We start from the raw sequence: 72,089 nt of genomic DNA, 5'->3' as shown, positions 1-72,089 counted from the left end.
TTTAGGCTTTTGGCCTATTTTCTAGTATTTCTTCAATAAAAATCTAGCCATTTAAAAAAATTAATTAAAGCATAATAATTAACTTATATTATTTGCAAATTTATTGATTGTTTTATTTAATAATTAAAGCATAATAATTAATAAATTAAATTTTCAAAAAAATTAAAAATGGGTATTAGAATGAATTTTATATTATTTAAATCAATTTATTAGTACTTGCAAAATAAAACATTATATAAATAATATAAGAGCATTGCTTCTGAAAGAGACTACTAAAAGCATTAACTATTTAAATATTTTATTTTATTTTATTATATTTTATTATTTTTCAATGTATTTGCTGGAATGAGCTTAGTAACTAATCATCCGTATTCTATAAACTCATTTACCAAATTTATTTTTTAAAGCTAATAAAAAATAAAAAGAGTAGGTGGAGATAAAGCTTTGGATGAAGATTGTTAGTTTGTGGGTATTTGATTGGTGATGGCAAGAATGATGGTTGACGACCACAAACTAAAAAAAAAAACTCGTAACTTTAGGGTTTGAGAGAGAGAAGTTTTTAGAGAGGAAGAGACGCGAGGGAGAGGAGAGTAATTAAACCAATATTTTATTTAATAAATTTAAAAAATAAATTTAATTTGTAAATAAATTAATTTTTGTGATAAGGATAAAATCGTCTTTTTCAAATCTATTCCATATCATGATTCTAACCAACCAAACAATGGAATACTATTACAAGTGTATTCCATTCAATCAACCAAGCAATGTAACACCTTTTACGTCTCTATTTCATTCTAGTGAACCAAACGTGTCGTTAATGTCAAAGGTAATATATGTTTGAATCATGAATGGTATTGAATGTTTAAATGCATAAAGTTTGGCACTTAATAATTAGCTTAAATTGGTCAATTCTATTACAAATGTTGAATGGTTTGATTTTTCCATTTGCCATATGTATGCTCACACATACACATATGATAATGGAATGAATTGAATAAGTAGGTAGTGAATTTAATGGAAAATGGCTAGGTAAGTATTAGAAAGTATAGTATGTAACAATCATATGTATTGGTTGATGAAATCATGTTTCAACTTGATAGGCTATAAAAAAGAAGTATTGGTAACCTAATGTGGAATGGTATGGCCAGTGGCGGAGCCAAGGGGGCAGGCAGGGGCCACGACCCCCCTTAAAATGGAAAATTTTCCATTTAGGTCCTTTATAATTTATAAAATTTTAAATTAATAATGGTAAAATTACACTTTGGCCCCTCGGAATAATAAATATTTGATTGAATCCTTTAAAAATTATAAAGATATAGACTATTAAAATGGTGAAATTATATTTTTACTACCGTACAAATATACAATTTAATTCTGGCCGCCCAAAAATTTTGTTCTAGCTCCGCCACTGGGTATGACATGGTAAGTTTAAATGCTAATATGCAATGAATTAATTTCAAAAGGGGTATTTGCATGCTTCATTTGACAATGGAATTTTTTGGAATTAATGAGTATGAGTATGCAAAATAACTAGAGTTTGAATTTGAGTTGATTGTATGCATTTGATTAATGCTTGAATTATATTAACTTGAATCATGGAAGTACCACTGAGCTTTATTGTTCAGTGTATAGTTTGTTTATTCCGTGCGCAAGTTCAGATGAATCTCGAGGTTACGAAAAGTGATTCCAGCATCCAGTTAGAGACCCTCGGCTCAACAATGTATGTATAATCCCGTTTTGGTTAAATATATGACATGTACCTATGTTGATTCGATTTTTGCATAATATGTAGTCAATTTCATATCGAAGCTAGATTTGATGAATTAGAAATAGTTAAATGGTTGGATGGTATAAATGAGTTTGTCACATAATTGGTAATGCACGAATTGTTGATATGCTTATAACTTATTTGGAAATGTATATATATATATATCTATTTGCCAAGTAGTTTAAATGGTTAGTATCATGGAGTTGATTGTGTGCTTGGATGAAAATGATGAAATGAATGTAATGCATTATATATAAGGTATTATTGTTTAGTTTTGAACTTATTAGAGGTGTGTATTTGGTTGAAAATATGAATGGAAATAGGTTTTGGTGTGTTTAGGTAATTGCAAGTTGGTACTATTTTAGACCATTTGCAAACAGACGGTCACGCTGCGATGCCGACCCCTTAACGTTACAACAAGACCTAGCCAGTGAGTTGTGTCGTGATGAGGAACCCTCGAAGTTGCGATGTCAACCCGATATTTTTCAATTTTTACAAATTGGTCCTAATACAACCTCGTGTTAGCAAATGAGTTTTTGTAAACTCGTATAAGACCTGGAAATGATTATATACCATATCATACGCATGTATTACTCATATTTAAATGTTTAATGGTAGAAATTGAATATAATTTATCATAGTTGCTCCGACAATGAATGTAGCATCCTATAGCTCAAATCCGACAATCGGGTTAGGTATGGAGTGTTACATGAAATAAATGCTCTCGATGGCTAAACAATCTCTTTAATGACTCCAAACATCCATAAATCAATAAGAAGGTATAAATATGGTTCAAAGAAACTCACATGAAAACAATAAACAAGCTTACAAAAATCAAGAGCAAAAATCCAATCATTTCTCTTTGTCATTCTTATTTCCACTCGTACACACTTATGGGTTAAGTTGTAATGAAAATTTTCAAGTGTTGTCTTGGATTGTGAGAAAACTTACTTGTTGTATATCTACCTTTTAGAAGTGATAATTCGTTTTTAATTTTATTTTTCATTTTTGTGACGATTTACTTAAAATTTTGAATAGAAAAGCTTAAGTGGAATGACTCTATCTTGCCTACTTAAAAGATAGTGATTGTAAAGGATAAACCTTGTCCTTGAAAGGTTCAAATTAGTGAATTTGAGAAATCCTTAGTTGTGGTAAGTTAAGGTAATGGATGTAAACTTAAGGCTGAACTAGTGTAAATTCTCATTAATTGCCATATTTGCTTTAAAATTTTAAAACACCAATTCACCCTTTTGGTGTATATTAAGCTTAATCGTGATAAGTTGGAATATTAATTATGGAAACTACCAATATTTTTTTTATTTTGTTAAATAACTAGTCATGATAATTCAAAGATTATATTAGTTGTCCATGTGTCAATAAATTAAATTGTTCACTTTAGTTTTTAGTTTTAGATATTATATAATATATATGATTATATAAGTAGAAAATGTTTATATATAAATATAAAATATAAATTATTAATTAAGTTAAATAATTTAATTTAATGATTATATAATTTTTAATGCAAGAGTAAAAAAATAAAACAATTTATAGAAAAAAATAATAAAAAGTTTTGATTTAAAATATCAAAATCTTATATTAAATAATAAATAACAATATAATCCAATATTGATTGAAATATATTTAAATACACCAGAATGATAAAAACATATAAAATTGTTAATAGGACAAAACTAAAATTATTTTATATTAATTTAAATTTGAAAGGGATAAATCTCAAAATTGTATATGAACTTTTGTTCAATGTGTAGTTGTCACGAGACTAGAACTTTAGTCTCGCAATCCGTGCAGCCTCATGCGATCCTTTTGTTTCAAACACGCCTAATTCAGCCTAATCATCCAACACTTGAAGATTTACAAAGAATTCTTCCAAGGCACCAATTTATATAGTGGAAGCAACACAAATCAAAAGAAGACTTAATGAACAGAATAGCCACAGAAAACAATGCACGAGAGGTGTTTGAGTAAATGCTCCCAAAGAATTCTATTACTCTTGAGAATTCAAGATACAATGGATGAATGGATCCAAATGGATCAATTACAAGTGAAGGGGAGGTTCTCTATTTATAGTTGAACTCCCCCAAAATCGACGGTTTAGATCAAGTTACATTGACAGACGAGATTAAGCCTATCCCTACAATTAAGGGATTTACAATATTTACAAAATCAAATCAAATCTAATCTTATCAAATATGATTCTCCTCGATCTTCTAAGATTAGTTTCCCTATTTACCAAGATAGTATAACTTTTCATATCTACACCATTGGGCCACCTAGTCTTTAAATAGATAAGCTTCTTCAATAGTTTTTTGAATTGTGCCAGCTCTCATGGGTCAGATGATCTCCATCTAAATGATAGACCTCTATGTGATGCATTTTGTGCAATGGTCACAAGATTTGAACTACAGCCCGTGACATTTTCCCCCACCTATTCTCGCAACACCCTCGTTGTGCCTTCGGAACGACAATGACTTGATTTGCCTCAGAACTCTCTCATCGTCTTGGCTCCTTCTCAACTAGTCCCACTATCAGGTTGTCCTTTCCTTCAAAACTTTTGCCTTAGCTTTTGTCGCCTCTTAACTCGAACTTTCCTACTTGTTAGTACATCTCATTGGTAAGAAGCCATGGCTCTCACCTACCCATATTTTGACTCGCTTCAATCAGAATCCTCTTGATTCTCGCAACTAGGATTTAACATGCCCACAGTCCTTCGGCCTCATTGCTTAAGAAATTTGGAAGGGCCCCTACGTTCTTATCAAGCCAACAAGTTAGAACATAAAACACTACCAAAGTGTTTGGAATATACCTTGCTCACATCATTTACTCTGGTCAACTGTCCAGTTTGCATCACCACTTTCACAAAGTCTGATGCACCATCCACCTTTCCCTTAAGTGGTAGCTTCTTCGGTGAATCAACAGAAATGAACCTTATCGATCCCAACTTCAAAGTTTGTATCACTACTTCTTCCTCTAAGCTCGATGCACAACTCACCCCTTCCTTAGGTGGAAGCCTCGCCGATGGCTCAGCAAACTCCGTCGCTTTCCTTGAATTGGGCCTCATTGGTCCTAGCTTCAATGTTTACATCACTAATTCTTCCTCTAAGTCTGATGCCAAACTCACATCTTTCTTGGGTAAAATCCCTCCAATGACTCAACAAGCTTCGATGTTGCCTTTTCCTTGACCACAGCTAACTTGAATTACTTTGGACAATTTCACAACTTATGCAGACCACGGCATAAGAAGCATTTCACTCGCTTCTTCTTGCTCCTTATTACCTTCTTGGCTTCGACTTTTCCCTCGCTCGAACAAAGTTTCTTAGGCACTTTGTTTGACATATCGTCCCCTTCAACAGTAGGCTTCTTCAGACATTTTCGCAATCTATGTAGACCATGACACAAGAAGCACTTTGCTGATTTCCTCTCACTTTCGGCCTCCTTGGCTTCGGCACCCCTTGCGCTCGACCCAAGTCTCACGACCTTACTTTCTGGCTTGTCCTTTTCAGAAAACACAAATTTCTTAGGACATTTCTTCAACATATGTGAACCATCGCAAAGAAAGATCATGCCCTTCTTTTTGTTAGCTTTCTCCTTCCCAACTCGTGGTTTCCCATTACCACCATTGCCGTTGCCATTGCCATTATCTTTCTCATAATTCCCTTCACATACGCCACTTTCCTCAAACTTGGAAAACTCAAGCTTATTTTTCCCTAGACCCAGCTTGACCACATACTCCATTACTGACATGGCTTTCAATAGCTCTTGGACACCTCATCGTTCCAATTTTTGTCTGACCCACGACTTTAACCTATTCTTAAAAGTAAGAAACGCCTCAATCTCGGTCACATCTAAAATTTGGAGCATGAGTTTTTTGAACTCTCAAACATACTCCCTTACTGTGCCTCATTGCGTAAGCCATCGTAATTTTGCCTAAGCTTCCTCCTCGACAAATTTTAGATAAAATTTCCCCTTCAAATTATGTTGGGACTTTCACTTCACAATTGAGTGCTACACTTGACACTCCATTTCTTACAACTTCTCGACACAAGGAAAGCACTCCTTCGAGCTCCTCTATTCTTGTGCTTAAAGCCTTCATCATGGCCATTGTTTCCTCTTTCAAAGCCATCACCATGGTCTCGAGAGCATCATTCATTTTTGTTAGCTTATTCCTAGTAGAATTTAACAACTCTTGTACCTTTTCCACATTGAAATTGAGAGACATTATCACAAAGTCTTTAGATTGTTCCCGTCAATCCTTGAGTGATTCCTTCACATCCCCCATGGACTCTTTGAGATTGGCCACTCGTTCCTTTACAGCCAACAACTTGTCCTTCAATAGGATTAGTTTTCTGGCTCAACTGTGGGTTTTCTTTTGCTCATTTTGATCGACAACTTCTTTTGACATCTCGACGGTGCCTTCGCAACCCAAGCTCGGATACTAACTGTTACAGGGATAGAACTTTAGTCTCGCAATCTATGCGGCCTTAAGTGATCATTTCATTTCAAACATGCCTAAGTCAGCTTAATCACCCAACAACTAGGGATTCACAAAGAATTCCTCCAAAGCACCAATTTATATAGCGAAAAGCAACACAAATCAAAAGAATGCTTAATGAACAGAATAGCCAAAAAATAATACACGAGAGGTGTTTGAGTAAATGCTCCCAAAGAATTCTATTACTTTTGAGAATTCAAGATACAATGGATAAATGAATCCTAATGGATGAATTACAAGTGAGGGGGAGACTCTATTTATAGTTGATCTCCCCAAAACTGACGGTCTAGATCAAGTTACATCGACGAACGAGATTAAGCATATCCCTACAATTAAGGGATTTACAAGATTTACATAATCAAATCAAATCTAATATTATAAGATATGATTCCCCTTAATCTTCTAAGATTAGTTTCCCTATTTACCAAAGTAACCTAACTTTCCATATTTGCATCATTGGGCCACCTAGGCTTTAAATGAACAGGCTTCTTCAATAGTTTTTTGAATCGGGCCAACTCTCGTGGGTCAAATGATCCCGATCTAATCGATAGACCTCTCTGGGATGCATATTGTGTGATGGTCACAGGCTTTGAACTGCGGCCCATAACATCATAATATACATAAACTTTAATTTTATGTAGTTTTATATATGATATTTTGATTTGATTTAATTTTCACGAATTACTAACATCATTATCGATATAACATAATTTTACATTTACATACTGCATCAATAGGCGGTGGCGAAGCTAGGGGGCTGGTAGGGGACCCGGCCCCCCTAAAATGGAATTTTTTTCATTTAGGCCCCTTTATAATTTATAAAATTTTAAATTAGTATTTGTAAAATTGCACTTTGGCCCTCCAAAAATGATAAAATTTTGATTTAATCCTTTAAAAATTATAAAGATATAGACTATTAAAATGATGAAATTACATTTTTACCATCGTAAAAATATATAATTTAATTTTGGCAACTCAAAAAATTTACTGACTTCGCCCATGCAAATAAGTATACTTATTAAATAAAAACAATTTCAATGTGTTTATTTTTAAAATGCATGCAATTGTATCAAAATCAAAGTTTTATGTAGACATTTAAACTACAATAAAAATTTTATGTATATAACTACAGAACATAATTTTTTTTGGTTGCCTAAGGCATCCACTGAAGCGAGCCTGATGACTAACTCTTCGCGTTCAGTAGGCCCATCAAGAGGGTAGACGCTCACCACAAGTTTTGAAGCTACTCTATACCTAAGACAATGAATAAACCCTTATCTATTGATTAAAATAGGAGAGACCATTACTATTTCACCTAACTCCGTAGTTACACAACATAAAAACTTACATATCAAATTATACCTTAATTAAAAATTAAAGTGTAGTTTTGATATTGATTGGTATAACTCATTGTGGTACCGGCCACTATGGTTCAGTGGATTGAACACATTATTTTGGTGAGATTTAAATCAATACTTTTCAAACGGACTTTTGAGTATATATGTACAAAAGAAATGGAGCACGTGGACCACGAGCAATAGTTTATAGTGGGCAGCAAATGTAACATGCAATTGGCTTGGCTTGGCTTTGCCCTGCTTTTCCGTCCAAATTACTACTATATAATAGTAGGGTAGTTCCAGTTCTACTTGACCATTTGGCGGCATTTAGAGTTGCACGCTTGACAGCCTGTCCCACGAAGCCACAACGCATGGATCTCTCTTTAACTTTCAGATCTCCATCACCTTTTCTTCTACCCAAATCCAAACCATCAACCCTCTCCATCCCCCTCATTTCTCTCAAACCATCGCCTCATCGCCTCACGGTGGCAGCGGCTGCAGGGAAGATGAAGATGATTGAGGGCGTCAGTGATGAATTGAACTCCATTGCTTCACAGAATCTTGACTACGCTGCTGCTCGTAGAAGAGTTCGATCTGCTTTCATCCCTGTCCACCAGCAGCTTGATCATTTATTGTTCAAGGTTTGTTTCATTTGCCAACTGATTGCGGCTAATTTAGCACTTTCATCTTTTAAATATTTTAATTTTAGCTTTTCATATACTAATTTTTGTTTTCTTATCTTTTTCTTGCGGAAAATTATGGGATTTTGCTTGTAGATGGCTCCTACTGGTGTAAGAACAGAGGAGGTAAGCGTTTATTTGATTTTTGTCTTTTGTTTGCTCTGAAACTGAAGAGAAGAAAAGTAGCTCAACGTACTAGGATAAGTTACTTTGTAACTGAAACGAAGGTATAAAGTTTACAAACTTTAACTTCTGGACAACTTAGAAAAAAAAAACCCCGTTTTGCCGATTATATATATGTTTAGGGAGTGGTAAGCGAGTAAATTATCACAAATTTTCCAAACAGAAGTGTAAATTTCAATCATTTGAACTTAACAACATTGTTTTGACGTTTTTGTAGTGGATCGAAAGAAACTCAAAGGGATTGGAGATTTTCTTTAGGCGATGGATGCCTGAACCCGGGGTTAAAATTAAGGGTGTCGTATGCTTTTGCCATGGATATGGTGATACTTGCACTTTCTTCTTTGAAGGTCAGCTAATCGTATCTTACAGTAATTTGAATTGCTTCATGTTTCATGGTTTCATATTGTACTTTATTTCTGTAGTTGAACCATGTCCAAGGACTTTATTTGATTCATGGAGAATTTGGGATTACAGGCATTGCTAGGTTCATTGCAGCATCTGGATATGGTGTTTATGCTATTGATCATCCAGGATTCGGTCTTTCTGAAGGATTGCATGGTTACATCTATAGCTTTGATGAATTGGCTGACAATGTCATTGAACAATATGCAAAAATTAAAGGTATGGAATTTGTAGTGTTGGTATTGCCTTGTTTCTTAATAAGTTGTACATTTTTTGCACTTTTGCATTGGAATAGTTAGTTCCAGAATCTGTTCTCATTTTGCTTAATATTATTGATCTTCAGAAAGACCTGAAGTGAGAGGATTGCCCTGCTTCATATTGGGACAGTCCATGGGTGGAGCTGTTACTCTCAAAGTTCACTTCAAGGATCCACATGGATGGGATGGAATCATCCTTGTAGCACCTATGTGTAAAGTAAGTTCGTTGTTTGTATCCACAAGATCATGAGTTGGCCGATTTAAAGATTATCAATAATCATGCATCATTTAATTGGTTTACAAGTTTGCTTCCCTAAACACTAGGTAAACATAGATGAATGAGAACCTTGATTATAGGCCAACTTCAATACCTAATGAATCATACTTTATAACTTGCAAAAAGGGAGAGAAGAATAAAAATAACAACAGCTGTAGCAGCAAGAAGTAACCTCTTATATGGTCTAGAGTATATTATCTTCAAGTTATTTATAGCATATAAATTGGTCTATATATACTATAATGGCATCCCCAAGCTCCAAGTAAAAAGTGAAACCTTAAAATGATTTGAGGGGGAGCTATATGGCTACTTGTGGCCGGAAAAACATTTTAAGGAGCATTTAGTCCTCAATCCATCTACAGTAAACAAAAGACTCAATGCAGTGAAAGAATGGTGAATTGGAGATTGTAGCTCTTCAGTCTCTACTTTCCTAGTTCCAATGTTTATGGATGTGAAGGGCAGTCTATTCTGTTTTGGCTATGGAAATAAGTTACGTCTATCATATTGGGGCATAGCATTCTTTAGGCCCCATTTCTGGGGATTTGATAGCATTTATGACTTGTTGGCCAAAGCTTCCGGAAAGTTGAGATAGTTTTACTATCAAAAGTTACTTTGTCTACCTCTTGTCTGAAGTATGCTGCTCCTTGCATGAAAACTGAATAGCCTGAGAAATGCTCTGATGTTCAAAATTATTGGAGCAAACACATCATATCTTTTGAAAAATCCTTTAAATTCAACATGATTTGTCATCGAAAGTAGACTCATTGTGCAAATCATTTGTTTTCTTGCTTTTGCTTGTCACCGGGCATCATTGCTTGCCTGCATTGCATTACCATTACATCATCTTCAAAGATGTATTATGGTAATAGTCAGATTTGTGTTTGGACTGAGATAATATCATGTTAAAATCCTGTGCTATATCTGAATTATTTTTCACATTCTGTATTATGGACTCTCTTTTGACATTCAGTTGATACTTTGTTGCCGATAAGATTGCAGATGATGTAACGCCTTCAAAACCAGTTTTGAACTTTTTGACCTTTCTGTCTAAAGTTATGCCAACAGCAAAGCTTGTTCCGCAGAAAGATCTAGCTGAACTGATGTTCAGAGACCCAAGGAAAAAGAAGATGGTATGTTTCCTTCAGTCACCCTATAATGGATTAGCTTATATAGTTTTGATGATCAAACACCAATCTGGCGCTATAATTTGATATTGAAGCAGCTTATGAGATATTAAGAGGTCTTTCTTCGTATATAAAATGAAAACACTTAAGAGTTTTCACCAGATGTGTGCCTTCATTAATGATATAGCCTAGTACAAATGGTTCAATAATCATGTATCCTTTCTTGTCCTGCAGGCTGTGTACAATGTGATTTGTTATGATGACCGAGTGCGATTGAGAACAGCTGTTGAACTCTTAAATGCCACAAAGGAAATTGAGGAGCAAGTGGATAAGGTTTGTTTCCGGACTATGTAGTTTCGTTTCTCATTGTCTACAGCATGGGGGATGCTATCACATTGCTACAATCTAAATTCAAAATTTATAACAAAGAAAAGTTGAGGCAATTGGCAAGAGTATTTTGCAGGTTTCATCCCCACTGCTGATACTTCATGGAGCTGCGGATAAGGTTACAGATCCAGTGGTGAGCCAGTTTCTTTATGAAAACGCCTCAAGCAAGGACAAGACTTTGAAGCTATATGAAGAAGGCTATCACTGCATTCTGGAAGGGGAACCGGATGACAGAATTTTAACTGTCCTTAATGATATTATATCATGGCTGGATGCTCGGTGCTAGGTTTTAATACAATTATTATTAAATTAAACTAATGGATGGGTCCTCGAATTAAAGACCGGAGTAAATTAATCCATTTATTGTAAAAGTGAGTTTCCTTACCATTTAATTTTGAAGCAAAGAGTTCAATTTTATTTTTTGGTAAAACAAAAAGGACTCAATTGGTCCTACCATATCAAAAGCACCATTTATTTTGTCTCTATCAATCAGATCTAATAAATCTGCAGGGACTGTTGTCAATACGTTAACTCCCACCTTATCAGCAGAGACCAATTTAGCAATCTTGTTGGCAACACAATTAGCCTCCCTTGGGGTGTGTTTAACCACCCAATGTTCTTTATGTACGGTAACTTTTGGATTCGCCTCACCAGAGCAGAGGTTGAAATAGCCGGAGTGTTTGTTCTTAGTGCTCACCTCGAGATCATCTGTATGAATCAAAATTCTCCATTCTCTATTCTTTTAGAAGGGGAGGACCATCCAAAATATCCCAAAGTTCAGCATCAAAGATAGAGCAAGTTCCCAAGAAATGATTAAACCCCATAATCCATTCCCCAAGATGGTTTCTCACCACTCCACCAGTGGATGCATAACCTGTCAAGATTAACAGCACCGTCAATATGCAAATAAAACCAATTACCTAAAGAAGGATACCTATTAATGGGAGCGTTTTGTCGATTAAGATCTTTATGCGTAGACTACAACTGTCTCACCCAAGTAACAGAGACTCCGACAATCTCAGAAGCTTTCCATGTAAGACCTTAAAAGAAGAAAAGGTTTCTATTCTTCCAAATGCACCATAGAATGATACCAAATAAGCTTGCCCAATTGACTCCTACAGAGTCCAATACAACACAAGAATGAAGGTTGGAGAGTAACCATTCAAAAAGATTAGAAGAAAAGAAACTGTTGTATTAGCTCAAAGGCACCACCTGATCCCAAACTTCTTTAGCCGTAGGATAGTTTCTGAGCACATGAATGATGTCCTTTATGGAATGTCAGCAAAAAGTGCAAGATGTTTCCTGTCCAATACCTCACTTTACACGTTCCAATTTAGTGAACAAGCGTTGTTTGAAAATGAGCCAAAAAAAAAGACTCTATGAGGACCCTCAAACTTCCAAGAAGTTTCCCAAATCACTTCCTTAGAATTCCAAGAATTTTCCCTGATCGACTAATAAGCACTCCTAACTGAGAAGGCCCTTGTCAAACTCAGTAGCTAAGAAATCTTGTCAAGGCCTCCATCAGGATGTGGAGGAGGAGGAATACTCACAATATGCCTGATGATATTTTTCGAGACCCAGATACAAAAGAAATCCAATTTCCAATTTTCTTCATTAGTTACCATGTCTTCGAGAAAATAATCCGCATCCACAATCCTACACAAAGGAATACAATTAATAAGAGGGCCCAAGTGTGGAACCCAAGGGTCATACCAACACTGGATAGTCTTCCCATCCCTCACTAACCAGGCAAGGTTATCCTTAAATAAGGGCCAAATCTTCAACAATCTTCTCCAAAGAAAAGAACTGTTATTTTTCAGAATACTTTTAGCCAGTAGGTCTTTTACTCCACACTTAGATCTGAGCACTCTCACCCACAGAGCATTAACGTTAGAAACAAGATTAAAACCCAATTTCATAAAAAAAAGGTATTTTGGTCCTCCAATCTTTGCAACCCAAGGCTTCTATAAGAATGAGGCTGACAGATCGAATCCCAACTAACTAGGGCTATTTTCCTCTTTCCTTTTGAAGAACCTAAAAAAATCGTTTAACCATGCATTCAATCTCCTCACAAATTTATTTTGGAGTCATCATTGACTACATAAAATAATTAATAATAGATAAAAGCACAGACTGAGCTTAAGTAGCTCTCACTGGAAGAGATAATTGTCTTGCGTCCCAACTAGAAAGTTTACTATGTACCTTGTCCACCACAAATCGAAGGGTACTTTTAGTGAATCTTTCATGGAATAAAAGAACTCCCAAATAACGGCCAAAGTCGTGAACCTTTTGGAAAACCAATACGCTACTGACCTGATGCTCGAGTCCCTCACCAACGCAGTGTGAAAAACAGACATTGGTCTTTTGAGAATAATCTTGTGGCCATAATAGGCACAAAATCGCTCCATAACTTTCTTAATAAGGGTGGTGTGGCCCAAATCTGCTTGATTGAAAATAACTAAATCATCAGCAAAAAATAAATGAGACAAATTTAGACATAACCAGGATAATCTAATTGAATTCTATTGCCTATTCGAAATTGCAGTCTTGGTCCATGCACAACACGAATAAGTAAGGAGGCAAAGGGCATCCTTGACGAATCCCTGTTACGAGTTTAAAATTTTGAGTTAAAAAATCATTTTAAAGTAACTGCATGGTGGATCTAGAGATGGCAGACATGATGACTTTTCCCAAAAAATATGGAATGCCAACCACCTTTAAGGAAGCTTCAATAAGCTCTCATCTCACCCTATCATAGGTTTTCCCAAGATCGATCTTAATCATTAAGAATGTCATCAGTGACGTCCTTCCTGCCTATGAAGCCTACCTTCTTTTGCGATATTTTTGGGAAAAACCAGCTTAAACCGATTTGCTATAATTTTCATCACCAACTTATAGAGCACAATACATAAACTGATGGGGCAAAAATGTTGAAAGCTTTCAGGATTGGCGATTTTAGGAATAAGAGTTATGAGTGTGTTGTTCAAATCGGGATTAATGAGATTTCCAGAAAAAAAATCTTTTTGACCCAATCGCACACATCATTTCCCACCACATTCCACTAGTTCTGAAAGAAAATGGCATGGAAGCCATCGTTACTAGGGGCCTTTAGAGGGGCCATATCAAAGAGCCCTTTCTTGATTTCATCATTTGTAACCATCTTGCCCAAAAAATCAATGTCTCTTGGATCAAAGGTAGGGAAAGAGTTGGGAGGTAAATCTGACAAAGGGGTTGGAGCTTCACCACAGATATTTCGATAGAAGTTAACCGCTTCGTTTTGAAGAATATTCGAATCATAACACCACTCACCATTTTGAATTCGCAAGGTAGAGATACAGTTAAGATTCCTTCTCCTAAGAGTATGGCTATGAAAAAAAATTATATTACTATAATGGCCCAATTTTGCCTGGGCCCAGATTACAAACAATAAAATATAAAAATAGACAGAACCAAAAATAAATAAAAAAAGCTCAAAATATAACAGTCCATTTACAAAAAAAAACATCTGCCCAAATATCCCAAATAAAAAAAAACCCTAAGCCCATAACATTAAGTTTTTTTAAAAAACTAAACAGAAACCCTAATTCCTAAGCCTCCAACCGCCACCACTCATATGCCTTCGCCATATTAACACCAATGTTGCCCAAGGTCTGACACCTCAAGAGCGCCTCTTCCCACTGTCGGCCAGAGACACCTGCAAAAAAGAAAAAAAGGACAAAAGTACAAACACAACAACATGCAAGAAACAACAATAGAAATAGTAGAAAAATTAGAAAAAAAAATGTATAATGAACAGTATGTAATGGTTATAAAAGCCATGGAAGCAGATTGTATTCGGACTGGATTTTTTATGGAGAAAAATATATACAAAGAAGTAATCAAAAACAGAATATAGAAAAAAACTTTTAAGGTGATTCTTTCTTTCTTTTATTTTTTTGAATCTACTATTTTTGATAAAAATAAAAAATAAAAATATTAAAAAAGAGAAAGGTTTGAGGACTCACTAGACGCCTTGTGCTCCGTCACCATGAGTAGACGAGGCTGTCACCTCTAATGAAACGTGACTCTGAGGAAGTTTTCAAAACTAAGGAAACTGAAAGGTTTTTGTTCATTTCTTATTTTTTAATGGGCTTTCGAGGGTTTGGGCTTTCGATCTAGGTTGAGGGAAACAAGGAGACCAAAATAGGTCTTTTTCATAAAATTCATCCACCAGGGACGGCGGTCGCCGTCTCCGACGATCGGTGGCCGAGGCGGATCGACGGTGGTTCCCATGGCCAGATTCTGGAATGTTGAGAGAAAAGAAGGGGAAGGGTTTTCAATTTTTTTAAAATGGGTCTGAAGTGATTTTTTTGAAATTTTTTTATATTTATAGGGCCCCTACACGACGTTGTTTGGGGCTGGCCTCAGAAGCCCCAAAATGGCAATGTTTTGAAGCACAACTCGAGATCTGACCCGGATACCAGCAGGATCCACGTGTTTTCACGACAATAGGGTAATTGCGGCCTTAGTCCTTCCACTTTTTAATTATTTTTCAATCTAGTCTTTTTTTTCTTTATTTAAAATTTATGCCATGTAATTTTAATTTTGTTTCATTTTAGTCCCTCATGGAATGATGTGTTTGAGGGTCTCGACACCAAGATACCAATTAATCAACTAGGTACCAATTTTGGGCGTTATGAGGGTGCTAATCCTTCCTCGTAGATAACCGACTCCCGAACCCATTTCCTAGGTTTTGAAAACTAAAAATCATTATCTCAGTGAATCTAAAACTTTTACAAAAAATGAACAAATTACGAGGTGATCCAATTACACCTAACAAAAAGGATTGGTGGCGACTCTATTTTCATTTTCAAAACAAGTCGATTTCAAAAAAAGGTTTCAACAACTAGGCGACTCCACTGGGGACAAAATAAGAGAGTTAAGTTGTGAGTTGATTACTTTTGGTCTTTTTGTCGAAAATTGATAATTTGGTTTAAATTTACGATCTCTTCATTGCGTTTAACCCTTCATTTTTGTAATTTTCATGTTTGTTTTATTGGTTCGAGTCTCTTGGTATATTTCCGCATATTGCATTGCATAATCGTTTGATTTTCCCCTTCTTAAGTGGGAGTGAGAAGCTATTCTTTCGTAAGGTCTTCACCTTCTTATAGGATAGTTGATCGCTTTAGAACCAAACCGCATATAATGGGCCCTAAGAACCTACCCTAGGTAGAACCATACAAAACCTCTAGTGGTCATTCGAATAGGTGTTCTATTTATTATTTCTTGCTTTGAATTCTAGCTTTGCATGAAATGTACTGACTTGTTTTGTTTTGTTTTGGCTATGATTACATTACATTTTCATCATAGAAAAGGGTGTTGATTCATGTTCAGTTGCTAAATAGAGAGCTTGTCATGGAAAAGGGATTTCTTGATAAAGTGGAAGACAATGCGGCCATTCGGATATAGCCCGATAAAACACAACAAGAGAAAGGCGACAGCCTGACAGAAGGATATGTGTCAGAATTGTGGGATTTCGCTCGTATCAGTTTGACTTAAAATAACCTTCAAGGGTTAAAAGAAATATGGGACCAATGGGATGACGAAACCAAGCAGTTATTCTACTAAGACTATAGTGATTTACCTTATCTACTAAATGTCAAAGTGAATAAGCATTTATTCCGAGCTCTTGCCCAGTAATAGAATCCTGCCTATAGCTGCTTCACTTTTGGAAAGGTAGACTTGGTGCCCACCGTAGAAGAGTACACAACTCTGCTCCATTGCTCGAGTATTCAAGCCGACAAAGCTTGTTCTAGAGTCGCCAATGTCCCGATTTTCTTAAAGAAGCTAATGAGCATAACTGGGATGAGTGAGCAATGGGTCATGACCTAGATTAAACAAAAGGGAGATAGCAAATGCTTCCATTGGAAAAGTTTGCAGGATTTGATCTTGGCACATCCAGATACGAAAAAAAGAGTCAACGTCTTTGCCTTGAGTATCTACGGGTTGGTCATCTTCCCCAAGGCACTAGGGCACACAGATGATGCAATTTTAGATATATTTGACCGACTTGACAAAAGGGTCACTCTCGTCCCAACAATTTTGGTCGAAACCTTCAGATCTTTGAGTGCATATCGACGAGCGGGTGAAGGAAGGTTTATCAGGTGTGCACAGCTCTTGTTAGCATGGTTCTATAGCTACTTTTGGGAGGTAAAAAAGGTCTCTTATCGAGTATTCTTCGAGAAATATTCTCAATTGAAAGAGTTTGTGGCTACCCCAAGACGAGACAACATTTTGGAAAAAAGTGGATGGCAATTCCCCAATGTCTCCAAGATGAAAACATTGAATGGAGGGCCTTTTGGATGGTCCCAGATGAAATTTTGTACCGATGTAGAGATTTCGACTGAGTCCCTTTACCTAGGATATGGGGAGCTATTGGATATGCCCATTTACTTGTATTGAGACAGTATAGGTCGAGGCAGTCTATACCAGCAAAGTAAGGGTTGGCTCAGTGTGAGTTTGCATACAAAGGTGATAATTAGAAGAAGAAGGTTCGTGAAATATCGAACCCTTGGAATCAAACACACAAAATGAAAATATTTTCCGTAAATCCCATGAAAACCTCGGAATATGATTGGTGGTGGGGTAAAAGAGTAAATGACAATGTCTTTGTGTCAAGTCAAGAAAACACTCGGCCAATAGAAGAACACCTATAAGTGATCCCGTTTAAGATAGAGATTGTAAAGCAAGATTTTGAAAGAAGGAGTTCAAAGCTGGCGAAACAGATAGAAAAGTTGGAAGAGGAAAAGATGCGGCTAGGATTAGACGTCGATTTCCAGAAGTTAAAAGTCGAGAAAATGAGAAAGGAAAGAACAAGACTGAGAAAGACTTGGATAGTTTAAAAATAGATTATAAGAAGTTACGTTTGTCGATGAAGACTATCGGGTTGGGTAAAACATCGGAACAATGGTGGTAAGAAATGAAAGAAGAGAATATTAGAGCTGATTAGTGGGAAAAGAAATTCCAAAAGGCTTAAGTTCGAGAAGATGTTAGAAAGCAGAAATGAAAAGGTTAAATTGAGAGCCCGGGTGACAAAATTGGAAAGATCACTGTATCAATATCGTAGTCACAACTCATCAATTGAGTTGAAAGCAAGCCTAAATAACATTGAAGAGTTGAATGGAAAGATAAAAGAGCTCGAGGCCACATTGCAAAATTGTGAACTTCGAGTTGAGCTTCTTGAAACGAACAATGAACACTATAAAGAGTAACTCCAACGCTCTCAAGGTCAGATTAGGGATAGAGATCACATCATGGACAAAACTGTGACTTAAGTACAGGAAGTAGCCGACCATTTGTAAACCTTGGCGGTTCAAGCCGACATGCTGAGCTTAAAATACCAATTAGAATCAGATCAGGGACAAGAATTAGCTTGGTTTCTTAAGAAAGTCAAAGCTTTGAGTATTAGGGCAAGGCTGTAAATGTAAAATATATACGTTTTATGTGAAGAGATTTGTTTTCTAGTAAAGTTGTTCTAATATAATTGAATTAGAATCAATTTCTTTTTTGCATTCATTTCATGCATCAGCATTACATTTCATCATATGCATTAAATTTCATAAAAAGACCCTAATTAATCGAAATTATGACAGTTACCCTGGAAACCAACAAGAATCTACCAACTGAATATCGTTATGGTACCCGCGGTAAAACCAAAGCAATGGATCAAAGGTTAAAGAGATTAGAACAAATTCAGAAAGACATGCAAGATTAGTTGCAAGTACAGCTGCAGGAACAATTAGTTAAATTACAACAATACATGAAAGATCAATTAAAAAAATCCCAACGAAGTATGATAAGCTAGATGACACAATTGCTGGCCGGAGGGACCGAAAAAGGGAAAAGTACTGTGGTTAACTCGGGGGATGATAATGAAGACCCTACATACCCCCAAGTTTTACCTTGGTAAATGTCCAAACCTAACCAGATACATATCCACGAAGGGTACCCATCACCGTAAGACCTCAACAATATCAAACTGGTACGTCAACACCAGTGAACTACCCAACAAGTTCAGGTTCTAATCCCGAGGATAATCTGATCAACCCAATTGTTCTCAATTTAGATGACATGACTGAAATGGATAGAGCAAGAGTAGAATTGCCCAAACAGATGGAAAATAGGTGCAAGTGGTTGGAGGAGAAATTCAGAGCTATGAAGAATGCTGACTACCTTGGCGGGGTTGATGCTAAGGAGTTGAGCTATGGAAAATTCAAAAAATATAATGGAACTAGTTGTCCTGAAGCCCATATCACAATGTTCTGTCGAAGAATGATGGGATACGTCAATAACGACCAATTATTAATCCATTGTTTTTAGGATAGTCTGATCAGGTCAGCTGCTAAATGATACAACCAACTAAGCCGTGCCAAAATCAACTCTTGGAAAGACTTGGCATAGGCTTTCATGAAACAATACAGCCATATGATCGACATGACACTCGATAGAATTACGCTACAAAACATGGAAAAGAAGCAAAGTGAAACTTTTAGGCAATACGCTCAGAGATGGAGGGAAGTGGCCATGCAAGTTCAGCCACCTCTTCTAGAGAATAAGACAACAATGCTTTTCAAATACTCTAAAAGCCTTGTTTATTAACCATATGTTGGGAAGCGCTACCAAGAGCTTCTCAGATATAGTAATGTTTAGAGAGATGATTGAAAATGCAATAAGAAGTGGGAAAATAGACGCAGGGGAAACGCCAAAAGATCAGCCCTGAGAAAGAAGGAAAATAAAGTGAACATTGTAAGTGTGTATATTAAGAGCTATTCAAAATCAGACATTGTGGGCCAACTAAGGACCGTGACAACCAACCATCAAGGTCCTTCAATGCAAGAATCTAACTCAATGTCAAACGCGGAAAAACTCCAATTCACACTCATCCCGATGACATATAAGGAGTTATATCAGAATTTGTTTGATGCGCATATGGTATCCCCGTTTTACTTAAAACCCATGCAACCTCCATTCCTAAAATGGTATGATGTGAATGCTCAATGCGAGTAACATGCAGGAATAACAGGACACTCAATTGAGAACTGCACTGTATTTAAAAAGTTGATTGAAAGGTTCATTAAGATAGAGATTGTAAGGTTCGATGATCCATCGAGACTTAATGAGGCAGGAAATTCGTTACCCAGTCATTCTAACCAAGGGGTAAATGTGATAATTGAGAGTAGAGGAAAGAGGACCAAAACCGATGTGGCGAAAGTAAAAACCCCACTAAAATGGGTTTGGCAAAAGATGATAGACGTAGGATTAATCGTTCAAGATTTGGAGGAGGTACCTAAAGGGATGAGAAGCTACTGTGAGTTCCACGTTGAAGAAGGTCATGAGATCTAGGAGTGCACTGAATTTAGAGCTTTAGTGCAAATTTTGGTGGATAACAATGAGTTGGAATTCTTTGAAGATGTCAAAGGCTTGGAAGGAGGAGATATTTATGCCTCAGAAGAAGGATTGACGGAAAAGGTCTACAAGGTCAACCACCTGGTGGTGATTATTTCACGGCCAAGAAATAATGAAGTAGGAACACAAGCTGCATCGAGAGTCATTATTCAGAAACCCGTGGCTTTTCCTTATAAGGACAGTAAAATGGTTCCATAGAATTATGACTACAACGTAATGATCCAAGGAGAAGAGAACTCGGTTAGCACTTCAGAAGAGAGGTAGGATGTTGTTTCTACACGCACAGTGGAAGGCACTATGACCCTGCAAATACAAGAACCAAGCCCGTTAAAAGAAAAACCCTAGCAGTTGAACACAAGAAAAAAAAGACGGCTAGACTTGAATCACCTGTTAATGAGTCGATAACTGAGAATGAGGCTAAGGAATTCCTGAAATTCATGAAGCATAGCGAGCATGGTATTGTAGAACAACTACAAAAACAACCAGCTCGCATATTAGTACTAACCTTGCACTTGAGCTCAGAGACACGTCATAGCGCGTTGATGAAGGTGTTAAATGAAACTTATGTCACTGATGATATCTCTGAGAACAAGCTAGACCGTCTGGTTAACAATATGAGTGCCGACAATTTTATTTTTTTCAATGATGATGAAATACCGTCAGAGGCCATGGGATCCACAAAAGCTCTACACATCACTACATGCTGCAAAGGATATACGTTGCTAATGGTGTTAATCGATAATGGATCTGCACTGAATGTCTTGTCGCTATCCATACTGAATAGATTGCTAGTGGATAGCTCTCACATGAAGACGTGCCAAAATAAAGTGAGAGCATTCGATGGTACGGAAAGAAGGGTAATGAGAAGTATTGAAATACCCCTATTAATTGGCCTAAACACATATAAGCTAGACTTTTTGGTGATGAATATCAAGCCCTCTTATAAATGTTTGTTGGGTAGACATTGGATTCACTCGGCTAGGGTAGTACCGTCGTCATTACACCAAAAACTGATGTTGGTAATAGAGGGTCGATTGGTGACAATAAATGAGGCAATAGAATGTTTGTTTTGATCACTGGAATTTGTTAATGCAAATTTCATTATCAAAGGAAACAAAATCCCAATACCAAGAATATCCAAAACCACGAAGATAGGCCTGCAGTTGATGGTTGGAAAAGGAGTTTTACCTAGAACAAAACTCGAAAAATACCTTCAAGGGAAAGTCAAGTCACCAATGTTAATGGACAAACAATACTACTTTGGCTTAGGATACAAGCCAGATGCGAGGCAAAAGAAGAAGGAGCTGGAAAAGAAAAAAGAAAGAAGAAGAGCGCGACTGAATGGGGGAGAGGTCAAATGGGAACTGATGGCATTTCCCCATATATCTAAAACGTTCATGTTAGGAGAAACCATTTACCCTGAACGAATGAGGTCAGAAAAAGAAAGCTCGAAAGGAATATTGGGAGACTTGGGCATCAATGCCATATCTAAAGAAGAAAATGGGGAAAATCTATCAGGTATTCGTCATTATATCCCCGGAAGTGTTCTAAACAATTGAAATGCAGAAGAGATCCTTGTAATTTTTAGAACTAATTCAGAGTAATGTTCAAAACACACTTATAGCTTTAAGCTTGGGAGCAATAAGAATCCTTTTGTGAAGAAGGCATATGTCTACTATTTTTATTTCAATAAAATGCATCTTTGTATCTTATTTTGGCAAATATTCTTTAATTTTTTTCATTTCATTCATACTCATACCACACAGATAATTACTTTTAGATTCATTTGTTATTTAGGTCTTCTAACATGTCTCAAGATATCAATGATACGAGTGACGTTGCTGCTGACTCAGAGTCTCTTTTTGAGCAGGATATGTGTCTAGAGGAACATCAGAACTTTGAAAATAATCAAGATTGTAACCTATCTCCTAATTTGTTAAGGATGGTAGAACAAGATGATAAACAAATTCTACCTTACAAAGAGTCAGCAGGAATTGTGAGCTTAGGAGACAAACAAGAAAGAAAGAGGTAAAGATCGAGGCTTGCATCATTGCAGAGACAAAGCGAGACCTCATTGAATTGCTCCAAGAATTCAAAAATGTTTTCGCATGGTCGTATCAAGACATGCCTAGTCTAAGTACTGATATCGTGGTACACCGACTTCCCATAAGGGGAAAATGCAAACCGGTCCAACAGAAACTCCAAAGGATGAGGCCTGACATCCTGCTGAAAATAAAAGAAGAGGTCAATACACAATTCAATGCTGGTTTCCTGCAAGTGGTTAAATACTCAGAATGGGTAGCCAATAGAGTTCCCATCTTTAAGAAAGATGGGAAAGTACGAATGTGTGTAGACTACAATGATTTAAACAAAGCCAGCCCGAATGACAATTTCCCGTTGCCTCACAACGACACCTTAATGGATAATACGGCAAGTTATTCACTGTTCTCTTTCATGGATGGCTTCTCTAGTTACAACTAGATAAAGATACATCCTAAAGATATGGAAAAGACCACATTCGTAACCATGTGGGGGACATTTTTCTATAAAGTGATGCCATTCAGACTGAAAAATACGGAAGCGACGTATCAAAGAGCCATGATAACTTTGTTTCATGATATGATGCATAAAAAAATCGAGGTTTATGTTGATGATATGAATGTAAAATCCCAAACAGAAGAGGAGCATATACAAGTATTGAGGAAACTATTTTTTAAGGTTGAGAAAATTTCAGCTAAAACTCAATCCAGTAAAATGTACCTTCGGGGCTAGGTCGGGAAAATTGTTAGGTTTTGTAGTCACAAAAAAGAGATCGAGATCGACTCAGATAAAATCAAAGCTATACAGGAGTTGCCTTCACCGCGCACTCAAAAGGAGGTCTGAGGTTTCTTAAGGAGATTAAATTACATCTCCCAGTTCATTTCACAATTAACTGGGAAATGCGACCCCACATTCTGTCTCCTTAAGAAACATAATCCAAGCGTATGAGATGAGGAATGCCAGAAGACTTTCGACAAGGTCAAACATTACTTGTCTAATGCCCTAGTGCTGATGCCACCTAGTCTAAATAAGCCATTGATATTGTACTTGGCAGTATTTGTGTAACACTCTTTACCTGTGTCAGACGCTGAGACAGGGTACGAGGCATTACCAGACTTAAACATAACCAATCATACAAAACCGATTCATGAAATTTCATCCAAATTAAAACTTTTCATATTTCATCATAAAGTCCCTAATATGGGCTTACGAGACCCAATACATACTTTGAAAGTGGTTTGGGACCAAACCGAGAACTTTTGAAATCTTTGAAAATTTTCTTAAAAAACAGAGGCACACGCCCTGAGCACATGGCTATACGCCCAGCCGTGTGGATGAAAGTTAGGCTATTTACCAAGCCTTTTTCCATCCAAACATTTACACACTTATACCAAATTTATCAACACATAACATGGCATTATAATAAATGTACAACTTAACCAGTAATAGCCAACATCAATGACCTTATACAAAATGAACTATCAAATAACATAGGCCAACATTTTAGGCCAAATCAATTATGACACATAATAAAATAATAAAGTCCTCTATAAATGCCATAATTCATAATATTACTTTCAAAATACCAAAAGAGTGTTGATAATGTGGATGGATCTTCGATGATTTCCATACCCCGAGCTAGTTTGGTAACACTATAAGACAAATGAAAGAAAAGGGAGTAAGCATATAGCTTAGTAAGTTGGTATGTAAATAATAAAAAATTTATTAACATGCTTTTATCAATCCTCATAATGTGTTCTCAAGATAATACAATCATATTTGCAAATAGTTTCACTATTCACTCATGTTCATATCAAGCTATCTACGCGAGTCATGGTCAATAAATTATTTATATCTTGAGCTACTGAACTCCAAATTAAGATCCGCTAAATTTCTCTAAAACTAGACTCACATATATTTTTACCATAAAATTTTTAGAATTTATGGTTTAGCCAATAAGTACAGTTTATTCTTTAAAGTCATCCCTATTCTGCTGTCTGACAGTTTCGACCCTTCTTCACAAAAAAATTAATTATCTCCTCATACGGGATTCGGATGATGTTCTCGTTTGTTTCTATTGAAAATATACTCATTAAAAATTTTAAACATATAAATTATAACCCATAATTATTTTAATACAATTTTTAACGAGTTTTTAAAGTCAGAACAGGGGATTCCAAAACCACTCTGACCCTGTCTCATAAAAATTCAAATATCTCATAATATGAAATTCTTTTTCTTACACTGTTTCTTCTATGTAAAACTAGACTTAATAAGATTTAATTTCATCTCTTATTCAACCTCTAATTCGATTTTCACAATTTTTGATGATTTTTCAAAGTTATACAATGGCTATTGTCCAAAACTGTTTTATTACTAATTTTACTCTTTCATGTTTTCTTTGTATTAACTTTCATTTACATACACATAACACCAAACATGTCCATAGATAGCCATTCCAATAGCTGGTCATTATAAAATATTTACAAGTCGTCATAGTCATACTTACTCCACATCAACCTTACCAAAATTCGATCACATATCGAGCACATTGCTCATGAATATATATACACATGTACTTGCACTCATTCGTCACATATTCACAATCATTTACACTTATTCATTTCCCGTTGAACATATCAAAATATTAACAGATACATCAGAATATTGCACATAGTACTGCACTTGTAGCCAAAGCTACTTCACATCACTTATCACACATAGGCTCGTTCTCGAGCTATTCACATTCGCGAGTCTGCTAACACAAGCTGTCGGTCATTCATAACTACTCAGTGCTGCTCACACAAGCTGTCAGGTATCCGTAACACATGTCGGATTACCCAGTCACTGGTATCCTATTCTATTCTTAAGGTTCCCAGTGACATGTCACTTGTATCCTATTCTATTCTTAAGGTTCAACCGGGAAATTTCTCACTTGTCGATATTTTGTCAAATACATCAAATATTCAGCCACATTTCACAAAATATATCAAAATATGAAAGCGTAAGTAAAAACGATGCATTATTTACATACAAACTTCCCTCGGTCCAAAATATCAAATGTTTGCGTCTTAGTCCACAACCTTGCCTTTTCCCCATTAAGGTTAATTTCTCGTCTTTCTTGATCTATAATAACACATTTAACTCATTTAATATATAAATTTTCAGTTCAGACCCAAAAACACCTTATGGCAAAAATTACATTTTTGCCCCTAACTTTTCACATATTTACAATTTTGCCCTTAGGCTCGTAAAATGAAAAGTGCTCATTTTTCTCATTACTAAAGCTTAGCCGATTCATATTCCCTCTTATAGCAACCCACAATTTTCACTAAATCACATTTTTTTCTTTTTTTTTACACATATTTTATAACTTTTACAAATAAGTCCTTTTAAGCAATTTCATTAAAACTTACTTAGTAAAAGTTGTTTATTACACTTTAAACTTCCATATTCTACCATAAAACATCAAAACACATGCAAGTAATCCATGGGTAAATTTTTAAACACAAACCCTAGCTAAAAATAATGGTAAAAATAGCTAAACCGAGCTACGAGGATCTCAAAAATGTAAAGAACATTAAAAACGAGGCTAAAACGGACTTACAATCAAGCTTGGAAGCTTGAAAAAACCTAGCTATGTCTTCCTCATGTGAAATTCGGCCAAGGGGTTGAAGATGAGCAAAAATTAGCTTTTAATTTGACTTATTAATTCATTTAATCACCAAATTACTAAAATCCCTTAAATTAAAAATATTCTATTTCACCTATTTCATGTCCATTTTTGTCCAAAAAATTAACCAATGGTCTAATTTCCTTTTAAGGACCTCCAATTTAAAGTTTCATAGCAATTAGACATCTCTAGCTTGTAGAACTCAAGTTTTTCACTTTTTGCAATTTAGTCCTTTCGACTAAATTGAGTGCCCAAACGTCAAAATTTTCGAACAAAATTTTCATAAAATCATTTTGTACATCTATAGATCATTAAAATATAAGAATATTAAATTTTTCCTCATCGGATTAGTGGCCCCGAAACCACTGTTTTGACTAGGCCCAAAATCGGGCTGTTACAATTTGAGAATTCTATGAGACACGTGTTGGGCCAACATGATGAGTCAGGAAGGAAAGAAAGGGCGTTATACTACCTCAATAAGAATTTCACTAAATGTGAGACAAGATACTCACCGATTGAAAAGTTGTGTTGCGCTTTAATCTTAACAACCCGAAGACTAAGACAATGCATGTTGTACCACACAACTTGGCTCATCTAAAAAATGGACCCTCTAAAGTGCATAATGGAGTCGACTGCTCTGAATGGAAGGATGACCCAATGGAAAATTCTGCTTTTCAAATTTGATATAGTCTATGTGAACCAGAAGGCAATAAAAGGGAGTACAATAGTAGATTTTCTAGCCAATAGAGCTCTAGAATATTATGAATCTTTAAATTTTGATTTCCCAAATGAAGATCTGATGTATGTTACAACCATTGAAGAAGATACTCAAGACGAGTATCCTTGGAAACTAAATTTTGACGGAGCTTCAAACGCTATGGGTAATGGAATCGAGGCAGTCATGATATCCCCAAACGGAGATCATTATCCCTTTACTAGTAAATTGAATTTTGATTGCACGAACAATATGGCAGAATATGAAACATGCATCATGGGTATTTGTGCAACCATAGAACGCAAGATCAAAGTACTGGAGGTATACGGGGATTCAGCATTACTGATCTATCAACTCAAAGGTGAATCGGAGACAATAGATCCCAAGTTGATCGAGTATAGAAGGCTGGTCTTGGAGTTACTTAAAGAGTTTGATGACATCACCTTCTGCTACCTTCCGCGAGATGAAAATCAGATGGCTGATACCTTAGCTATTTTAGCTTCTATGGTCAAAGTGAATAAATAAAAGGATGTAAAACCTATCTAGATGAGTATTTATGATGATTCAGCCCATTGTTACAACATCGAGGAAGAAGAAAATGATGACCACCCTTGGCACCACGATATACTGCGATATGTAAAGAACCATGAATACCTGGGGTAGGCAACCGAGAATGATAAAAGGACGCTAAGAAGACTAGCCAATGACTATGTCTTAGATTGGGAGATCATATACAAAAGAAGAAAAGATCATGTGCTACTTAGATGTGTGGACGCTATTGAGGCTAAAAAATTTTTGGAAAAGTCCATGAGGGTTTCTGCGGAACACATGCTAATGGTTTTACAATGGCCAGGCAAATCATGAGATTTGGATATTATTGGTCCACCATGGAAGGAGATTGTATCAGTTATGTCAAGAGATGTCATAAGTGCCAAATTTATAGAGATAAAATTCATGTGCCCCATTCACCTCTTCATGTTATGACTTCTCCATGGCATTTTTCTATGTGGGGCATGGATGTTATTGGGCCGATCTTGCCAAAAGCTTCAAATGGGCATTGATTCATCTTCGTGGTCATCGATTACTTCACCAAGTGAGTAGAGGCTGCTCATATGCCAATGTCACAAACTCGACAGTCAGCAAATTCTTGAAGAAAGAAATTGTCGAAACCACTTTTTTGATATTTGAAAAATGGAGGTCAACTTTGAAAAATGAAAATGAGAGTCGCCACCGATCTTTTATTAAAGTGTGATCGGATCACCTTGAAAACGATTTTAGGTTTGCGAATTTTGAGAAAATAGGTTCGGGAGTCGGTTACGCACGAGGAAGGGTTAGCACCCTCGTGATGCCCAAAATTGGTACCGAATTGATTGTTTAATGTTTTAATGTCGAAATTTTGAAAAGATTTTAGAATACGATCCTTTTATCTTGAATAAAATGAATTGGATGATAATGCTTACTTATTTCAAAGAAATAAATTGTCACACTCAGTAAGTTAGAGTGTAACGTTTCAAATCCTCAAAATTAAGTTTATCTCTTGATTTTTAAAACCTATGCATTTTGAGAATGGTATCTGATCATTTGGGTTAAATGAGAAAATCAAACCCAGTAAGTTAGGGTTCGATTTCACAAAATCCCTAAATATGGAATATTGCCTTTATTTTTACTCGTTAGAAAAATCATCATTTCGAGAAAACAATACGTCATATCCAATGCGTTAGGACACCACATATTGAATTCTCGAAAATGAGCTTTTATTTATGTGTTTTAATTAAAGCATATTCTCGGTTATTTAGATTCGACGAGGAAATTGGAACCCAATACGTTAAGACCCAATTCTCTCGAAGATTTCAAATTTCGAGTATTGCGTCAATTTGAAAGCTTTTGAATAAAACGATTTTGATATTTAAATAAAATGTAATCCGATTGAATGGTAGTAAATTACTCAAAATGATAATTTGTAAATTACGATTCATGCTAGTGAACGATACACCATCAAATGTAAACAACCAATGGATGAATTCAAACAAGAATAGCAACAATAATCTCGATCATACAATATTCAAAAATTAAATGAGTTACTAATCAAATCTTTAGATACACTAAAAAGCGATAACAAGAGAAAAAATCATAATTGAATAAATTATACATACAAAAGTTTTAAAATAATATATATATGTACACTTAAAATAGACTCAAAATAGAGTTTAATATAAACACTAGATAGAATAATAGTATTTAAATGAATTTTGCAATAAATATTATGCAAGAAGAAAATTTAAAATATGTGCAATAATATACATGTGTTAATTTAAAATAAGTAATACATAATTGGATTAAATAATAATGCACAATAAATTTTAAAACAAATGTGTAATAAATCCAAAGTGGTAATATAATTTTATTTATAACATAAAATAATACTACATAAAAATGTAATGAACTAATTATTAATATATGATGATAATTCAAAATGTAAATAACAAAAAATGGCATATGTACATAGGTAAACAAGCGCATAAACTAATATAAATAATAATACTAAAAGTTATAGCAACATTAATAATAATAACATTAAAATAATTAATTGAACCATAAAATTGCTAAAACGGACTAAATCGAAATAAAAACAAAAAAATACTAGGCGAATTCAAAATAAAAAACAAAAAAGACTAAAATGCAACACGCGCCGAAAGAGGGGGGACCAAAACTGCAAATAAACCATAGCCCCAAAATGCAACACTTCAATGGACTAAATCAAAACAAAATAAAACATTGTGGCTAAATTAAAAATATAAAATAACGAAAAAAGGGCCAAATTGCAACGCGCTACGAAGTCAGAGGGGCTTATAGCGCAAATAGACCATTGAGCCAAAAAGGTGCGGATCCTTCCCCGTGTCGGGTCACACGCGCGGGTTACAGGGTCAATACGTCACCGTTTTGGAGCCACTGATTAGACTCCAAACGGCGTCGTTTCACACATCACATAAGGGCTAAAAAAACCCTAACCAGATAGCCTCCATTTCATTTTTTAAACAGAAAGAAAAAAAGAAACATAAAAGAAGACAGAGAGTCTGAATGCTCTCCTCTCTGTGCCGCTCTGTGGGGCAGTCATTCGAATAGGAAATCCAAGTCCTTGCTCCAACTCCGATTACGACGGAGAGAAGCAAGGTTCGGCTAACCTGTTTCTCTTCCTCCTTTCTTTTATTTCTTTTTAAAACAAACAATAGCACAAAATGAACGTTTTTGGAATAGAACCGAAAAAAATCGAAAAGAAAAAAAATTTTAGATCACCTTTCTCTTGAAACTTTTTGCTTCTTTTTTTATTTCAATATGTTTTTTTTTATACAGAATGCCCCCTCCTCCCTTGATACAATCTGCGTGTTTAGCTTTTATAGCCAGAAAAATAAAATAAAAACTGAAAATCCCCTATTTCTCTACTGTTATTTTCTTTTGTTTTGTTTCTTCGCTGCTTCTTGTGTGTATTTGCAGGTACTGGTACAGAGGTGAGCGGGCGCGCATGTACGGAGGCTCGCGTGGCACAGTGTAGGCGTGGTCCCTGGCAGTGACATGCCTCGGCACGGCGCATGGACGGAGGCTCGTGCGTGAGGAGCGGCTTGGCTGCGGTGCAAGAGCAGAAAGCTATTGAAGGCTAGGGTTTGTCTCAGCCAGGCTGGGTATTGGGCCATTAGGTTTAGTGGGTTTTGGGTCATACTGGGCCATTGTAATGGACTATTTAATTTATTTTGATTTTGGGTGTTTTGCTGGTATGGGCCCGGGCAAAAATGGGCTCTTACAGAAATCATATGTCGATATGGAATGCCAGAAAGGATTATATCTGACAATGCACTAAATTTGAACAACAACACGATAGCGGAGGTCTATAGTCAATTCAAGATCAAACACCACAACTCATCACCATATCACCCAAAAATGAATGGTGCAGTGGAGGCAGCCAATAAGAACATTAAGAAGATTGTGGGGAAAATGACTGAAACTTATAAAGATTGGTATGAGAAGCTACCATTTGCCCTCTATGCTTATCAAACGTCTGTTAGAACCTCCACTAGGGCAACGCTTTTCTCATTGGTTTATGGAATGGAGGAAATTTTGCCCAATGAAATCGAAATCCCTTCTCTCCAAGTTTTGTCAGAGTTAAAGTTAGATGAAGCAGAATGGATTCAATCTCGATATGATCAGTTGAACTTGATTGAAGAGAAAAGGTTGAAAGCTATCCGTCATGGTCAGATGTATCAAAAAAGAATGATGCAAGCTTATGACAAAAAAGTTCTCCCCAGAGAATTCCATGAGGGGGACCTGATATTGAAAAAGATCTTTCCTATACAAAAGGACTTCAAAGGAAAGTGGATGCAAAATTGAGAATGACCTTATGTGGTAAAGAAGGACTTTTCTAGAGGAGCGCTGATTTTGGCCTAGATGGATGACAAAAACCTGCCTAACCTTGTGAATTTGGATTCGGTCAAGAAATACTTCACCTAAAAAAATGAGAGGCAAATGCGAAAACCCGCAAAGGGCGTTTTGAAACCAAAGGGGTTTTGAGTTGAAAACCCAGGAAAGGGTAGTTCAAATTTAGATCGAAGATTGATCATGTGGTAGTCTCGTCCTCTCAGAAGAAGAAACGTTACATCTTAGGGCATCAACAAAGTACTTTAGATCTCCTAAACACCTATCAAGGTCAAAAAGGTCCTCGAGAAGTTCGTGCAGAGAAGCTTATGCTACGATATTTAGGGCACTTATTTTCATCTTACTCCTTTTTGCATTTTAGCAACGTTTGCTATTTTGATTAATCTATTTCATTTCAAGCTTTGCTCTCAATAAATTTCAATCTTGTCAATTGTTATGATCTTTTTCAAGCATTTTTCATTCAAATAACGATTAATGGACTAAAAATATTCAAGTAAAAGGATTTTTGCATATTTCCCTGAAAAGTTTCTAAATAGTTAAAGGACCTGAAACAGGACCACTAGTTAGAACTAACCAAATCTAAGGGTTGGAAGCATCGGGGAACAAATAGTTTAAATTGTGATTACTTCTTCGGATTTTCTGTCAAAGATACCAGATTTGAACAAGAAAGTAGGGTAACACGTCAGTGATGGAACCTTGACGAACAATGAGCCATGTCAATCTAATTACTAAAAAAGGAATCATTCTTAAAAGATGACATTCTGCATTCATGCAAATATCATTTATATACATCTAGTTATGAGTATTTGATTCATTTTGATCATAACATCTTAATCGCTTGGCATATCAATGAAACCACAAATCCTATGCCTCTAAATTTTAGTGGGTCAGATTGAAGTCTCCATAGCAAATCTTATCTCCTTGAAGTTGCAGTGGAGTAGATTGAAGTTACCATGGCGAATCTTATCTCCCTGAAGTTGCAGTGGAGTAGATTAAAGCTACAAATCTTATCTCCCTGAAATTGTAGTGGAGCAGATTAAAGCTACAGATCTTATCTCCCTAAAATTGTAGTGGAGTAGATTGAAGATAATGAATCTTATCTCCCTGAAGTTGCAGTGGAGCAGATTGAAGATAGCAAATCTTATCTTCTTGGAGTTGCAATGGAGCAGATTGAAGCTACAAATCTTATCTCCCTGAAGTTACAGTGGAGCAGATTAAAGCTACGAGTCTTATTTCCTTAAAATTGCAGTGGGACAAACTAAGGCCACAAATTTTATCTCTCTGAAGTTGCAGTAGACCAGATTAAAACTAAAACCTACAAATCTTATCTCCATGAAGTTGCAGTGGAGTAGATTACAGCTACAAATCTTATCTCCCTGAAGTTATAGCGGAGTAGATTGAAACTACACTTCCCATACTCCTAAAGTTGCAATGGGTTAGAACAAGGCTACTTGAAGAGGAGAAGCACCAAAGAAGTCGAGATTTGGCAAAACAAGAAAAATTTGGTCCTTTTTAGAGTATTTGCTCCATTCTCATTACACGACAATGAGTAAAGAGGGGCAGCTGTAATAACCCAATTTTGCTCGGGCCCAAATTACAAATTATAAAACAAAAAAATAAATAGAACAATAAATAAATAAGTCCAAAATATAACAGTCCATTTACACAAAAAAAAACATCATGCCCAAATGACCCAAATGTCCCAAATAAAAAAAACCTTAAGCCCATAACATTAAGTTTACAAAAAAAACTAAACAGAAACCCTAATTCCTAAGCCTCCAGCCGCCGCCACTCTATGCCTTCGCCATGTCAGCACGAACGTCGCTAGAGGTCTGATGCCTCGGGAACGCCTCTCCCCACTGTTGGCCAGGGACACCTGCAAAAAAGAAAAAAAGACAAAAGCAAAAACACAACAACACGTAATAAACAACAATAGAAATTGTAAAAAAATAGAAAAAAATGTATAATGAACAGTATGTAATGGCTATAAAAGCCATGGAAGCAGATTGTATTCGGACTGGATTTTTTATGGAGAAAAATATATACAAAGAAGTAATCAAAAACAGAATATAAAAAAAAATTTAAAGGTGATTCTTTCTTCCTTTTATTTTTTCGAATCTACTATTTTTTATAAAAATAAAAAATACAAATAAAAAAAAAGAGAAAGGTTTGATGACTCACCAGACACCTTGTGCTCCGTCACCGTGAGTAGACGAGGCTGTCACCTCCGATGAAAGGTGACTCTGAGGAAGTTTTCAAAACTCAGAAAACCGAAAGGTTTTTGGTCCTTTCTTGTTTTTTAATGGGCTTTCGATCTGGGTTGAGGGAAACAAGACGGCCAAAATAGGCCTTTTTCGTAAAATCCAACCACCGAGGACGGCGGTCGCCATCGCCGACGACCGATAGTCGAGGCGGATCGACAGTGGTTCCCATGGCCGGATTCTGGGCTGTTGAGAAAAAAGAAGGGGATTGGTTTTCAAAATTTTTTTTAAATGGAGTCTGAAGTGATTTTTTTAGAATTTTTTTATATTTATAGGGCCCTTACATGACGCCGTTTGGGGCTAGCCTTAGAAGCCCCAAAACGGCGTCGTTTTGAAGCACAACCCGAGACCCGACCCAGATACTAGCAGGATTCGTGTATTTTCGCGACAAGGGGGTAATTGCAGCCCTAGTCCTTCTTCTTTTTTAATTATTTTTCAATCTAATCCTTTTCCTTTTTTTTTCTTTATTTAAAATTTATGCCATGTAACTTTGGTTTTGTTTCGTTTTAGTCCTTCATGACCGGTGCGTTTGAGGGTCTAGGAATAATTTCCCAGTTAGTCCCTCTTCCTTTTCGCGCTTTTTATTTTGGTCATTTATTTTGTTTTATTATTCAATTTATTTAATTTATTATGATTTATACTTACAATTTTATTTAAATTTCGATTCAGTCCCTTATTTATTTAATTTCAGCCTTTCATGAATTTTTTTATTATTTACTTATTTATTATTGCAACTTTAGCCTTTCATGAATTTTTTATTATTTACTTATTTATTTATTATTGTAATTTTAGCCTTTCATGAATTTTTTTATTTTTAATTACTTATTTATTATTACAATTTCAACCTTTCATGAATTTTTTTACTTTACTATTATTTACTTATTTATTTATTGTTGCCTTACCGTTTATTTTAAAATTTATACTGTACAATTTTTGCCATATTGTCACTATTATTTCTTCTTCTTTTTTGTTAATATTATTTCTTTTATTATTCTGGCACTTTCATGTCATGTCTTTTAATCATGCATTTTTCATTTTTATTTTTTATTTTAAGTTACCATATTTATTTTATTATTATGAATTGATCATTAATATTTTATTGTTGTTATTATAATTACATTAGTATTATTATAGTATTCCTTTAGTTATTTATTATATATCATTCTAATATTCTACCCATATAGCCATTTTATATTATTTCATTATCACCATATCATACATTATATTTAAATATAATTATCTGTTTTATGCTATGTCCGAGTAAGTTAGATGCACATTGCTTTAAGTACTACATTTGTTCCTAATTGATGCATAAAAAAGGAAAATTTTAAAATTGAGGCAATGTTCCGTATTTGAAGATTCAAGAAGTCATGCCCTAACTTACGGGGTTAGACTTTTTCCTTGAACCTAGATAACCGAACATCCCTTTTAAAACTAAAACACATGAGATTTAATTAATAATCAAATAATGAGCAAGCTTATTTTTGAGGATTCGAGACGTCGTGTCCTAACTTACAGGACGCGACATTTTTGTTTACCTCGAGATAAAAAGGCCTTTCACATATGTTTTAATTTTCTTCAAATTTTTAATTCTAGACACTAAGATATTAATTAATCAATTAGGTATCAATTTTGGGCGTTACGAGAGTGCTAATCCTTCCTCGTATGTAATTTACTCCCGAACCCATTTCCTAGGTTTTGTAAACTAAAAATCAATGTCTTAGTGAATATGAAACTTTTACAAAAAATGATCAAATTACGAGGTGATTCGATCACACCTAACAAAAAGGATTGGTGGAGACTTCATTTTTGTTTTCAAAATAAGTCTATTTCAAAAAAGGTTTCGACAATTACGATCGCCAAGTTGCAACCAATCGCATCTAAACTTTTGCTTCTAAAGCAACTCTTCATGGTGCAAAACAGATTCCAAGTCTTCCCTAACCTGCATCTCAATAAGAAGAAAGCGACCCGAATTAGATCTTCCCGAAACCTTTGAATGTTAGCCAACCTGTGTAAAAGTTGTTTTTTCCGCGACCCAATATGACCATAAATGATTTTATTCCAAACCGAAATATTAGCAAAAAACCTAATGAGGGCCTCGGACATGCTACCATTAAAATTCCATTTGTTTTTAATAAAATCAGAAAAGTATTTGTGTCCGGTCCAACCTGCCAGAAATCAGAACGGACGTCCTGCAAAGTTTGAAGGCTACGATTTAAGCAAGAGAAAAATGGGATGATGATTTGACTTGATTCAAGGAATATGGGAGACCATACAATAAGGAGATGCTTTGATCCACTCGTCATTACCAATGGCTCGATCAAGCCTTTCAAAGACCCTACCTCTCCGCCAAGTAAATGTAGGGCCCTTGAAGCCTAAATCCTGCAAAGCCAAAGAGTCCATAGAATCTCCAAAAAGAGAACAATGTTTACCATTCAATCGACCTCCAACCTTATCACTTTCAGAAAGAATGGCATTGAAATCCCCTATAGCCATCCAATGGACCGGCCCAGGAGGGAACAACCTCTTAAGATCTTTCCCAAAGAAATTTTTATTTCTTCCTATTCGGGTTTCCATAAACAAAAGTAATAAAGATGCCTTCAAATAAACTGTTACTGAGAACATTGAGTCAAAATAAATTGAGATTATTCTTAACAACCTCAACTTTTATAGAATCTTTCCAACCAATCCATATAACCCGAGAAAATCCCACTGCTTCCACACGATGAGAATTTTGAAGGCCTAATTTAGCAATAACTGCGTCAGCTTTAAAACCACTAATTCTGGGTTCTGGGTTCTGGGTTCTAATAAACTCATAATGTCAGGCTTGTATTCCAAGTTATACTCTTTGAAAACACGAGAAAAATTAATCCCTACACACCTTTGGCAATTCCAGGACATAATAGTAATATTTAAATCCATTAGCAAAAATATTGGAAAATAAATAAAAAAGAAAACTTACTGCTTGTCCTGTTCCATCGTAACCGAGGCTTCCAAAAGAACCCTCGGCTGCCCCTTACCAGTCTCAGATACTAGCTGTGCCGATATTAAGTCAGCCATAGAGTTGACGGATTTAGTTAAGGGAACCCGCGAAGAGCTGGACACTTTAAAATTCCTCCCTGGATAGCGAAAGATTTTATTTAATTTCTTCCCACGTCGACTATCATCCACTTTTCTTCCACTGTTACCACCAACTGGAAACGAAGAAGGTCTCCCCACAGAAACGGCCCCGTTCCCATAATTTGATTTGGTTGTATTATGAGATGAGTTTGCATTAGGAATAACAGAATTAAAAAAAAAAACCATCATTAAAATTATCAGTGGTTGTCGTTGGGGGTTTTTCTCCATTGGACAAAGTCTGAATTGGTGGATTTTGGGAAAGCAACAAACGATCCTCCATTGGAAATTTCGGTTCTCCAAGCCCACATTTTTTATGCCGTCCATATGGTCCCCAAGGATCTCAATCGAGCCTGGAGTAGAAGTAACCTTCGACCCAATCGACTGCATGGGTATTTTTCCCTGGGCCTTGGATAGCAAACCATGCCCATCACCATTAAGAGAATGACCATTAAAATGGCCTTTAGACGACCCAAGCCCCAAGTTGGCTAAAGTCTTGATAGAAAAGGGAGTGGGCCATTTCCCATCTCTAGATTTAGAGGCCTGCAAAGCAGCCCCTCTTATTATTATCCAGCGTTTCCATTTCTTGTCCATTTGTTTCCTTTAAAATCCCTTCAAAACCACAACCCTTCTAATTTGCATAATTCAGAATAATGTAACGAGGTTCGGAGAAATTATTTCCCTTGATTTCAGCCCCAAATCCCCTTTCCCTAGGATTCCGCCTTGATTTTTTCTCAACAAGCATCCAAGGGCCAAAGTTCGCCGATTCAGTCTCACCGCCGACCGTCTCTAACACTATAGCATTATTCCCATTTCCAGTTGCAACAATCTGTTCACCCTCTTTCACCGTATCAGTTTTAGTAGGAGGACACAAGTCTTTTCCATGGTCGTATCTACCGTAGGCAAAGCAAACAATCGACAGAGATTCGTATTCAATCCTTTGAGGAACACCATTTATTAGAATTTGGGAAACCAGGGGTTTGTCGAGATTAATGAAAACCGCCATGCGAGCAAAATTGCCTCTGGCCCTACTGTCTGTGTTGAAGTCCAACCTAACAACCTTTCCTGTCAGTTCTCCAATCTCCTAGAGGATTTTTCAATTGTACAAATGACCCGACAGACTAGGAAGCCGAATCCAAGATTTGACCAAACTCGGTTAAGGTCTTGCAGGATCAAAATCCTTGGACCAGGATTGAACTGTTAAGTACTGTCCAAAAACAATCCATGGCCCTTGAGATAAAACTTTATCATAATCTTCTTTGCTATGAAATTTAAACAGAAAATAACCGTTTTCTATACCCAGTAGGTGAAAAGGCATCGAGGGTCTCCATAAGTTTGAAATCTTGTCTTGCAGTGAAAGAAAGCCGATATTCCGGCCAAGCAGTTTTATCACAACCGTCATAGCCATATCATTAATAAGTATTTGTTTGATCCTTTCAGAAAAAAAACAATAGAAGGAATTCCATTAACGGACGATTTTTTGATGTCTCCTTCAGCAAATTCCAGAGAAGATTCCATCCCCATCTTTATTTCTGATGTTGCAGTCAACTCCCCCAAGGTAGAGGGTCCTCCTAACAGCTTGTCTTTTCAGGGTACTACCGGTGCAGAGACCGGTTCCTCTACAATGGACGACTACCGATCTAAACCCTGGTCCTTAAGACAGACCTTTTTGGTAGACCAATCCTCGGCCTGGCCATCCTTGTCACCTTCACCAATTGCAAGCATCATACAACCTCGGATCTGATATGTAAATACCAACCTTTTTTTATTTATTTCTGTTTCTATTTTCCAGAAAGGGTTCAATTTTTAAACCATAGTAAACTTGAACTTTAAAAAATGATGGCTAAGGTGACCAAAAAAAAAAAAAATCAGCATTCTTCCTTTCTAAGAAAAATTAGCATTCCAAAAATACTATAGTGATTAAAATTGTTACTTTTACTTTTCTCGCCATTTTAAAATATGATAAATTAATTTTTTTAATATTAAATTTTTCTTATTTTCTTCAAAATTAAGTGTACAATAATTTTTCTAAAAAAATTACAATAACATAGTAAATGGATTAATTTATTCCTTAACTTATAAAATAGGATTCTTTCCCTGCAGCTATTTTGTATTTAATGTTATCGAATTTTGGTATCATTACTACTGATTCAACATGCATAAATTTTGAATTCATACAATTATATATATTATTTTAGTTCAATTTTCTTATACCATTAATATAGATACTAACGGTATCATTTTAATTTATTACATATACAAATAATATATTTACTTAACATGAAATAGAATGTTGTAGAGTAAAATATTGATATAAAGGGTATAAAGAGTTTTGTGGTTCAATCATGTTCCAACTAGAGAATGGTATTTTGAAAATTCTTGCCTCTCGCGATTTACAGTTAGCGTTGTGAGTACAAGTTCGTCCTGTCAGCGTATAGACTTTTGTATTGTTTTGCCAAGTTGCTAGCGGGAGGTGCTGTTTTGTCTGGTTGGTTCCATCGATTATCAATTTTGTTGGGAATGGATGAGGTTTTGCAAGGGTTGTCTTTGCACGAGAAAGCGACTGTTGAATTGGTGCTTGATGGGGATGCTAGGGTGAAGGATGAAATCAACTATGATCTTTGCCTTGTAGGTAAATTTCTGGGAGAAAGGGTGATTAACTTTAATGCTATGGAACATACTCTCCTTGCACTATGGTGCTCGTTGAAAGGGACCACGATTAAACCGTTGGGAGAGAGTGGCTTGTATCTAATTCAATTCTACCATATCATTGATTTGAAGAATATCATTTCTGGGGGGAAGGGGGGGGCGGGGCTGGTCATTTAATAATTGTATTCTTCTTGTTCATTAACTTCAAAAAGGTGAGGATCCTGAGGAGATTAATTTTTCTTTTGCCAATTTCTGGGTGCAAGGGCACGATTTACCCCTTGGATTTGCTTCTGAGGGTTTGGCTAAGAGTTTAGGGAATACTATGGGGATGCTAAGGCTCATTGGTAAATACGGGGATAGCACATCCCATGGTGGCGTGTGTCGACTACTAGTGAGATGGAGGGAAGTCGGGACTGGAGCAAATTTTCGAATTCTGGGAAAACAGTTAGTTTAGATAGTCGATGTTTATCTTTTCCATGTAATACGACCTTTCATTTTGGTAGTTTTAGTGTTTCAAATGTTGAAGGTGTTCTATCAGGGGAGGGGTCTTCTATTGTTGACAAAGGTGAGAGTTTGGACAGAGATCAACTTCCTAAAGTGGTTGAGTCTTCGGTGGGCCTTACCGGTAATGGAAGTGGACGTGGGGAAGTGAAGCGTACATGCTTGCATGGGGCTGTTTCGCTTGCAAAGGGAGTTGTAGGTACATTAGCTGCTTTCGGTTCTAAGGAAAAGTACATTATGGACATTGATGAGTCCAAGAAACGCACACGACCTCTGGATTGTATTGAAGGGGAGTCAGGTGTTAGGTTGGGTGCTACTGGTACGACGTTTGCTCTGGGACTTTCTTCTTCTGAGTTATTGATCGGTCTTCCAATGGTGGCCCGCCGATAGCCATGAATTGCATCGCTTGGAACTTTCGTGGTTTGGATAATTGACACGTAGTTCCCTTTGGAGCCTTGTACATACAGATAAGCCCAATTTTCTATTTTTATTTGAAACTTTAGTTAATTCTAATAAAATTGAACAATTACGTGTTTTATTGTATTTTGATCACTACTTTTCTATTTATAGTATTGGAAGGAGTGGTGGATTAACTCTGTAATGGAAGTTTAGGGATGTGGTTTCAGTTTCTAGTTACTCGTCTAACCATATTGATGTCATTGTCGAAAGCTCGAATTTTCATAAGTGGCGAATTACTGTGTTTATGGTTATCTGGAATCTCATAGGAAGAGAGTAACGTGGGCGCTTATGCGTTCCTTGTCAGAGCGTTTTCAGCTTCCTTGGCTCTGTATGAGTGACTTCAATAATTTTCTCTCGGTTCAGGATAAATGGGGTGGTGTCTCGTATTTGGATAATATCTGCCGTAGGTTTCAAGATTGTATAGCAGATTGTGGTCTAATAGAGGTGTCGTTGTTGGGTCCTTTTACGTGGGAGAGAGGTAGTGGTACTGCCCATTTTGTAATGGAGAGGTTGGATATGGCTTTTGCTAATGCGAGATGGATGCAGATGTTTCCCTACTTTAAGCTTTTCAATCTTGTCAGTGCCACTTCGGATCATAATCCCAGCAAGTTGGTGGCTTGTTTAATTCATCCTGAATGATGGAGTTAGCGAATTCGATTTGAAAATGCTTGGCTGTCTGAAGAAGACTTTGAAGTGGTGGTTTCATCTAGTTGGATTGAGTGTCTTTCGGTTTCTGTTTTGGATAAGCTAAAGTTTCGTTTTGACTGATTGCTTCAGTGGCATTCTGCTCGCCCTTCTAATTTTGAGTCGCAGATATGGGAACTTAAGCGTCAAATTGCGACGGTTCAGTATTTTTGAGCAGGGGATTGTTTGTTGATTGAGTTACGTGAAGAGCTCAATCGTCTACTTGCATAACAACCTGTGTACTGGAAACAGTGGTCAAAATTTTTCTAGATAAAACATGGTGAGACGAATACAAAGTTTTTTCATGCGCAAGCTTCTTAGCGACAACGTACTAATCACATCCCTATGTTGTATGATGTCACGGGCCATCCTTGTACTGATACAGATTGCTTTGGATTATTTTGTTCAATTGTTCTCTACTTCTATAGAGGCCGGCTTTCACAACTTTTCAAGCTTTCCTTCATCTATGAGGACTGTACATAATGCTTCTTTGCTTGCTCCTTTTACAGAGGGTGAGTTTAAAACGAGTATGGAAATGCACCCTGATAAGTCTTCTGGGCCGAACGGGTTAAACTTGGCTTTTTACCAACAATGTTGGCCTATTGTTGGTAGTGATGTTTTTGCTTAGTGTTCTAATTGGCTCACTCAAAGTCAGTTCCCGTCGGGGTTCAAGGATACATTTTTTGTATTAATTCTTAAGAAGGAGCGGCCTAATTGGATGCAAGACTTGCGACCCAAAGTTTTATACAATGTTATAAATAATTGCCAAGGTCCTTGCGAATCTCATGAAGTTGGTTTTGCTGGACATAGTCTCCCCTATGCAGCCAGTGCTTGTGCTAGGAAGATTGATTATAGATAATATTCTGATTGCGTTTGTGATAATTCATGATATGTATAATAAAGGTTGAGAGAAGGTGGGGGATGTAGAAAATTGATATAAGTAACGCTTATGATTGAGTGGACTGGAATTTTTTACAGTTTATTATGCGTAAAATGGGATTTGACGAAGCTTGGACTAATTGGGTAATGTTCTGTGTGACGATTGTGACTTATTAGGTTTCTTTGTATGGAATGGAGGTAGGATCAATCCTTCCTAAGTGAGGGCTTCGTCAAGGTGATCTGATTTCTCCCTATCTATTTATTCTTTGTACTAAAAGGCTTAGCTTTTTACTTCGTAACGCAGAAATGCAAAGAGTGATCTATGTGGTTTTTATTTGTCGTTGAGGACCTAGTGTGTCTCATCTACTATTTTCGGATGACAACTTTCTTATCCTTGCGAACGTACCCACACTTGACACATGTTGCATTTCTAATCTACCTTGACAAGTACAAGTGATGAATCCTCTTACATGCATGGAGCACATGTGTGATCTCACCTAGTTTATGTCAATCTTATGGTCGCCTATCTAAAAGTCTATTATTGCTCCCTAAGTGGCCAATCACGATAAGAATAGTATAAGCCATGTGTTAAGGGATAGTCATCCTCGCTTATAAATACCCATCCTTGGCATTAAAGGTTTTTCTTTTTTAATCCTTCTCCTCTATGCCATGTCTGACCTTTCCTTTTCTCTTTGGTGACTCTTAACACCTCACCACCATGTGAATCGCTCTCTTTCCCTCTATTTTTTTAGTCATCAACGGTTCCTTCAAAATGGATCATAGCAATCTTGGAAATTTTGATAATTGTCTCGCCCAAACTTTTTCTTTTAGTGTACCTTACGACCCATTATAAGGGCCCCTTTGGATGCAAACGCACAACAGTGCGTTGAATGTTTTCCCCTCTATTATCAATCTCACTGCACTGGACTAGACTCTGGACAGCCTTTGGATGTGTTGGCTTCCAGTACAGTGAGGAATTTCTACTGCACTGGACAGCCTTAAGCTGACTGGTGCTAAAAGCTTCAGTAAAAATTTAGCAACTTCAGTTACTTTTTCTTTTCCTCTTTTACCCATCTATTCTTCAGTTGCATTCTTCAGGTTTTTCTGATGTTTGGTTACCCTTCTTCTCCTCTTTCCCATTCCCTTTCCCCTTCCCCTTGGGTTGCAAATCAGTTTGGTCAATGACCTCTTCCGGTTCCTCCTTCATCCAGGTAAGGCTCTTTCTCCTTCTTCCGTTCTTCATTCCTTTTTCAGATCGTTGAAATCAAGGAGAAATCCAAAGACCTACATGCTCTAATCAGGTATTCCATTAAAAACTAATAGCTTTTATTTATCGATTTTTAAATGTGCATGCATATAATTATTTGAAGAAACAAATAGTTCGTTGTGGAAATTCTTATATGAGATTTTTTTTTCTTCTACTGAATTTCTGGGTTTTGTTGGAATCCTTGAAAAATATATATTTCCTTGTCTGATCGTGATGATATTGACTAGATTGGTTGTCTTTGGATTACATTAATGACCTTTCGATTGGAAAAAGAAGTGTTGGGTCGATCTTGCTTTTGACCAATGATGAGGGTTTAGTGAATATCAGAATTATGGAATCAATTTATGTTTTCTTTCCGATAATTTTAATTGTTTGCAATGATAATTGTTCAAGTGGAAAACTTTTACTGTGAATATCAGACAAATTGTATTTTGAAACATTACAGGATTGGCTTACTCTGTTTGGTGCAATTACAGCTTGGATCAAAATACAATGTGCAAATTCAGCTCTCATTAGGGCAAGCTTGAAGACAGAAAACAGAACATATAATTGTATAGGGACTGTTTTGGCTAAGAATGGTTGCTGGTCATTTCTCAAAGGTGGATTTGTTCTTGATTCACCTTCAAATTTAGCTTTACTGCTATTCCAAGTGAACCTGTTTTCAAATCAATATAAATTTAGGCTTTTATATGTGAAAAAGATTGAGCATTAGATTATTAATGCTGTCACTGATTTTTGCTTCTAAGAACCCTTTTTTTTCTAATGTCCTGGATATGCAAAACTCAGATGATAGAGACATTGATATAACAATTGATAGTTCCTCGTTACAGCCATTTACAGAACAAGAATGGAGGTTTAACCAGCAATTCATGATTAACACTGTAATTACTGTTGACACACTTTGTGAAATGATATTTCAACAATGGTAATGTTCAATATCTTAACAAAATTACTTACCGTCTATTTTTTCCCCCAGCAAAGGAAGCGTGCTGTAACAATACATGTCTCAGATCAACAAGGTAATAGGTTGCAAGGAGCAGTAATAACTATAAACCAAGTCTCAAAGGATTTTCCATTTGGTTCTGCAATAGCACACACCATTCTTGGGAATTTGCCCTATCAGGTATGTGTTCATATTCATTTCTTAATACTTGTCGGACAATGCTAGCTAATTGATCTTGTTTTCTTTTGTCTTCCAGAACTGGTTTGTTGAATGATTCAATGCAGCAGTGTTTGAAAATGAACTGAAATGGTATGCAACAGAACCAGATCAAGGGAAGACCAACTACACCTTAGCTGACCAAATGCTGGAGTTTGTTAGAGCCCACCAAATAATAGCCAGAGGCCACAACATATTCTGGGAAGACCCCAAGTACATGCCTGCATGAGTGAAATTACTTTTGTCTTCTGCTAGATTAAAATGTTTTAGGCAGTTGAAACTAGCAACTGATGCAATTTCTTTCTTTGAGCATCTAATACATTAATAAGTAGTGTCGTGAAATTCTTATGAAAAACTTCTAGTTTTTGTAAAAGACAATGTTAATGAAACCCTTGCCGAGGAAATGAATGGAAATCTTTTCTAAAATGTAAATAATGGGAAAGAAATAAGGTGAAGCACATAAATCTCTTCAAGTAGCAAATATATTGTGCAGTTGTTTTGCTGAAGAATATGTGGACTTACTGTTGTATCAATTGACTGAATTCATAGTTGGTAGCAACTTAATATTATGTTCGGTAATGATTTTCCAGTGTATCCATCGCCTAGTGAGCAGTCAGCAGCTGACGATGCTCAAAAGCAAAAGCTGGATGATGCCGACAAAAAAATTACTATTTTCTTATTCCATAATTCTATTCCTTTTAGTGTTGCTAAATCCATGTATTTGCATGTTGAATTTTATATAAGCAAATTAAGTGATCAGTTTACTAATGCAGGGAAGAAGCAGATGAGTTGTGCCGAACTCGGGAGGAGAAAGATGACAGTTCATGCACTGCCTCAGAAATGTTTTTTGAGCTGTTGATGTATAAACATTTTCCTTCTTTGAGCTAAATACTATTTGTTGTTTACTTATAAGTGATCTTTGAGCTGTTACCAGTAGTAATTTAGATTCTTGGTCTCCAAAATGTTGGTGTATAAACAATCATGAGAAGGAAAATGTTCGTTTTGCAGCCAACAGAAATTTCATGGTTTTTATGTTTATTGATTGTAGGCTGTCAGAAAAGATAATAAACAACAGTTTAGCCTTCTTGAGGAAAATGGGGAGCTTCTGATACGTGCAAACCAAGGCCACACCGTCATGGTGATGAATCTTTCTTAAAAATTTATTAATTTCTTCATGCTTTATCTGAATTGTCACCTTAGATTATTTTTAGCTGTTGTTTTGAGCATCTTTATTTATGTCTATGCACTTCTAAGGAAGATATTGTATGTCACGTTGGCAGACAGTTGAGTCTGAAAGATTATTAAAACAAATCCTTTCAGCTGATGAAGTGCAATGTAAGAACATCATGTCTCTTAGATTTATGGACTTTCTTTATGCCTTTTATTTTGCATAATCCTCTTGATTTTCCCTGAGATGATTGTTTGCGTACATGGAACCTATAAAAGGAATTTGGAATCAATTTTGGAGTCGGGTTTGAAGCGCATGAAAAGATTGCATGTTTACTTTTCAAGTGGCTTACCGACTGACGGTGAAGTGATAAGTGGTGAGATATCATGAAATTTCTCTTTACTGTTCCTCTGAACTTTGACATACGAACTCCTTCATTTTACTCTCTATTTTTAATATGCCAGCACGATATACGTGACAAACTGCTTAGGGGTGTTATTATGCTTGTTATGAAAGGGGATTACTAAGATGCCGATATATAACGTGAATTTTAAGCAATAATGGGAAATGACAAGCACTAATCGGCATAAATTGAGTTTTAGTGAATCTAAATGCTGTACAGGGCTTATGATGATTTGTTCTTTTACCCTCTTCAGGTATGAGATGAGATGTTAAACGTTTTGATCTATCTTGATGTTAGAAAAGCTTTGGAAGGTAAGCATGCTTGCAGTTATTGCTTCGGTTCATAGAATCATGAAAGAAGCAAGTCATCTTTCTCACTTTTCTTTAGAGTGTGGCCGAACATATATTGATTTGTTCTTGCCAAACTACGGTTCTTAAGTTGTCTTCGCTTATTTTCTTGATGACTGCAGAAGGCATGAAGCTTTACATTTCAGACAACAAAGTGATATTGACTGAGGGTTTTGATGGGGTGGTACCTGTCAAGTGCTTTGAGAAAATAGAATCATGGCCAGACAGAAAACATATACCTTTCTCAAATGTTTAAAATTGAATGATGAAATGATCAGCTTTTTTTTATTTATTTTCTTTTAAACCTGTGTGATGACAAATTTGTATTTATAAAAGATGACCACCATTCATATTTGTCCAAGTCGATTACAATAAGAGTACATTTTATCTATATAAATTGTTAATCCAAGTCTATTCAATCTTTAGACAAAATGAACCTTGCTAAACAAGTTATGCGTGCAATTTAGTTGGAGAGGTTTTTTGTTAGCTCATGTAAGACTTTTGTTGGTTAAACTATTAGAAATTCAAGAGCAAATTGGGTCCTCTAATATAAAAATAAGCAATTTAGTCCTTATATGCTTCGTTTTGAAGCAAACAAGTAACTTTTGAATAGTTTTAATATTTTTCTTATCTAAATGCTCGTGGAAAAAATTGAAAATAAATATGTCTAAAAGTTTAATCATAAAAAATCCATCTTTCTACAGAAAATATAACAAAAAAAGAAGAAGTTAAAATGAAAGAAGAAAACAACATTGAAGACCAAAATTGCTGCAATTCAAATCTAGAAACAAAATTGAAATTGAGAAAATAAAATTTACGTTCTAAATTTTAGAGTTTGAAATTGTTGATGCACAAACAATAGAATCCTAATTTTTCAATGGACAGAAAATTACTGATGAGATGAGTTGAAAGGTGCTTTACGGTCGGAAATGGAATACATAATTGGGAATATGAAGAAAAACCCTAATTCATTATGTTGTTAAGTAAATTGAACTTGGGTTGTTGATGGTAAAGTAACAATCATAAAATCAATATTCAAAGTCAAGTTCAAATATTTTAATATTTGATAGAAGAAATTTATGAAGTTTGTTGATACAATCATTAGAATATTTAATACTAAGAATTTTATTAAATTATATATTTTTGTTAAATTATATTTAATCATAATTATTTTAAATTATATTTTATAGTATAATATATTATGATTTTAGTAAATTCATATAAGAATATTTAATACTAAGAATTTTATTAAATTATATATTTTTGTTAAATTATATTTAATAATAATTATTTTAAATTATATTTTATAATATTATATATTATAATTTTAGTAAATTCATATATTCTATTAAATTATATATTTTTATTAAATTATATTTAATAATAAATTTTAATCATTTATTAATTTTGTAATTGTTAAATAATTTTAAAAACTTCTATTATATATCATTTTTAATCTAATGTCCTTAAAGGTCATTTTCTATTTTCACCTCACCGCTACAGCTGCGTTTGAATCCAAACACACACTCCACCGTTGTTTCTAATCTCACCGCTACAGTATCCAATCTCACCGCTACAGTAACTAATCTCACCGCCACCGTTGTTTTTAACCTCACCGGAGCTAAACACACCGCCCATCCAAACTAAACCTAAGTCATCTTCCCAATTCTCTGCTCTTCTTTGTGCTCCCACTTTAATCCAAAATTTGTTGTCATATTTTCTTAGTGAAGTAACAATATGAAGAAAAAAAAATCTCCAATTTCATTCTCTTACTTGAAAAAGGAGGTTGTCCTCTTCCAATGTCAAGCCTATGAAGCAAATCTATCCTAAAGTCTATTCAAGATTAACATCCAAGCTATCGTAGAGTGCTTTGGTATATGAAACGTGGGCTACTTGATGACAAATTACTTTTTCTTTCCTACTTGAAAATATACATTGCCACCACTCAATATTTACTTCTCATGACTAGCCATCTTCCTACATCACCTTGAGTAAATATATCTAATGTTTTATTATTATTAAAATTTATATATTAGAAAAATATTTTATTAAAACTGATATTACATATTATATGCATGTTAAATTGCACTTTTAATATTCGATATCTATGTAATTTTACTCAATTAGTAGCTAAAAAGTACAAAGAAAAAAAAAGATTTCATTATCATTTTCATTAAAATTTTATTTATAATTTAAAGCTTTTTTATTGTCACAATATTTTAATTATAAAAATATTAATATATTTTAATTTTCAATATTTGAATAATATTATTTTATATTAATTGTTTAAAAATAAAAATACATTAATTAAGTAATTAAAAAATAGGTCAATTTACTAAAAAAAGCCTATTTTTTTTAAATTTACCGAAATGGGCCCGATATTTTATTATTTACCGGAATAGACCCTTTTCCCCGAAATTGCGTCCATGTCAGCGCGATGTCAGGGTATGTGCCAGCAAATCGCGTCCACGTCAGCGCGCTTTGCTGACATGGCAACAAATCGTGCTTTAGAGGACGCGATTTGTGTCCACGTCAGCAAATCGCGCTGACGTGGCCGCGATTTGCCCCGCGTGTGAACAGTGCAACGATCAAAAAATTTACCGTTGCCCCCCCATCGGTCAAAAAATATATATAAATACCCCCACCCCTTTTTTTTAACAAACTAATCCTATCTCAAATTTCCTCCCAATTTCTTCTAAATTTCCTCTCAATTTGCTCTCAAATTCCTTCAAAATTTCTCTCAAATCCATATTTATTTTCAATTTGCTCTCAAGTTCCTCTTAAATTTTTCTTAAATCCCTATTTTTAAATAATTTTAAATTTTTTTTATTTTTTTAAACTTTTTTAAACCGTAAAAATTTGTACGATTTCAGCAATGGTCGGAGAATTGACTCGTCTTGATAAGCATTACATATCGGTGGAACAAATGAAAATGGTAAGCGTTAAATTTAATTTTTAAATATTATTTAAGAATTTTTTATTTATGCATTTTTAGATAATTATTAATTTATTATTTGTTATAAAAGTCTGTAGATTGGATATTAGAATGCAATATCCGGAATATGCATGCTCCTCCATCACCGTTGGTAGAGAACTACCTGCGAGAAGCGGGTTTTTGGCACGTGACAACGGTAGGCCGGGGATGCAAGGTGGACTCGAAACTAATCATTGCGTTGATCGAGAGGTGGAGACCCGAGACGCACATATTTCATCTTCCATATGGAGAGTGCACTATCACTTTGGAAGATGTCAGTCTGCAATTGGGATTGTCGGTGGACGGGTACCTAGTCACCGGGTCTGCCCAATCTAGCGATTGGCTTGCGGTGTGTTATGAGCTTTTGGGCGCTAGTTCGGAGAACATGGAGGGAGGTAAGATCGAGGTGGGCTGGTTACGAGACACATTCCCGGATCCGGATGAAGATTCAACCAAAATAGAAAGAATCCGATATGCTCGGGCATACATTCTTCAGTTAATTGGAGGTTATCTGATGCCCGACTTGTCACGGAGCCGCATACTTCTAAGATGGCTGCTGAAACTCGTTGATTTTAGAGCAGCTGGTTAATTGAGTTGGGGGTCTACTGTCTTGGCAACGTTATATAGGGAGATGTGCGAGGCGACGCAACCGAGGAAAGCAAAAATCGGAGGTTGCCTGTCCCTACTGCAGTCATGGGCACAGTTTCATTTTCCATTTCTATGTTCTCGAGTAGACCACCCATATACATTCCCACTAATAACGAGGTAAATTTTATATTAGATTTTACAATTATTATGTAGACTTTTAAAAATAAAAGTATGCTAAAAATTTATTTAATTAGGTGGAACTATCCGGCAAGTCATGCTCGATTACCTACCTCTCTTGAAGATATACGGCTTCTATTAAACCAACAGTTGGAAGCATATGTAAGTATTAAATAAAATTGATATTTCTATCATTCGCTAGTCGATTGGTATTTAGTATTTAGTATGCAATATTTAGTATTATGTATATAACTAATATTTCTATCATGTTCATATAGTTTCAATGGACACCATACAAGGATCCAGTAATTCGGGCAGTAATTCTGGAAGAGTTCTTACAAAATCCAAACGCTTGGCAGGCGAAAGTCGCTTTGATCAACTACGCGACCGTGGAGATGCACTAGTCAGACAGGGTGTTACGACAATTTGGATGTAGACAACCGATTCCCTTAGAACCTGAAGTGTTTAACGATCACCACAAAATTGACCTTCGGCAATTGAATACGGATTGGCCGAGATTCTGGTCTGAGTACATCCAAATGTGGGGAGATCGGTATGACTATATACCTAGTATAAAATTGATCATCATTCCGGAGTACATCCAAACTTGCTGCTCGCTTTGGAAATAGCGCCGCCAAACGAAAATATGCCTCTCGCACAACCGATGTTATCGGTAGATGACGCGTTCCTTTAAGAACAGAATTTATGCATTCAGCCAAGTTTGACGTCATATGGCCATATCGTAGGCTGCCGTCGTATGCTTGTGCCCACTGTTCGAAACGTATGTTACCAAGTTAGTCCGCCCCTTCTCCGTTAATTGAACGTAAAGTTGTCAACATCTCGTGAAAACGGTCTTTATTTATCTCATACCCTGCCAATATAAGTTCATAGTGAATATTACATACCACTTCTACCAATAAAACTAATTCAAATTGATAAACGAAATAACACAGGTATAGACTAAATACCCATGTTGGTCACTTGTCGTCGTTCGCTCTTAGATGGATATTGCCTGTAGTAGTTGGAAGCAATGTGTCTTAGGCAATATTGATGGTGTGTGAACTGCCATAAGCTTCCTTGTAGATCAAATGCAGGTAGTATACCGGCGCCTTGATCTGAAATAACACAGATATCAGGTTGGGGGCACACATGCCTCCTTAACCTAGAGAGAAAGAAATCCCAGTCATCAGACGACTCCCCCGGTGTTATTGCAAATGCAATTGGAAGAATTCTCCCACCGCTATTCTGTACCACTGCAAGCAATAGTCGATGAGTATACCTACCAAACATAAAGGTACCGTCAATTTGTACCAATGGCTTGTAGTATGGAAATGCGTCTCGGCATTGCTTAAAGGTCCAAAACAGGCGTTTGAACACTTGGCATCCATATAGCAATCGGCCGTTGTAGTACTCATGTTCCGTTTCAAGGTCTGTGATGGCACCTGGGACGTATCTCTCTAGCACTTGACGCCACTGCCATATTTCATTATATGAGGCGTCCCACCCACTATGCATCTTCTCCAACGCCTTTTGTTTAGCTATCCAAGCCTTGCAGTAAAAGGGCGTGTACCCCATTTGGCTACGGATATTGGCAATTAACACCGGCACTGAAGTCCTGAGATCTGCTTTTACTGTGGGCAGTATCAAGCTAGCTAACATAACTGAATCCATCTTCGGATGATCTTGTGAAACACCTATAAATGGAGTACATTAAATAATGCAACATTACATAATAAAAGTATTATTCAGATACCTTCAATACTGTACCTGTAGCACATGTTTATGGACCTTTGTACTTTTTAATCTCCCACAACTCTATCCTTTTCCTTAACGAAGCGTAGATTTTCCATGAACATGTGCCATCTTGCACTGCACACTTCGCCTCAAACTTATCAGATTTGGATTTAACGACGTGGTAGTTAACGCCGTTTTTGATACTATGTTGTTTCAAAGCACCAATAAAACTATCCTTGTTGGTAAACTGATTACCAACTTCAAATTCACCCGAATCTAGCCCTAAAATTGTACGATCATGCAACCGGTATGGTAGATCTGGAAACTCTAACGCATCATCTGCAGACAGATCGACATTATGCATGTGGGCTGGAGGTGAGTATGCTCTGAATCGTGGATTTTCTTCTTCATCTGAACTCCTTTCAGCATCTTCAGGTTTTGTTGGAATAGGCTCTGGTTTAGAAAATAAGCCAACTTCTGCACCATCGGGCCCGGGCTCTCGAGGTGGATCCACATTGGAGTCATCTTCTAACCCACAATCATCTGCAGCGTATGAGGTCCCCTCACCGGTTGACATCGTAGGGAGTACATCATCCCTTCTTCTAGGCATTTCATAACGTCCCCAATTGGATGTAGATTGCCAACCACTAGAACTTGATGTCGTTCCCTAGTATGTATTTTCAGTATCAAACATCGAGCCACCGACGTACATGTCCCATCCACCGACAGAGTGTCTTGCGGGGGATGTGCATTCAACACCGTTACCAAACATGGGCTGTTCTGTGTTTTCTAACCTGCTAACCGAATGTCGGTCAGGGGTCGTGTATACATCTCGAACACTGGTCGCAAGTACATCATTTGGCGATGTAAATTGTACATATAACTCAATATATGGTGCTCCACTAGCAAGATGAGTCTGCACCATTACCTCCAAGCTACGAGTACCTTTTATGTCGACCGAGTCATATGTTACCGGATCAACAGAGGAACAGAATCGATACGTAATAGACAGAACTTTCATTGGCATCGTTCTGAAAATTTTACGCCTAATTCTTTTACAAAGTTCTGTTAAATCTATGTTCTGGTTAAAAACCAGTCGCACCGTATTCTCCAACAAAAAAACAACACCATTCTCGGTGTGGCAAACCTCACAATCGTAGTAAATAACAATACTAATACATTCACTCATATTTGAAACTCTAACCTTCTTAGCCTCTCTAAATTGTTTCTACTGTGACTTATGCAATCTCAGAACATTTTTTGCCTCAGCCCAAACATGTTACTGTAGCAAAAGCGCGTCCACGTGGCCGCGATTTCACAAATTCTTCTCATAAAGCATCCTGCTAGAAGCGATTTTATACTATTTGCTCAAAAACGTCAAGTCGAAATTATTTTTCCAGGACCAACTGTAGCAAAAGCGCGTCCACGAGAGAGCGATTTCACAAATTCTTCTCAAATAGCATGCTGCTTGCAGCGTTGTTTTATACTATTTGCTCAGAAATGTCAACTCAAAATTATTTTTTCAGGACCTACTGTAGCAAAAGCGCGTCCACGTGGGTGCGACTTCACAAATTCTTCTTATAAAGCATCCTGCTTGAAGCGTTTTTTAAACTATTTGCTCAAAAATGTCAACTCGAAATTATTTCTTCCAGGACCAACTGTAGTAAAAACACGTCCACGAGGGCGCGATTTCACAAATTCTTATTACAAAACATCCTGCTTGAAGCGTTTTTTAAACTATTTGCTCAAAAACGTTAAGTCAAAATTATTTTTCTAGGACCTACTGTAGCAAAAGCGCGTACACGTGGGCGCGACTTCAAAAATCCTTCTGATAAATCATCCTGCTTTGATTTTATCTTAAAACCCATAAACACGAAACGTAATCCAATTTTGAATAAATTTTAATTAATTTAATTACGAAACTCTTAACCCTAATCCCTTATTTATTTACTTTTTTCTCCAAAAACCCTAAAAACCCTAACATGGGAGACACGGCGAAATCGCGTCCACGTCAGCGCGATGTCAGGGTACGTGCCAGGAAATCGCGTCCACATCAGAGCGCTTTGCTGACGTGGACACAAATCGCGCTTCAAAAGACGCGATTTGTTGCCATGTCAGCAAAGCGCGCTGACGTGGCCGCGATTTCCTGGCACTTACCCTGACATCGCGCTGATGTGGACGCGATTTCGGGGAAAAGGACCCATTCCGGTAAATAATAAAATACCAGGCCCATTTCGATAAATTTTTAAAAAAATAGCTTTTTTTGGTATTTTGCCCTAAAAAATGAACATAAAAATGACCAATCCGATATAAATATACGAATTCATCATATGCTTGTGTCTAATCTTGGTCCCAACGGATCCCAACACCGATGATCTAAAATTCATGATCCCCCTCCAAATGTATAAAACTATTAACAATATAGAGTTTTGACTTTTCTCTGCAATTCATCGATGAAAAATATCCCTTTTTAATCATCACTAAAGAGATTCTCCTCTGTTCTATTCTAAAATGTCTCTCTTAAACCAATTGTTTAATAGAGGCGTTTTTGGTGCAAAATGGTTAGTTATTTTCCCCCGTATTCCCCAATTGTTTTTTTCATGTGCGACTTGATTCTGCTTTTGGTTCATATATATGTATGCGATTCACTTTGGGGTTTTCTTTTCTTTTCTTTTTTTTGCTAAAGTTTATTTTTGATCTGTACAATTGTGTAGTAAAACATGCTTGAGCTTGGCAATCTCGCGCATCAAGTTGCTCCAAAATAAGAGAGATTTGCAGCTCAAGAATATGAGAAAAGAGATTGCCCAATTCTTGCAGGCTGGCCAGGAACCAATTGCTCGAATTCGCGTATCTTTTTCAACTTAATGTTTGTTAATGGACTCATTGATCAGTTTATTTCATAATGATTTTGATTACCATTTTTTTCTTTTGCTGTTCTCATTGTGGGGTTAGGTGGAACATGTAATCAGAGAACAGAACATATGGGCTGCATATGAGATACTGGAGCTTTTCTGTGAGTTTGTTCTTGCCCGAGTTCCAATTCTTGAAAGCCAGAAGTAAGTTCAATTTTAAAAGCCTTTTAAGAACTTAGGCGTTTGCTTTATTGGTTTTGCCTAATGGTTTATTATTTGTCTCCTTTCCAGTATTTTACCATGCCCTTATTTAATCGGTAGTGGTTTTTTCTTCTATTCTTTTTGTGTTTTCAAGTTATATTGCATCAATAGTTAAACACTGTGCTGAGCAAGGCTAGAGGCTGATATCTATATCTTTTAATTTACATATAAATACAATCTAGTTTTCAAGCTGATTGTTAATTGTGAAGTACTGTTCTTAATTCTCTTCTCAGCTGACAGTGCTGTTTACTCATTATCTTTTAGATGCTATTTGATGCATATACCATTGTTAAATTCTTATGTATGATCATCATTTATGTCTACTGGTTATATCCCAGAAACTTATAATTATTCTATCATGATATCTGTCCTTTATGTTTGATTTGTTTATAACAAGTCCTAATATTTTGTTTTTCCTGAAAATTTCATAATGAGATGAAGGAACGGAGAATTGAGTTAATGTTAGAAAGAAAATATATTATTGTATAGAAAATCTTTCAATAGTATAAAATTTCCATCATCTACTGAAAGGATCAATCTACTTTATTGATTCATTTTCTTCTGCTACACTCAGCATGCTATGTTGCTGTAGGACATACAAATAATATTGAGGAGCAGGGTTGCTACACCCATCCTGCTTGTTCTATTTCCTGCAAGTGGCTCTTCTCTCAATCTGGATAATTTTCTTCCTTTAGAAATCATGTTAGGACTAAGAATTCCTGAGAGCAGGCAATCCACTGATTTACCAGAGGGCAACTTAAATCAATATTGCAATTAAGGGAAGAGAAAAATGTAGTTACAAAATTTATTCGCATTTTACAATAATGGAACTAAAGCACTAAATGCATTCTTTCATTACAAAGCAAAAGCGCAGGTTGTTTAGTTTGATCAATTGCTACATTGAAGAAAATGAATGTGGATTTTACTGCATTAGTGGTATATTTTGAGGATACCAACTTGGGTCCATAGGAGCGACCGCTTCTGATTCTTTTCCAATTGTTTCAATAATATTTGGGTGCATGATTGTGTGATAACTGATAACCACATATTTCTTCCAAGTTATGTTTTTGTATTATAATCTTACGTGTAAAAAGTTATAATTCAAGAATTTTTATGTCATTCTCATTTGAATTATTTTGGTTTTCTTAGTCAAGAATTTGAGCATCTTAAGTGTTTTCATTTCTTTGCACAACCTAACTACCCATTTTAACATGTCTTTGCACGTAACAGAGACTGTCCTCCAGAATTACGAGAAGCTGTGGCAAGCATAATTTTTGCTGCTCCTAGATGTTCAGATGTGCCTGATTTATTGCAGATCAAGAATTTGTTTGCTACAAAGTATGGAAAGGAATTTGTCATTGCTGCAACGGAGCTTCGTCCTGATTCTGGCGTGAACCGTGCAGTTAATTATCATTAGTTCTATTTTCAAAAAATATATATCATTAGTTCATTTAAAATTCACTTGTGTGGTTCAATGGTTTTGCTAGACTCGTGGAGTTTGCAACTTGAATAGATGATATGCCATTTCTGATTCGTTTCCCTTTTCTTTCTGTCATCTAGATAATTGAAAAGCTTTCAGTTAGTGCTGCATCAGGTGAAATAAGGCTCAAAGTATTGAAGGAAATTGCCCAAGAATATAGTGTAGAATGGGATTCTTCTGGCACTGAAGCAGAGTTCAACAAGAAATATGAAGATTTACTGGTAAACATAATTAAATAATTTTTCAGAATATTTTTTTCTGTGGACTATGCATAGCATCTTCTATTAGGCATTATCTTCTGGAGTTGTTTCTGGTTCATGATCCATGCTCTTGATATTTATAGTGCTTTCTTTGCTGTTTTAACCAGCTGCTAGAATCTGTTTTATGCATCCTTGTTGTTTCTACCTATAATAGTGAAATGACTAAGAGAGTTCTGTTCAGATTTGTGCCTATTCATTTTTGACATCCCAACATTATTTCTCAGGATATAATATAGTTCTTAGTACTCATTATGAATTCAGATAATCAAAATGAAATTTCAGGTTTCCCAATCGTCAAAATCTGTTGACTTCGAATTATGTATCAGCTACTCTATAGTTCTCATCTTCCATGTTTACTGAGTTCTGTTTATAGTTTTCCTGTTGCCAATCTCTACCTTGTAGTGTTTGTTAACTTGCACTTTTTGAAATTGACTTATCTGACATGTAAGAAAATGGCTTCATTATACGATTGTTCTATTTTTTGTGACTCTATAGTTATTAGTTTCCCACATTTACCAAATTCTTCACCCATTTTTCCTATCACCGATCTATACCTTGAGTTTTTGGTTGTTGATGTTCCATGTAAAAACCCATAACCTATTGAAACTGACTTAACAGACATCTTAATGACAAGGCACTACTTTAAGAGAAATTTCTATTGCTGTGAAGTAATATTTTTTCTGAAGATTTTCATGTGGATGTATTTTACACAATAATTTCTACAATTAGTGGCTTTTCAGCAAACAAGTCTAGAAACATAGTAATGTAAATGTTTACTTCAGAGAACTTTCTACAAGCTCTAGTATAACGTTGTCTCTGGGTCTAGAATTTTGGAAGGACTTGCAGCGTTAGATATATCATTTATGTGTGAAACACGTGCCTATTGTTTTTTTCCACAGATCAGAGTTGAAGAAATGATAGACAGCAACTCAAATAATAGAAATTGAATAGGATAGATTGAAATGGAACGACAAAAGAAGGGTGCCAAAGTTTGGAAGCCGCTCAAATTTGAAAATATAATATTAAGGCTAAAATAATATTTTGCTGAATATAAATCTCTTAGATTATTTTATGCTAGGGTCATTTTCATATTACTAAACCTAGCCCAATCTTTCAAGGCTTACATGATCTTAAGTCTAAACCTCAAGAAAAAATGGTCTCATGCTAGCTATGTGATCACTATTAAAAAGAAAACTCTTTAAAATAAGAAGAAAACAAAATTGAATTATGAACCCTTAAAAAATAGAAAAACAAACAATTATTTGTGTATCATTCCCCTCTTTTCGAAAGGGACCAATGTCTGATGCGAAAACCTTAACAACTTAAGCATATTTTTGAGATAAATCTGTTGCAGTTCATCCTTTAGCACCAAAGTAATTCCAGTGGCAGGCCTACCCAACCATTTAACGAGAAACTGTCAATGTTGGGGTCCATGCCTTGACTTCACCTTCTTGACATCAAGCACACTTTATAACATCTCATTTTACTATTGGTAAATTGCTGACTTGGTCTGCAACAGGAGTTACTTCCCATCAAACCTTCGGAAGGGTACAAGTCTGCTACATTAAAACTGGAGCCGATTTGTACTTGAGGAAGTAACTGTAACTCTATTAGGTAAGCATTAGATCTGATTCTCTTAAGCACTTTACATGGTCCAAACTTTCTGGGTTTTAGCTGTGATAATCACCCTTAGGAACACATTCCTGTCTTAGATGAGTAAGCACCATATCACCATGATCACATTTTGTAGCTCGACGTTGCTAGTTGGCAGCAGCTTCAGAGGCCTCATTGCTGATATTTAGAGCTTCACTGACCTCCTTATGAACTTACTAAGTATGCTTAGCAAATGCAACTCTATCATTGCTCTAGCTTCTGAAGGCAATGGTACTAATCAAGCACGAGTTGTGCCTTTAGACCTATTCTGCTTCAAAAGGAGTCTTTTTGGTGGTCTGATTCATAGAATTGTTGTAAGAAAATTCTGCCTGTTGTATAACAAATTCCCAAGACACACATGATTTCCTGTAAGGCACCTTAACAAATTTCCTGAAGTCTGATTTACTGCTTTTCTTTGACCTTCGGTTTGTGGATGGAAATTGTTGGAATAATTTTCCCAAGTTTCCTCCACAACAATCTCCAGAAGTGTCCCATGAATTTGATATCGGAAACAGTAGAAGTAGGAACACCATGTAGCCTTACCCCTTCACAGAAGAACAACTCCAATATGAGAAGCATCGACAATTTTAGAGCATGGAATGAAGTGTGCCTTCTCTGAAAATTGATCTACCACAAGGAAAATGGAGTCATGCCTCTTTGAGGTCTTTGGAAGACCTTAGAACAAATCCATGTTCAAATGGATTTATGATGTTTCTGATTCAGGCAATGGGGTATATAACCTCATATTTTGTGAGCTGTCTTTGCTAAATTGACAAGTTGAACGCCTCATTAATATGTCAACTTCCTTAAACATCTTGGGCCAATAATGTCTATTTGCCACCATTTCTATGGTTTTATCTCTAGTTAAATGCCCTCCCAAACCATCCAATGGAGTTCTTTGATGATTTTCTCTCACAAAGACCCCTTTAGAATGCATAGTTTGTTGCCTTTAAACTCTTCAAGAAAGGAACTCCACGTAGCATGACACTCACTAAGCTTCTTCTTGAAACTCAAGTATCAATGCTTGGTGGTCAGTGTCAGCTCTAATGGTGAATTAATCAAGAGGGGATAAATTGATTTCTGAAAAACTTGATTAAGAAATTTAAGCACAATTCTAGAGAGTGATAAATTTGAACAATATGATAGAAATCAATTCAACATGCAATTCCCTATTCCGGCTCTCACTGGTTCCTGTTGCTGTACAGTAGGTACCAATGACAAATCTTCAACCACGCACCTCAGCTCAACCAATTCTTCTTGCTGCCCTTGATTACCTATACCATCTCGACCCCTTCCGCATCCAAACATAGTTTTGATTCCATTTTGGTAAAATAAAGATGATAGACAACAACTCAAATTACAGAAATTATGAAGTAGGATGGATTAAAGTGGAATGATAAAATAAGGGTTCTAAGGTTTAGATACCTCTTAAATCTGAAAGAAATGCATCAAGACTAAGATAATATGTTGCTGAATACAAATCCCTAGGGTTATCTATACTAGGGTCAGTAGCATATTATTGAACTTAGACCAAGCTTTCAAGGCTCAAATAAACATCAATAAATTTTCACATGCTCACAACCAGAAAAAGAAAAAGAAAGAACAGTAAACAACTGCTCCTGCATCAATTGGAATGGCTACATGGATTCTTTTCTTCTGTTGAAGAACAACTTTTAGTAGCTACTGCAAACTGTATCTGGAAAATAACAAACCATACATTTAAGATTTCTATGAATTCACGCACCCATAATCATCCACCCAGCACACACACTTATGCGCACATTCTGGTATCTGTAATAACTTGGCCTTTAATGTTATTTACAGGCTGGATCAAAGCAAGTATGTGCTGAGGCTGCAGTTTCTCAAGCTCCCAATAAACAAGCATCTGGTAAATCTTCGCCTTCTAATGGGGCAAAAACTATTTTGCCTACTGATGCTAGGCCGGCATCTCAACACCACCAAGTTCCCAGCCACATGAGTAAATTGACTAGTAGTGAAATTGAGTCATCAGTGAAAAATGGTACTGCCGGTCCAATTTCTGACATTAAAACAGAGACAAATTCACGACCATCTGATGTATTGGAAAGAGCTCGAGCTGCTATTGCCTCTGCAGAGCGTGCAACAGCAGGTGCACGTGCAGCTGCTGAGCTGGTGAATGTGAAATTTGGTTCACTGAAGCTACAAGGAGCTTCATCATAATGTGTCGGTTGTTCAATCACATGTTCTTGTGATTTTCTCAAGCAGTGTCTACTAATAAGCATAAGGAAAAGAAGGAAGAATTTCAAATATAAAAGAAACTTGCTATAGGTTAAACACTGAAGTAGTGATATGGAAATCTTGAAGTTTGCTTGGGGGAATTTGTAATGCTTCTACCATCGTATCATATTCATTTGTCATAGTTTAAGACTAGATTGTAGATTTTCCAACATTGCATATTGCCAGACATTTGAGTTCCCAAACCAACTCGTAAGCAGATTTTATAAACTTAATACTGTTTCTGAAGTTCTTTAAGCGTTACGGATCATGTTATAGCACCTACTTTCTGTATTATAAATAGGCTTCTTTTTCATCAGTTATTTTATTATTTTTAAGACGAATGAAGATTGGATTGTCTAGATTCATATTTTGGATTTAACGTCAACCGAGACTTTAAATCCAACTATCAACAAAAATATTTTTGCTACTCAACGATTCATGCAATTGAATCTACATATTCCTAAACCTAAAGGAGAAAGGGCCTATTTAGTAGTGCGGCACTTCTTGTTTCAAAAACACTTTTGGAAGAAAAATTGATTTTGGTTGAAATTTTTGACTTTTCAAAGGTGTTTTTGAAAAGTACTTCTGAAAAAGAAGTTAAAATTTGTAGTTTTTTTTTTACCAAAAATGCTTTTGGTGTTTAATTATTTTTTCACCCTTTCAATAATATAGTACTTTCTCTCTTTTTTTTCTTGGTGTTTAATTACAAATGTGTTAAAATCATTAATTAAAAATAAAAAAAAATATTTTTTAAAATACTAATTACAAATAATTTAAATGTAGTTTATATATTCTAATTAAATTTTATAAATAAATAATATTTATTACTTAAAAATATTTAAAATTTATATTTCATATTTTAAAATATTAACAAGTTATAATAATTTTTTTATATTCTTACTAAAATATAATAATATTATCTAATTTAAATATTATTTAAATGTATATTTGCTACTTGATAATAACATGTCTAAAATGGATATTTTATTTCTCAAAAATACTTTTTGACAGCAATGCTAAAGACTCAAATTTCAAACCAAACTTTTCCATAGCACTTCTCAAAAGCACTTTTTCACAGCACTTTTCAAAAATATTGTCAAACTATCCCTAAGTTATGATGGGAAGGAAATCTTTGAATAATTACTAAAACGTCTGTCGAAAAATATTTTATAAAAAACAATTCGACTGAATCATAAATCTAAAACTTCCCATCTTTGTAGAAGCATTAAAAAAAACAATTTGCATGCACCAAACCCGTGCAAGGAAGTGCGTATCAAGATTGGAGAGAGAATAAATGCAAATAAAATCCGAGATATTTGGGTTAATATCTAGTTTACCCCCTAAATTTATCTAAAAATATTTAGTTGATATATATATATATTTTTTTGTACTTGGATTTGTATTCTGTCACTCAAGTTAGTACTTCTCTAATACCATTAGTTTGTGTTAATGTGGTATTGATAGACAATCTAGTAATTTTAAAAATTTTAAAAAATCGTTTAAAAATAAATAAATTAATAAAAGAGTAAATTTTTGTTGAGGTTCATTCTTGATGTAAAAAAAATTATACCTCTTTAAATTAATTTTTATATATATTTAATTTTTTAAAAATTTTAGAACTTATATTTGCCACGCAGGTCCGTTCTTGACATTTGATGAAGCATTTATGATGAAAAATTAAAAATCATAGGCATTTAATTAATTTATTTTAGTCTGAAATTTTTTTCCCCACATTAAAAATTGATTTTTTGGGCCTTGGGCGGTTGCACTCTCAAAAAATCCTAAGGCCGAGCCTATTGCCATGTGGCATATTGAGAGGCTTCCACGTATCACCCATGGATTGGTTATCAATGCCCTGTCAGTATAAATTAATGGTGTTAGTGTAGAGATACCAACTTAGGTGACAGAATATAAGTTCATGTAGCAACTAAATGGAAAAAAATTTAAATCTTAACTAAACACTTTTGGACAATTTTAAGTGCAAACTAAATATTAACCTAAGTTTTTCGGTGTAAAAAAATAAAAAAGGAAGCAACTGCTTTTGTAGGAGTTTCCTTCAATGGGGTTACATTACCTAACCAAGTACAAGGTGGATCATACTTGGACAATCTGAAAGTGCACTGCTCAATTCCAAAATTACCAAAAAAAAAAGAAGAAAATGCTGCTCTTTGAGTACTTAGGAAAAATGTCTAAAATATATGTGTATATATTTAAATTAGGTCAGCAAATGTTTAACATATATATTAGGTTAGCAGTTTGCAATATCAGTAATCTTATATTTAGTAACAAATTCTTTATAATTTGATTAACTGAACCCATTAGGTCGGCGGGCTTACCTACTATTGCATTTAAATTATTAATTTTTATAGAAAAGTGTTACGGAAAATATACATTGATTCAGCGCCTATATTAGATTTAATTTATGTTATTTTTTAACATTAATCTCTTATATTCATTTTTTATACAAAATTTAGAATTATTCATAGCCCATCCCCTAACCCTTAAATAGGAGGATATTGATAACAATATCGGTGCCAATCAATCAACCAATTTATGTTATTTTCACTACTCTAATTTCGTGATTAATGACTTATATTTTAGAAACAAACTAAAAAACTTTAAGAGAAATGTTTTCCCATCTCAAGTCTAATTTTAATCTTCTTAATTTTCTTATTTCCACCCAAATTCTGTAATATATTATACATATAATATTAGAATATGTATTATCTATAATATTTATAAAAGTACGATTTTGAGAAATTTTTTAAACCAATAAGAATCTTTTTTTTTTATTTTTCATTATATTACTAAATTGATATTTACAAATAATTATAATCAATTTAAAAAAGTGGAAAAATATATCACAGTAGATATATTAAAATAAATTTGTGATAATTATAATAAATGTAAATTTATTAGTTGAAAAATAATAAAAGAGTTTAGATAATTATCTTATAGATTTAGATTTAGTTAAAGTATAAAAAAAATAAGAAGAAGTCTACAAAAATGAATTAATATATTATATTTATAATAAAATAAAATTTTTGAAAATTATATTAAATTTAGATTTATTATTTGGAAAATGGAATAGATTACGGTAAAAAAGATGTGCGAATTATATTATATTATAGATTTATTTTTGTAATCTAATTTAGATTTAGTAGTTAAAAAATAAGATACTATAATTTTTTTTAAAATTATGATAGTTCTACAAAAAAAATATTATTGTAGTTATATTAAAAAATATAATAATGATAATAATAATATAATTTAGATTTATTAGTTATAAAATAGTATATGTATGGTAATTCTATTAGGAAAAGTTGTGATATTTTATTAATGTAAAATAGAGCTTTATTTTGAAAATAAGTCTAATTATAAAAAAAAAAGGTGTAAGCATAAAATAAGGATTTATTTAGATTAATTATCACTTATTAATAGTAGAGTTATATATCAATTAAAATTGAAGTTTAGCTCTATAAATAGCATCTAGTAATTAAACATATTTAATTAAGTGATAAAAAATTGAAATTTTTAGTATCACAAAAACAATATATGATTGTTGGAAGAGAGTAGAAAGATTATTTTAATGAACGATAAGATAATATGATTTGATATTATGGATTTTTTTAAATTTTAAAAAAGAATTTTATACTGTGTAAAGTAAATATTCTTTAATTAAAAATAATTCTTAATCATTATTGTATATTTTTCGTATTTATCATGAAAAATACAACATTTAAAGATTAAATGCGTAAAATAATGTGATAATAAAAACTAGTATAAAAATACCACTATTGATTTTATAATTTGTTATAACATTATATAATAGCATATGATATGCATTATAGCATACTATAATGCGTGATTTAACGAGTATTAATTATCCTCACTAAATGATACATTTAAATATACATATTTTTACTCCATATTTCACTAAACATAGATATTATAAAAAAATTAATCAATATCTTAATTTATTTCTTTTTAAGATTTATTCTTATTAACATTTTTTAAGTTACACGCGTGTTGCATGTGAATGCACATATAATTATTTTTATAATATTACTAATAAAATTATAATTAATTATAAAAATTGATTGGTTAAACTTAACTAAAATTTGTGTATATCTTTAACCATATTCTAAAAAATTTAATAAACTAAAGATAACTTTGAAAAATCTAACTTAAGCACATTATCTTTTATTTAATGATTAAGGAGGGGCTATGAATAATTTAAAAAATATATATTTACACAAATTAAAAACTATTCAATCACTTTTAGAAAAAAAAAATTCAATCAACGAATTAAAAAAAATTCTGTAAGTATTATTGAGTATCAAATAATAATAAAAGTATCAAATATAAAATAATAATTAATAATAATTGAGCATATCAAATAATAATCAAGAGTAAACTTTTTTTGTGGCAAAAGCAAAACCTATCAATTTTTTAGATGCAATGTTGAATGTTAATAGTTTGACATATTCGATTTACAGTGATTTAACCTCAATTGTTTACTTCCATTATCTTAACCTCACTTGTTAAGAATTTTTTCCATTCATTTATTTTTTAAAAATTAATTTATATATTAAATATTCTATTTTCTTTTATTTTTATAGATTTTTAATTAAAGTTTTTCGGTTTACTGAAAATTTTTAATTTTTTAAAAAAATTGAATTCTGAAAGTTCCTCTAAAGTATCACAATATAATGTTAATTTTCACATCATTCATGTAATTAATGGTGTTACTGCAATATATAAACTTATTTAATAGAATTAAAAGTAAAAGTATTTAATAATAATTTTAAGTTTTCCATGTACCAAAATGAAAAAAGAACTGCGTAATGGAGGGATTAATTTTAGATATAAACAAAAATAAAAAATAAAAATCAATCATCACATATTTCATGGTTGTTGAATGTGGTGAGAAAAGTGAGGAATGAGGGTGAAATTAATCATTGTTGTTGCTTTCCCAAAAAGTCCCACCTCTCATCACCCATAGCCCAGACCCTTCAACAGCTTAAGCTTTAGCCTTCTAGTTAACACAAATAAATGACTACTCTATTTTTAAATATATTATAGCAATTTTACATGTTTCCGACATATCAAAGCATGCATTCAGAGAGAAATGTGTATTAGCTGAAAGCATGTAAAATCATAGCTAGTACTATATTTATTTTAATACGTGGATTTGCAAATTGCAACTCAAACCTGCGTCTCTTTCACAAAAGACATTCCCATTCCTTTATGATCAGCTTCAGCGTTCTCGCTTGCATGCATTATTACACTTCAAAGTTTCAAACTGCACAGATAGTCTCACTACCAACACAGAGCGTGATAACGATGTTTCATAAGTTCTTTTAGCAGATAGAAGGAAAGCCATATGCACTACAAGAAAGAACCAAAGAACTTTAAAAAAACACAGAGATAAAAGAATAAAATCCCAATTCAGTGCTGAAGTAATGTTTGCTCGAGTTCGGCTGAACGAAGGATATGTGTCCTTTTTAAAGTTTCTAATGTATTTGACATATTTGGAGATTATATATTTGATAATTCTAATATTTTAGAGTTTTTTTTTGTTTTTTATTCTATTTTAGTAGGATTTTAGCTTATTTTTAGGTTAGTTTTAAGCAGATTTTGGGAATTTTCTTTTCTTTATATTTAATTTAGGGTTAGTATTTTGTGTTCACTATTAGTAGAGTTTTTTAGCTCCACAAGCAATATAAAGGCCTAATTTTGTCCGGCCCAAAACCAAAAATGAATAAACAAAATATAAAAACAAAAAAAATAAAAAATTCAAGTCTACTTATAAAAAAATAGGGCCCAATACATTACCCAAATTACAGGTCCAATAACACAAAACCTAAGGTCCACAACTTAAGTTTTTAAAAAACTAAAAAAAAATCCTAGCCCTTTGAGCCGCCGCTCCTTGCCACGTTAGTGGGCACTTCGCCCGAAAACACCCGCACCCCGAGGTCTACCACTTTGCCACCGTTGCACCAAAATAGCTAAAGTGCGACTCTCACCGTCACCGTTGACCGTCTACGAATGCTTGCAAAGAAAAAGAAAACAAAACAGATGATAAAACTAGTGGAAACAACAAAAGAAAAAAAAAACATGTGTGTGATCGGCTATAAAAGCCAAAGATTTGAGATGTATTTTTTTACGGAGAAAATACAAAGAGAAAAAAACAACAAGAAGATTTTAAAAAGGGTAGTTTCTTTATTTATTTTATTTTACGAAAATAGAAATAAAATAACATTTTCTCACCTACACCTAATGGACATTATCAATGGAGAGTAATGCCATTTGGATTATGTATTGCACCGTAAATCTTCTAAAGATGGATGGATTTTATATTTAATAAATACAAAATTTTGTGTGTTCTATATAGATGATATTTTAATATTTTTAAATACATTAGAAAAACATAGAAAACATTTAAATATTATTTCTCAAGAATTCATAAAACATGGAATCATATTAAGCCCTAAGAAAATAGAGTTAGAAAAAACAGAAATAGAATTTTTAAGATTAAAATTATCTACAGATGGTCTTAAACTATAAGATCATATTATTGTAAAAATAAAAGAATTTCCTGAAAATATTGAAGTTAAAAAGCAGCTTCAGTAATTTTTTGAGAATTATTAATTATGGAAGAAATTTCTTTCCTAACTTATCTGAAAAAATAGGTAAGTTATATGAAAAATTAAAAAAGGATAAATCGTTTATCTGGTCTAAAAAAGACTCAGAAATTTTACAAAACCTAAAATCTGAAATAAATCATATTCCAAAAGTTTATTTACCTAAACAAGGTAATAAATTAATTTTAGAAATAGATGCCTCACAAAATTATTGGGGTTATATTTTAAAAGCTAAAACAATAGATAATGAAGAATTAATATGTGGATATAGTTCAGGAAAATTTAAACGAAATAAAATTAATTATGTTATATATGAAAAAGAATTATTAGCAATAAAGAAAGGAATAAAAAACTTTCTCATATATTTAGCACCTAAAAATTTATTATAAAAATTGATAATCAGGTAGTTAAACATTTCCTTACTAATAAAAGTTTGGAAATGGTACCTAGAAGAATTAAGTGGTACAATGAATTATGTACCTTTAATTTTGAAGTCTTATATGTAACATGAACTAATAATATTATTACTGATTATCTTAGCAGGCCATATGAATAGAGGTAAAAAAACCTCTAGAAAAAGTTGGTGAATGGACTACTGTCGATAAAAGACCTAACAAAGGGAAAACAACAAATCTTAATCAAGGATTTGTGTCGATACCTGCAGAAGCACCCTTTTATCCTAACCAAGGATATTATATTCCATATCTAATGGCAAGACTATTAGTTGGAACTCATTTATCACTTACACCAAAAACGGTAAGTCAATCCCCATGGTCCCAAGATTCAACCTTAGCATATCAAGCTAGTTATGCTGAAATAATAAAAGGAGCAGAAAAATTGTTGAAACAACAACAAATTCAGGCAATAAAAGATTTTTATAATCTAGGCTTACCATTAGAATTATATAATTTTATTAATGAAATATGAAAAACCTATATTTTTGAACAAAGAACTAATTTTAGAAGAGCTCTTACTAAGCTTTCACAATTTTTAGTTGAAAAAACAACTAAAGAGAATGAAGCTCATGATTTATTACTAAAATCTATTTTATATAGAGATTGGGAAGAATTAGAAATAAGTTATTTAGATATTAATGAGATAAATAATATTCTTGATATATTTCAGTATTTTATTAATAAAGGATCAAATAGTCCTATTATGAATAAAATATATAGGCTATGTTTATATAATAAAGCTAGAAAAATTTTACCAGTGGAAATTTTTACAAAAATAAACGGAGCTATTTGCAAACAACAAGCTCAATTTCAAAAAGCTTTTTCAGAGTATTTTCTACAAGCTTATGTTTTTACTAATGATTTAGATGAAAAATTTCCTACTATAAAATTTAGACTTGACCATGAACCATTTGATATAAACAGTATTGAATGGGGTTTTGTTAAAGAAATAATAGTTCAAAAATTTTCTTTTCATTTATTAAAAGATTTTCCTGCATCTATTAAGCCTATATTATTAAGTATAATAAAGGAAGATGACTTTTACTATTATTTTCATCTTGAAATAAGCAGTATTATTGGTATTGCTGAAAAAGAAAAATTTTATCAGTCATATCAAATTTGGATTATTCAAAGAATGATTGGAAGTCCCAAACTTTCAGCAGTCAAACAAGACAAATGACACTTGACAAAAAACATTGACAAGTGTTACAACAATCCCAGTTATTATCAAATCCAAGTAGGGATATATTTAATGACAAAAACCCAATATTTACTTCAGCAAAAGACTTATAAACTCTGGACTGATGGAAGAAGGATATTGGCATATGATACTAGAAAGATCCAGGATGACAAAGATGAAGAATCCGTGCAACTATTAAAAAAGATAGCTGACATGGAGATCGATGATTTTTCATCACACTGATAGAAGAAGTCAAGAACACGTGGGAGACTTGGAACTCACCAAGACTGTCAACAGATTCATTACATCCAGGTGATATAGAGTTAATGAATCTAGATAATATTCAAGAAGGATAAAGCCAAATAAGGAAACCACGTGGAAGAATAACATCCAAGAAAGGAGCATTCAAGTTTGGAGGTTACTTAAAGAATAAGGCATCCATATACAAACAAAAAATATTGCAACACGGAAGCAACCATTAATGATATTACAAGACAAAAGGAAAGCTACGTGGAAGAAACCATCAATTCATCATTAATATCATCCTTATTAGAAACGCTGGGCAGGATTCAAAGAAAATAAAATAGAGTTTAAGAATTCTCTTATAAATAGGGATAGAGGAAGCCTAAACAAGGCATCGAAAAATAGTTTAGAAATCTTTCTTTTTAGTTTTCATCCTCTCTTTGTAAAAACTCTTTCTTTGTAATTGCTTTTCCTTTGCAAAGTGAAGGAAGATCATGCTGTGGAGCATGACGTGAGCGCTGCAGCGCTCGGCTTGGCAAGATGGTGGATTTCAACCTCATTTCGCTTCTTTTTTTACTTAGACTCTGTTTATTTGCCAGTAAAATATTTTTTAGGAAATGATTTACTTTTTTGGAAAAGATAATATTTCTAGTGTTTGGATGAATCTGTGGAAAATATTTTATGTTGTTTTGCAGATTTCCTGAAATGTTCCTTAAAAACTGTTTTAAATTAAACAAACATATATTTGAGAATTTATTATCTTTCCATTGTTTAATTGAGTTTATTTTATATCTATTAATAAATTTATATTTTACATTATTTTTACATATATTGCAATGAGTTATTTATAAATAAATCAAATTAAATATATAATAATACTCTATTATCAAGCTATATTATTAACAATCATAAATTGAAAACAACCAAAGTGAATAGATGATTCCCAATTGTGTTATAAAAAAAATAAAAGAAAAAGATTGAATAAGAATAAATTAACTTCCAAACCACAATTAATACTACAAATTAATAATATTATCCAAGTGCAAACCCAATTTTCTTTATCAGCAACCTTGAATCCATTTGGCTGAGTCATATAGATTTCCTCTTCCAAATGACCGTGTAAAAATGCGGTCTTCACATCGATCTGAACTAGTTCAAGATCATATTGCGCAACCAAGGATAGTAAAATCCGAATAGACGAATGCTTCACAACTAGAGAAAACACTTCATTGTAGTCTATTCCTTCTTTCTGAGCGTAACCCTTTGCTACCAATCTAGCCTTGTATCAAGCTTCATTTTTAACAGGAAATCCTTCCTTCTTTGCATATATCCATTTGCATCCAATTGCCTTCTTTCCTTTGGGTAGTGTCATCAACTTCCAAGTCCTATTTTTATGAAGGGACCGTATTTCTTCATTCATAGCTTACTTCCACTTTACACCATCAGGGTTACTTCTTGCTTCTGTGTAAGTAGAAGGAACATCATCATCTGCAATTGGAAGTGCATAGGCCACCATATCATCAAAACGAGCAGGCATACGAATCTCTCTTCTTGGCCTTCTATATGTAATTGAATCATATTGCTGTAGAAGTTCTTGGGTCGAAACTTCTTCATCATTTGTTCCTTCAATATTAGCTGGATCATCATTAACCTTTTCAAGCTCCACCTGCTGTAAAGTGCCACTGGTTTTGTTATCCTTTTGTGAATCCTTGTTCTTCATCATGGTTGATTCATCAAAAGTCACATCTCTACTGAAAACAATCTTCCTTATATCAGGACACCAGAGACGGTATCCTTGTACTCCACCGGTTATACCCATGAATAATGATTTCTTTGCTCTTGGGTCTAACTTAGATTCTTTTACATGATAATATGCAGTGGAACCAAAAACATGTAAAGAATCATAATCAGTAGCAGGTTTACCAGCCCACCTCTCCATAGGAGTTTTTCCATTTATTACAGCTGATGGCAACCGGTTAATTAGATGACACGCATATGTAACTGCCTCAGCCCAAAATTCCTTGCCCAATCCAGCATTGGACAACATACATCGAACTTTCTCCAGTATAGTTCGATTCATACATTCTGCCACCCCATTCTGTTGTGGTGTATCTCGAACAGTGAAGTGTCGTACAATACCCTCATCTTGACATACTTGTAGAAATGGATCATTCTTGTACTCAGTACCATTGTCTGATCGAAGTCGTTTGACCTTTCGACCTGTCTGAGTCTCCACCATCTTTTTCCATTTCAGAAATGCATCCAAAACTTCATTTTTCCTTTTCATTTGATACACCCATACTTTTCTTGGATAATCATCAACAAAAGTAACAAAATAGTGCATACCTCCCAAAGAAGCCACTTTAGTAGGTCCCCATACATAACTGTGAACGTAGTCCAGAATTCCTTTTGTATTGTGAATTGCTGAACCAAATTTTATCCTCGTCTGCTTGCCCAGAACACAATGTTCACAGAATTCCAATTTTCAAGAATTTGCACCTTTCAACAAGCCTTGCTTCGCCAAACTCTACAAAGCTTTTTCACCAGCATGTCCCAATCGTATATGCCATAACCTGGTAGCCTCTGAATCTGCATCTTTCACAGAAGCTGTTGATGTTGATCCAATAACTGTACTTCCATTTAAATAGTACAGATTATTCCTTCTTGTGCCTTTCATCACCGTCAATACCCCAGCTACTACCTTTAGTAATCCATCTCTCAAAGTGATTGTGAGCCCTTTAGATTCTAGGACCCCTAATGAGATGAGATTTTTCTTCAAGCTAGTTATGTAGCGAACATCTGTCAAGACTTGAATTGAGCCGTCGTGAGTCTTCAATTGGATTGTACCTACTCCTATTTTCTTACAAGCGCTGTCATTGCCCATAAAAACAACTTCGCCTTCTAGTTCTTTAAGACTTGAAAACCAGTCCTTATTAGGACACATATGATAAGTACATCCCGAATCCAAAATCCACTCATCTGTATGACATGCCATTGCCATGGCAACCAAGCTAAAGTCTGACTCCTCATCATGCTCCGCTACACATGCATCAGAAATAGTCTTGCCCTTTTGTAACTTAGGACAATTCTTTTTCCAATGCCCTTTCTCACGACAAAAAGCACATTCATCTTTGGCAGGTTTCACTTTGGACTTACTCCTACCAGATTTGTTGATGTGTGAACGACCTCTTACTGTTAAGACTTCTGTAG

At 34.7% G+C, this 72,089-nt stretch overlaps 5 protein-coding genes across 8 annotated transcripts; 3 read left to right on the top strand and 2 right to left on the bottom strand.

Moving 5' to 3' along the window:
• Nucleotides 1-7,845: 7,845 nt before the first annotated feature.
• On the top strand, nt 7,846-11,345 carry LOC107909565 (caffeoylshikimate esterase). The gene is made up of 8 exons (XM_016837147.1): nt 7,846-8,259; nt 8,395-8,424; nt 8,699-8,828; nt 8,956-9,102; nt 9,227-9,357; nt 10,410-10,547; nt 10,776-10,874; nt 11,005-11,345. The coding sequence occupies exons 1-8, from the start codon at nt 7,990-7,992 to the stop codon at nt 11,212-11,214; spliced, it is 1,155 nt and encodes a 384-aa protein (XP_016692636.1). The 5' UTR covers nt 7,846-7,989; the 3' UTR covers nt 11,215-11,345.
• Nucleotides 11,346-34,698: 23,353 nt separating this feature from the next.
• LOC121214580 (uncharacterized) lies at nt 34,699-37,197 on the bottom strand. Its single transcript, XM_041088357.1, has 2 exons — nt 36,449-37,197; nt 34,699-35,428 (listed from the first exon to the last, which is right to left on the bottom strand). The coding sequence occupies exons 1-2, from the start codon at nt 37,195-37,197 to the stop codon at nt 35,302-35,304; spliced, it is 876 nt and encodes a 291-aa protein (XP_040944291.1). The 3' UTR covers nt 34,699-35,301.
• Nucleotides 37,198-37,234: 37 nt separating this feature from the next.
• On the bottom strand, nt 37,235-38,005 carry LOC107907840 (uncharacterized). The gene is made up of 2 exons (XM_016835152.1): nt 37,772-38,005; nt 37,235-37,687 (listed from the first exon to the last, which is right to left on the bottom strand). The coding sequence occupies exons 1-2, from the start codon at nt 38,003-38,005 to the stop codon at nt 37,235-37,237; spliced, it is 687 nt and encodes a 228-aa protein (XP_016690641.1).
• A 4,040-nt stretch (nt 38,006-42,045) lies between these two features.
• LOC107909567 (endo-1,4-beta-xylanase 5) lies at nt 42,046-46,510 on the top strand. 4 transcript variants are annotated; one of them, XR_005910512.1, is made up of 9 exons: nt 43,823-43,923; nt 44,019-44,165; nt 44,242-44,414; nt 44,975-45,061; nt 45,250-45,339; nt 45,482-45,536; nt 45,648-45,745; nt 46,026-46,083; nt 46,242-46,510. XR_005910512.1 is itself a non-coding variant. In XM_041088978.1 (5 exons), exons 2-5 carry the CDS (start codon nt 43,618-43,620, stop codon nt 44,257-44,259), a joined length of 291 nt encoding a protein of 96 aa, XP_040944912.1. In that variant the 5' UTR covers nt 42,046-43,076; nt 43,488-43,617; the 3' UTR covers nt 44,260-44,627. The 4 variants fall into 4 exon arrangements, 1 of the variants encoding a protein (XP_040944912.1); XR_005910513.1 differs by having other exon boundaries at nt 44,024-44,165; nt 45,482-45,745; XR_005910511.1 differs by having other exon boundaries at nt 45,482-45,745.
• A 7,401-nt stretch (nt 46,511-53,911) lies between these two features.
• LOC107909568 (IST1 homolog) lies at nt 53,912-60,600 on the top strand. Its single transcript, XM_016837150.2, has 6 exons — nt 53,912-54,153; nt 54,307-54,439; nt 54,545-54,648; nt 55,936-56,107; nt 56,266-56,406; nt 59,923-60,600. The coding sequence occupies exons 1-6, from the start codon at nt 54,104-54,106 to the stop codon at nt 60,295-60,297; spliced, it is 975 nt and encodes a 324-aa protein (XP_016692639.1). The 5' UTR covers nt 53,912-54,103; the 3' UTR covers nt 60,298-60,600.
• The last annotated feature ends 11,489 nt before the right edge of the window (nt 60,601-72,089 follow it).

The sequence above is a fragment of the Gossypium hirsutum genome, chromosome D02 (genome assembly GCF_007990345.1).
Source record: "Gossypium hirsutum isolate 1008001.06 chromosome D02, Gossypium_hirsutum_v2.1, whole genome shotgun sequence".
Lineage (NCBI taxonomy): Eukaryota > Viridiplantae > Streptophyta > Magnoliopsida > Malvales > Malvaceae > Gossypium > Gossypium hirsutum.
This window is presented reverse-complemented; position numbering and strand designations above follow the sequence as displayed.

Excerpts from the sequence above, each read along its gene's own strand:
- LOC107909565 (XM_016837147.1), top strand. The coding sequence starts at position 7,990 with ATGGATCTCTCTTTAACTTTCAGATCTCCATCACCTTTTCTTCTACCC. Across the intron at positions 8,260-8,394 it reads TTGATCATTTATTGTTCAAG|ATGGCTCCTACTGGTGTAAG; the intron begins GTTTGTTTCATT and ends TTTTGCTTGTAG. Across the intron at positions 10,548-10,775 it reads ACCCAAGGAAAAAGAAGATG|GCTGTGTACAATGTGATTTG; the intron begins GTATGTTTCCTT and ends CTTGTCCTGCAG.
- LOC121214580 (XM_041088357.1), bottom strand. The coding sequence starts at position 37,197 with ATGGACAAGAAATGGAAACGCTGGATAATAATAAGAGGGGCTGCTTTG. Across the intron at positions 35,429-36,448 it reads ACGATGGAACAGGACAAGCA|GTTAGGGAAGACTTGGAATC; the intron begins GTAAGTTTTCTT and ends ATTGAGATGCAG.
- LOC107907840 (XM_016835152.1), bottom strand. The coding sequence starts at position 38,005 with ATGACGGTTGTGATAAAACTGCTTGGCCGGAATATCGGCTTTCTTTCA. Across the intron at positions 37,688-37,771 it reads GGTCCAAGGATTTTGATCCT|GAGATTGGAGAACTGACAGG; the intron begins GCAAGACCTTAA and ends AAAATCCTCTAG.
- LOC107909567 (XM_041088978.1), top strand. The coding sequence starts at position 43,618 with ATGGTTGCTGGTCATTTCTCAAAG. Across the intron at positions 43,642-43,821 it reads TTGCTGGTCATTTCTCAAAG|AACTCAGATGATAGAGACAT; the intron begins GTGGATTTGTTC and ends CTGGATATGCAA. Across the intron at positions 43,924-44,018 it reads AGCAATTCATGATTAACACT|CAAAGGAAGCGTGCTGTAAC; the intron begins GTAATTACTGTT and ends TTTTTCCCCCAG.
- LOC107909568 (XM_016837150.2), top strand. The coding sequence starts at position 54,104 with ATGTCTCTCTTAAACCAATTGTTTAATAGAGGCGTTTTTGGTGCAAAA. Across the intron at positions 54,154-54,306 it reads GGCGTTTTTGGTGCAAAATG|TAAAACATGCTTGAGCTTGG; the intron begins GTTAGTTATTTT and ends ACAATTGTGTAG. Across the intron at positions 56,108-56,265 it reads ATTCTGGCGTGAACCGTGCA|ATAATTGAAAAGCTTTCAGT; the intron begins GTTAATTATCAT and ends TCTGTCATCTAG.